The sequence below is a fragment of the Scleropages formosus genome, chromosome 13 (genome assembly GCF_900964775.1).
Source record: "Scleropages formosus chromosome 13, fSclFor1.1, whole genome shotgun sequence".
Classification (NCBI taxonomy): Eukaryota; Metazoa; Chordata; class Actinopteri; order Osteoglossiformes; family Osteoglossidae; genus Scleropages; species Scleropages formosus.
Genome location: NC_041818.1, coordinates 16,170,332 through 16,242,420, shown reverse-complemented (window position 1 = coordinate 16,242,420; position 72,089 = coordinate 16,170,332). Strand labels below are relative to the sequence as shown.

Here is a 72,089-nt window from a genome sequence, read left to right as displayed (position 1 = left end):
TTTAAAAGAATTTTCATTTTATCACTAAAAGCTTTAATATAGGTAGGGATTTCCTTACACCTGACATATCCACGAAAGCCATACCTTGTGTGGGGAAAAGGTTTTACTTCCCTCATCCGGTCCAGTGCCACAATGGCATGTATTTTCAATTAAATTGTCTGTTTCTGTAACGTGTTCTCCCTTGAGAGCTGACAGAACGTTATGCTAATTTTATAGTATAAATTACATTTGCTCGTGATAGAATTCTAGTAAAGGATGCTTTGTTATATGAGGGGAACCTCTAATACTTTGGCTATAACAATTGTATTGTGTCAGGAAGCAGTCCAGGCCTTATCCATATTACTTCAACCAATAGCTACACCTTAGTGAAGGTTCATTAATTAAGATAAAACAAGCACAAGCTGCAGCCACGATCGCAATGCTTTCTAAGAGGAGTGGAATAAATTTTGCATTTTTTGGTAGAGGTGTTCTTCATTATGGGGGTGCGGTGGCACATTGGGTTTGACCTATGCCTGTTCTCTGGTGGGTCTGAGGTTCAAGTCCTGCTTGGAGTGCCTTGTGATGGACTGGCATCCTGTCCTAGGTGTGTCCCCTCCCCCTCCTGCATTATGCCCTGTGTTGCTGGGGTAGGCTCTGGCTTACTGATGGTGTGTGTGTTCTTCATGATTGTGTTGTGTTTATTTCTGCACAGGATGTCATGATGATAGCTGGTTAGGGTATGTATATAAAATAACCAAAGAACATTAGAAAAAGTATTTATGTAAAATGATATGTTTGTTTTTCTAAAGATACCCACACCCATCATTTTTTTCTCTCTCTATCAACTACAGTATATCCTTGTATTACTAAAAAAGCTTCAAGGTTTACCAGAGCACAGCTTAACCTGGTGTCAGCATTCTTGGTCTGTCATTGCGGAGGAAAAAGAGCACTGGACAGCGGGACTGCTGTTGTTGAAGTACCAGAGATATAACATTATGCATATGTGTGGCTTCCACTTTCCAGGAGGAAGCTCAATAAATTTAATGTGCTTTTTAATTTACATTCAGTCTCATGTATTTTATAGTATTTTGTGTGCATTATAAAAGAGAGTGGCTGCTTCACAGGGAACTTAATGGGACTATACAAACACAGTGCTTGTAGCCATTTTCCATTCATTGCAGACTTCCCAAAACTCCTCTTTGAGCAACAACATCACTGTTTCAGTAAATGTAATTTTTTTTCAACTGGAAATAAAAAGGCAGATAAATGAAAAGAGCATGAAACATTTACAGTAATGCAGAATTTCAGAATTTACAGCAAAATTTTCTGCAAAATTTTTCAGATATTTTAGTGTAACCTATTTTTATCTTAGAGAGGGGTGCGGTGGCACGACGGGTTTGTCCTGTGCCTGCTGTTTGGTGGGTCTGGGGTTCGGGTCCTGCTTAGGGTGCCTTGTGATAGACTGGTGTCCTGTCCTGGGTGTGTCCCCTTGCGCTCTGTGCTGCTGGACTAGGCTCTGGTTCACTGCTACCCTGCTTGGGAGAAGCAGCTTCAGTCAGAGTGTGTGTGTGTGTGTGTGTGTGTGTTTCTTATGATAAAAGATGAATACTTGTTAATTTTATTGCTAAGTATAATGTTTGAAGACAGTCTCCCATTTCAGAGGAAGATGTATAAAAGTACATATACAGGCAAGGGCTAAGAATATTGTTATTAAGTTTGTTGTTTGCTAAAAAGTGAAGGTGTGGAGTCTATATATAATATAGTCTGGGTTATTTAAAGCATGAAGTAGCACACTGGAGGTTTTAGTTATGGAAATGAAGACAAACACTGCCTTAATAAGCTATAGACAATGAATAAATTAATAAACAGAGATGTGTTAAAGCTGGAATCACTTGAAGTAAAACTTCAAAGAGGTGTTATTATAAGATCAGAATAAAAAACAATTGAACTTTTTTCAGTAATGCTCGAACAAGAGAATAGGCTTTGTAAGTAACCCTAGGTAAATGTGAGTACACTGGTGTCATTTCCTGGCACAGTTTCTAACAAAGAATGAGTATGGTCAGTGGATCTCTGGAAAATTGGATTTATCATTTAAAATGACTTTTAAAAATGATTCCAGCTGACTTAAACATTGATTTCTAGGCTTTCCCTGACCTACTTTTGTTTCTGCAGCACTCACAGTTTTGATAAAACAAATGTGATGTATTACAAAGAATGGCATTAATCATACATTTTTAATAGCGCTGCCTGTATGTTGCTCTGAAGATTCTAAACAATTGCTGATTCCCTCTGAGCAAAGGATGAAGAAAAGCTTTTTAGCTATTTAATGATCTTTGGTTTGCTGCAGGGGGGGTGCTGTGGTGCAGTGGGATGGACCAGGGTCCTGCTCTCTGGTGGGCCTGGGGTTCAAGTCCTGCTTGGGGTGCCTTGTGATGGACTGGCGTCCTGTCCTGGGGGTGTCCCCTCCCCCTCCGGCCTTGCCCTGTGTTGCCGGGTTAGGCTCCAGTTCCCCGTGACCCCATATGGGACAAGCGGGTGTGTATGTGTGTATGTGTGTATGTGTGTGTGTGTGTGTGTGTGTGTGTGTGTGTGTGTGTATGTGTGTTTTGCTGCATATTTTCTATCTCTTTGGTAGTAGGTTACACTTTTTAGTTATATAAATGATACATTATTTAAAATACACGATATAGATGTATTGATCCTAATCAGCAATACTACATAAAAGCAGGTTTATATGCATCTCAATTTTTTTGTTGGTAAATTAAAAATTTCTAAAGTAACACAATTCTTAGAGTATTTTGTATTCTCAGAATGAGGCATGTATAAGGTTTGCTTACCCACATTAGTACATAGACTGAGGTAATAGCCTTTGCCTTGGTCAAATAGAACAGAGCAATGAGCATACTAGCAGTCTCTGTTTCACAATTAAATATAAAATATTTAACAATTTTAGCTGGTAAAAGATGACTAACCCAACATGGCACCACTTACTGTTTCTGGTTTGTGTGACTGTAAGAAAAATGCTCTGTAAAATTAAATTTTAAACTGACTATTGGATATCTTCTCCTCCGTGAACCGCCACCTTATCGTGGTGGAGGGGTTTGAGTGCCTGAATGAGTCCAGGAACTATGTTGTCTGGGGCTACATGCCCCTGGTAGGGTCTCCCATGGCAGACAGGTCCTGGATGACAGACGAGACAAAGCGCGGTTCAAAAACCCCTTATGAAGGAAAAATCAAGGCGTCCGTTTACCCCGCCCGGTATGGGGTCACCGGGGCCCCACTCTGGAGCCAGGCCTGGGGGGGGGCTCGCATGCGAGCGCCTGGTGGCCAGGTCTATGCCCACGGGTCCTGGCCGGGCTCAGCCCGAAGCCATGACGTGGAGCCGCTCTTCGGTGGGCTCACCACCTGCCGGAGAAACCGTAAGGGGCCGGTGCATTGTGATTTGGGCGGTGGTCGGGGCCGAGTGCCCGGCCGACCCAAACCTCGGGCGCCAACTCTGGTTTTTGGGACTTGGAATGTCACCTCACTGGCGGGGAAGGAGCCTGAGCTGGTGCGGGAAGTTGAGAGATACCGTCTAGATATAGTCGGGCTCACTTCCACCCACAGCTTGGGTTCTGGAACCACTCTACTCGATCGAGGGTGGACTCTCCACTATTCTGGCGTTGCCCAAGGTGAGAGGCGGCGGGCTGGTGTGGGCTTATTAATAGCCCCCCAGTTCAGCCGCCATGTGTTGGAGTCTACCCCGGTGAATGAGAGGGTCATCTCCCTACGCCTTTGGGTCAGGGAACGGTCTCTCACTGTCGTTTGTGCTTATGTGCCTAGCGGCAGTGTAGAGTACCCGGCCTTTTTAGAGTCCCTGGGGGGCGTGCTGGAAAGCGCTCCCACTGGGGACTCTGTCGTTCTACTGGGGGACTTTAACGCCCACGTGGGCAGCAACAGTGATACCTGGAGGGGCGTGATTGGGAGGAACGGCCTCCCTGATCTGAACCCGAGCGGTGAGTTGTTATTGGATTTCTGTGCTAGTCGCGGTTTATCCATAACGAACACCATGTTTATGCATAAGGGTGTCCACCAGTGCACTTGGCACCAGGACACCCTAGGTCGGAGGTCGATGATCGACTTTGTAGTCGTTTCTTCTGACCTTCGGCCATATGTCTTGGACACTCGGGTGAAGAGAGGGGCTGAGCTGTCAACTGATCACCACCTGGTGGTGAGTTGGATTCGATGGCGGGGGAAAAAGCTGGACAGACCTGGCAGGCCCAAACGCATAGTGAGGGTCTGTTGGGAACGTTTGGCGGAGGCCCCTGTCAGAGAGGTCTTCAACTCCCACCTCCGACAGAGCTTCAACCAGGTCCCGAGGGAGGTGGGGACATTGAGTCCGAATGGACTATGTTCCGCTCCTCCATTGTCAGTGCGGCGGTTCGGAGCTGCGGCCATAAGGTCTCCGGTGCCTGTCGCGGCGGCAATCCCCGAACACGGTGGTGAACACCGGAAGTAAGGGATGCCGTCAAGCTGAAGAAGGAGTTCTATTGGGCCTGGCTGGCTCATGGGACTCCTGAAGCAGCTGACAGGTACCGACGGGCCAAACGGAGCGCGGCTCTGGCAGTCGCCGCGGCAAAAACTCGGGCTTGGGAGGAGTTCGGTGAGGCCATGGAGGAAGACTTTCGGTCGGCCTCAAAGAGATTCTGGCAAACCGTCCGGCGACTCAGAGGGGGGAAGCGGTGTTCCACGAACACTGTTTACAGTGGAAGTGGTGCGCTGCTGACCTCAGCTGAGGATGTTCTCGGGCGGTGGAAGGAGTACTTTGAGGATCTCCTCAATCCCTCCGACACGCCTTCCGTAGAGGAAGCTGAGGCTGGGGACTCGGAGGGGGACTCGTCCATTACCCTGGCTGAAGTTGCTGAGGTAGTCAAAAAACTCCTCGGTGGCAAGGCTCCGGGGGTGGATGAGATCCGCCCCGAGTTTCTCAAGTCTCTGGATGTTGTGGGGCTGTCTTGGCTGACACGCCTCTGCAGCATCGCGTGGAGTTCGGGAACGGTGCCTCTGGACTGGCAGACCGGGGTGGTGGTCCCTCTTTTAAGAAGGGGGACCGGAGATTGTGTTCCAACTACAGGGGGATCACACTCCTTAGCCTCCCTGGGAAAGTCTATGCCAGGGTACTGGAAAGGAGAATCCGACCGATAGTCGAACCTCGGATTCAGGAGGAGCAATGCGGTTTTCGCCCTGGCCGTGGAACACTGGACCAGCTCTATACCCTCACTAGGGTGCTGGAGGGTTCGTGGGAGTTTGCCCAACCAGTCCATATGTGTTTTGTGGACCTGGAGAAGGCATTCGACCGTGTCCCTCGTGGCATCCTGTGGGGGGTACTTCGGGATTATGGGGTTCGGGGCTCGTTGCTACGGGCTGTTCGTTCCCTGTATGACCGGAGTAGGAGCTTGGTTCGCATTGCCGGCAGTAAGTCAGACCTGTTCCCGGTGCATGTTGGACTCCGCCAGGGCTGCCCTTTGTCACCGATTCTGTTCATTATCTTTATGGACAGAATTTCTAGGCGCAGTCAGGGAACGGAGGGTGTCTGTTTTGGTGGCCGCGAGATCTCGTCTCTGCTTTTTGCGGACGATGTGGTCCTGTTGGCTTCATCAAGTCAAGACTTGCAGCGTGCACTGGGGAGGTTTGCAGCCGAGTGCGAAGCGGCGGGGATGAGAATCAGCACCTCCAAATCCGAGGCCATGGTTCTCAGTCGGAAAAAGGTGGATTGCTCCCTCCGGGTTAGGGGGGAGTTGCTCCCTCAAGTGGAGGAGTTTAAGTATCTTGGGGTCTTGTTCACGAGTGAGGGAAAAATGGAGCGGCAGGTTGACAGGCGGATCGGTGCGGCGTCCGCAGTAATGCGGTCATTGTACCGGTCTGTTGTGGTGAAGAGGGAGCTGAGTCGTAAGGCGAAGCTCTCAATTTACCGGTCGATCTACGTTCCTACCCTCACCTATGGTCATGAACTTTGGATCATGACCGAAAGAATGAGATCGCGGATACAAGCGGCAGAAATGAGTTTCCTCCGCAGAGTGGCTGGGCGCACCCTTAGGGATAGGGTGAGGAGCTCAGTCACCCGGGAGGAGCTCGGAGTAGAGCCGCTGCTCCTCCGCATCGAGAGGAGCCAGTTGAGGTGGCTCGGGCATCTGTTCCGGATGCCTCCTGGACGCCTCCCTGGGGAGGTGCTCCGGGCTTGTCCCACTGGGAGGAGGCCTCGGGGCAGACCCAGGACACGTTGGAGAGACTATGTCTCCCGGCTGGCCTGGGAACGCCTTGCGGTTCCCCCAGAGGAACTGGAGGAGGTGTGCGGGGAGAGGGAAGTCTGGAGTACTCTGCTCGGACTGCTGCCCCCGCGACCCGGCCCCGGATAAAAGCGGAGGAAGATGGATGGATGGATGGATATTGGATATCTTATTTCATGGAGTAAAATGCTACTTGAATATGAATGTGTCAGTTAAATACACCCTGATATTGGTATTGAATCCTGTTTATTTGTAAAAAACTGAAGAAAATTTATATTGTATACTGGGAAACAACTGATTTTTTAATGGTCTAAAATGTTTAATGGCGAGCAGACAGGTATTAACAGAATTGCAGAAAGTGTTGCCACAATTAGCATGATTTCCATAATAAATTGGTTCTAACAAAATGTTAAGTGGCTGAAATGTAGTTTTTCTTTTAGTTTCTTTACACAATTGAGTAACAATTATAAAGCACATGTAGCCCGATAAATTACAAAGGTTAAAAATATGATTCTTCTTCTATTCAATTAGGACTATAGATGAAACAAAGCATTATTTTACATGATTTCCAAAGCCCTATTTTTCAAAGCCCTGTTATTAACCTGTCTGTGGTGCAGCAAAACCTCCTACACTGTCATCTCTTTCCAAACATAAGAAGGATATGTTATAGTCACACTCAGTCCTAAATACCCTTTTACTTATGTATGGTTCCACAGCTTGGTCTATGGAAGCACAATAGAGACATAATGGATTTTTGTGCTTGGAGAAATCAGATTAAAAATAAAAATTAAGTGAAACGTAATGTGGGCAGCAGTGTGGGAGGATATCCTAAGGCTCCAATGCCAACACTAAAAGTGACAAAAAAACTATATCTTTTAAACTTTTTAATTTAACAAAGAAAGATTGTTCCAGTATTGTTTTGCAAAAGATAAGTTTGATATAACCTTTTACTTAAGGGGAATGTCACAAGTACAGCGGGACTGAATTATGCTGTTATGTCACTACAAAAGAACAAAGAACAATTGCTTGCTTCAACAGTTTTCCGCAATTTTAACAGATGGCGTTGTGACTCAGCGGGTGACGCTGCCACCTCACAGCTCCAGGGACGTGGGATCGAACTTGGCGCCACCGCTGCGTGGAGTTCACATGTTCACCTTGCATTTGTGTGGGGTTCCTCCTACCTTCCCAGGACATTGAGATCCTTGTGTGTAAGCCATTTAAGATGGGTATGTAATGTATGTTTTAATGGAACGGATATGAAATAAATGCCAATACTGCCTTTTCGTAAAGAGATTAAATGCTGAAATTCTCCAGTATTGGATCAACAATTTAACAGAACACTGATCTATTCGACTCTTGAATGTAGAGACCATTAATATTGGACCCCAAACTTGGCTGCCATTTGAAAACCATTTGCATCCAAGAGCAACACATAAAGATACATGATGCAAAGAAATCTAATATCTGTTAGGTCTATTTCCTACCTCTGGGCAGTTTTGCACTTAGAGAAAGCGAAAAGATGCCTTGAAACCATGGTTATATAATAGTAAAGAAATATGAGGACATTTTACAGGACAAGGTGCTCCCTATAGTACAGATGCTGTTCCCTTATGATGTTCCTATATTGCTGGGTAATAATGCTCTCGGGAATACAAAGATGAAGTCAAATGTCTTCATTGGCCCCCCCAGTAACAAGATGTAAACATCACTTACCCTTTAACGAAAGTTCAGGGGATGAGAGTCCAAAATAGATTTCTACTTCCACCCCTCAAAAGACTAAGCTTTTCTTGAAAAATCTTGTAATACAGCACTACACATAGCACAGGTCTTGTACGACAGCATTCCAAGAAAGACTGAAGTTGTTCTGCTGGCAAAGGGTGGAGCTGCTACTCATTAGGTCCTTGATATTAATATATTGTTTTAACGCTCTTCTGTTATTTTGCCCACAACCTCAATGTCCATCATTTGACCTATTTTATAGTAAACATGCCATCTGCAGATTTATTTATTTATTTTTAATTTGGAAATGGGAATCAAAGGGTTGTTCTTGAGAACTATGACCTTGGAGTCTCAGGGACATGGTCACCCAAGAGGATGACATCTAGCTTCTGCTTGAACCTTCAAGAATCTCAGGTGGCATCAAGTAAACACGAAGCCCCCAAAGTTTTGCAGCTTTGCAAGTTTCTCTTTTGATTCCATTTCATTATGATCACCATATTATGTACTACTGTATGTACATCCAACATATTACTTACCACAGGATCAATTTCAGTTAGATACTTAGGTAGGAGCACAAACATTCTATGTGAAGGAATAAGTGACACATGCAGCTTAATACTCGTCAACTCCTGCAGCTGAATTCATTAAAACAAGACACACTGTGCAGAGCTCATGGGATGTTCAAGGACAAGTGTACCAGACTCTGAAATGAAGGTATGGCTTACTTTGTATGGATGGGAAGCCTTTGTTTGTGATGGAAACAAATAGTGTTGGGAATATATGTCTGATTCTTGTGACCCTGATGACTGCGTTCGTGACTCAATTAAGATATCTTTGTAACATTTTTATTTCTGGGCATTTTCTGTGGCCATAAATGGTAAATAAAGGTGTCTAAAAGAAAACAATACACACCATGTATATATACATGGTTATTGATAATAGCAATAAAATTGAATTTTCTAAAAACCCTGATGTTTGTCCTCCAAATCCAACCCTTATTTCCTGCCATTACTTCAATCTTCATGAGAACATTTTTATTAAACATGCAGCGGAGGGGCTGTTATGCATGCACATCTGAGTGGAAAAAGCTCATAATGTTAATTTGACATGGCGGTGAAAAACTGAACATGGCATTTAAGGTATCAATAGAAGACCACTTCTAATGTATAAAATCAGATCAAACTCTTCATGGAACAACAGCTATTTTTGATATTGCAAGGCCAACTATACAACTAGGTAGATGTTGATGAGAAAGTGTCTCAAAAACTAATGAACACTTTTGCAGTTTCTGTTTTTGTGGGCATGAATGGAATGGGACAAAGATTTACTTTTTAAGATTAAGGCAAACAGTAAGTTCATCCATTTAGTAATTGTCTCAGTTTCTGTATGCTCTAAGCAACATTTGTAGACCAATCTACAGTTAAATATGCATTTGAACTACTTGTGCACAAATAAAAAATCCCTACAAGACTGACATCAAATAATTAACAGAGGAGTTTGTTGCAATCAGGCTTTTCTGAGTAATTGCACAAACGAAAACTACTTGGTTTCTACAGCAAAATTAATTTGTAATTATAATTTCGAATTTGCCAATTCAGAACCACAAAATATGTATTGCTAAATAGAATGGCATGACACAGACCATTGCTACAGTGGATGGGTCAAAATCCAAACACCACTGCATCTGCAACACTTCACTTCACTATTATTTAGCCTTTGTTGCAAAATTTAACTGCAACACTTTTAAGGCAGATACTTAAATGTTTTAAATTAATGTTTTGTTTCCTAGGTAAGACCAAGGAAACAATGTGGTACCTTGGAGGTTCAAGGACTTATTTCAGCAAGACTGATGATTGGCTGAGTGAGCATTGCTACATGTTTAATGCCGTCCCTACTGAGCACAGCAAAGGGACTGTTGAATCCCAAATGAAATAATGTGTCGATTTTTAAAATTATTTTACATTTCACATGGTGAATTTCTATATATAATAAATTTCAATTTATCTCTGAGTTACATTTTTAGCATACAGATGTCTGTTGGCATTTACACTGAACCTGAAAGTTTGAGCCTGGACCTATAAAAATTAATTTAATCTGTTTTACATTAAATGTGAGGCAAGAAAACTCAAGGTGCTTTTTAACATCAGTGAGACTCACTTATTTACTTTTATTTCTTAATGTAAACACTTTTCTGAATTTTTGAATACATGGTAAACCTGGAATATCTGGTCAGACTGAATGTTATAAAAGTTGCTCTTAATATAGCAGGACATTATTCAGGATCATGTAATTACGTGTATCCCAATCTTAATTACAGTTTGGTTTGCTGATTGCCTATTTAAGGCTTATCTTGTCAACTCTGAGAAGTGTTAAAAGCACCAGTGTCTCATCAGTTTAGCAGCTTGGCATGGTTTAAAAAGAATTTTTAGAAATAAACCTTCTAATACATTTCTAACACACACACACACACACACACACTTTCAGAACCACTTGTCCCATACAGGGTCGCAGAGCCTACCCAGCAACACAGGGCATAGGGCCAGAGGACACACCCAGGACAGGATGCCAGTCTGTCGCAAGGCACCCCAAGCGGGACTCGAACCCCAGACCCACTGGAGAGCAGGACCCGGTTCAACCCACTGCGCTATCGCACCCCCTACTATTTCTAACACTTTTACAAATATTTCAAGTATGAATCTCTGTAAATGCTTATAAATGATTTTACTCTATTGTCTAAAGAAATTCTCATGTTACTGGGGTCCTTTGAAATATTTACGTTAGCCAAGTAGATTACCTAATTCTTCCTTTGCTTGTTCCGTAATTAATTTAATTTTATTCTGATTTTATTTTAATTGCAGAGGACAATGATAACATTGGAAACAGAGAAAATATGTTTTTCTGAAGCAAGACATTGGAATTAGAGGAATACAACTAACATTTAAAAATGTCAAGGGAAATGACTGGTCCTTTCAAAAACCACATAGGAACCCTAGTAATCTCATATGAGAAACAAACTATGTTTTTTTTTAGCACAAATCTTTCTCGTTCGTGCAACGAACAACAATTTTCCCTTTATTTCTTTTGTTTCCCTTTCATTCTCAGACACTGTACTGCACCTCCAGCTATAATATCACAGTCATTTGTATTCAGAGACTCACTTGACTGCTGTGACAATTTAGATGATTTTCTTGGTGCTTTAAAAATGCTGTGTTAATGAAAGAAAATAAACACGTTCACTGGAATCTCGCAAGTCATTCTAGTAATTGATTTAGTCAGAATTTGTATGATCCTTATTTTTTCTTTTTTTCTTTGTCTGATTTTGATAAAAAATGACCCTACAACCATGCCAATTTACAGTGTAGAATTTTTTACAGAAATTTTATGGTGACCATTGAGTAAGGATCAAAGATGAGGATGTTTTCATGTTACATTCCGGAAATTATAACAGAACTTGCTCACTAATATATTTGCTCCTTTGGTCATTTCTTTGAGAATTCGTTCTACCAGCAAAAGGGTGGCACTGCAGTATAGTGCTGCTGCCTCACAGCACCTTGGTAGTGTGAGAGAATTTGATCTTAGGATGAGTTTGCGTGGAGTTAGCATGTTCGCCCCGTTCCTGCATCGGTTTCTTCCCAGAGGCCGAAGACATACTGTGGAAATGGACTGGTGACGCTAAGTTGCCGTGTGTGTGTGTGTGTGTGTGTGTGTGTGTGTGTGTGTGTGTGTGTGTGTGTGTGTGTGTGTGTGTGTGTGTGTGTGTGTGTGTGTGTGTGTGTGTGGGGGCTAATAGTGCAACCCCCCCATCCTTGCACCCAGTGCTTTCAGGATAGACTCCACACGCCAGTGACCCTGAGCAGGGCAAGCGGTTGTTGTTGTTTGATGCATGGTGTACTAATTAAAAAATGCTAATAATAATAGATGTGGTTTAGCCTAAATAATGTTTTGTTTTAAAAAAGGGTTAGATATAATACATGAAGCATAGTTAATAATGTTCCCGTGCATAAACAAATTATAATTAACTTTTTACAGCCTAGAATCTTACAAACTGTTTTTTAAAACAACATTGTTAACTTGTCCTTTACTTTCCAAATCAAGGTTGCTATAATAAACGGGCTCCTAAATGGGGTGCTCCATTATTATTATGATAAACAGGTGGGCCTGTCAAGTGACTCAGCTGGTAGGCAATAAAACCAACAAGTGAACTCTGAGTAGGTTCATTTATCACTTCTTATGAATTTACTGGTTTCTCCAACTGAACTCCCTCAGAGTTGATTTAGTTCCATCAGCGTCAGCAGTTACAGCCGTGAGCCATCAACAGACAGGACAAATCAGACTCTATTTTGAGAGGGAACTTCTCTGGGGGCTCGTCTGGGAGCATTTTTTTCGGCCTTCTGCCCTGCTGGTGTCAAGTCCACAAGAGACGCCCTCCTTCTGCAGAGGCTGCAGTCCTGCAGGAGACTGTGGGATGGACCTGTATAGCTTGAATAAGAAAGAAAGCAGGTGGTTTTTGAGGAGCTGCTTGAGGCATCCTAGTGGCCAGGACGGGGGATGAAGATCTGTTGCAGAACGCAACAAAAATTGTTAAACTGTGAGTTGAACTTGCAGAAAAGAGCTAGAGATATTCTCAACTAGTTCTTCTAAAAGGCATTATTAAAGAAGGCTAAACAGCAGACAAGAAGTGATGCTGAAAATTTTCATTTTTATGAGTCTACCAAGTCCACAGAAGTGTTCTTTTTTCCATATGTAACACATGCTTGGATTTCATCACATTGTGTTTTTGGGGCACTGATGGCTCCACAACTTCAAAACTGAGATCCTGCCAGCAGACGTTCTCTTTGAGTCTCATCCAGAGATCAGAGCTGTCTTTCAAAATAGACATAAAAACGATGTATTCAATATTAATCAAGTGAAAAAACATTCTTGTCAAATTTTCATGCTCCTCCGAACAAACCAGCACAAAAACTATTCCAACTCAACAACATGTAAAAATGCTCACATATACAGACTTGATGTGAGATGATTAAATTTCTATTGAATTCCACATTATTTATGCATAAATAACTGAATAAGAGGATAAAAAGGAAGAAATAAAAGTTGATCTTTATAGGATTCAAGACTACTTTGATGATCAGTATGCTCTGCTTAAACAGAAATGCTGTTCTAATATTGTTTCTGGCCAAGCATTTAACAAACATTCCAAAATCATACAGTGCTCCACATTTTTTTTTCCTTTATATATGGTCTAGTTTTCAGTAGTTCATGAAAAATCTATTTTAACTGAGAAGTAACATTTGTTTAACTGTGGTGTGGCTATATATGATATCTGAAAAAAAAAAATCATGGCGGTTATTCACAAATGTTAATATATTTGCTTCACAAGCTTTTTAACTTAATTACACACACTTTGTTGCAACTATATTATTGCTTGTTGGTTAGGTTTTCCAGTTCCTGCCTCTGATGTTGATTTTTATTTATAACTGTACTGCTTTCTGGCAAGATTCCTGGATTTGGCAGTCTCACAGAAGATGAGAACTTCAATAAATCCATAATTGCTGAGCTATATATCTATATATGTGCACATTATATGGTAAATGCAGCTCCTGATGAATCCATACCTCCCCTCTAAAAATAATAAACAGAAAAAAATGGGGAAAGACCAGATATAATGATTGAACCACACACAGTGCATACTGTTACTGAAAGTGAACAAACAAAGGTGTGCAAATGATGAGGAAACAGGGTAAACATGAAATGCACCACTGCACACTGAAGCTGTTGACAGGCCACTTCTGCCACTTTCAGCTGTGAGTGAATGGCTGCGTTTCAACCTGTCACTCAAACAGTATGGTGGCAATCAGTGAGATGCATCGGCATTAAGATGGAATCTCTTTCAATGGAAATAATAAGCTGACCCAATTAATGGCTGAAAGAAAGCGCATCCAGAAAGGGGAGGGGCGGGTCTCAATACGTCTTTCCAGTGGTCTTGAATCTTACATAAACTTAACTATGGAGACATGTCACAACGCTGTTAAAACTTTAATTCTCTTTAATAGTAGCAATATTTTTTTCTGTTGATATACAAGGGAGACCTGTAATAATGAAGACTCCCTTTATTAGAATTCTGGGTTACGAGCAAATGCAATTCATACCCAAACAACAGCATTACAATTATCACTAATATTATAATATAATGATGTTACAAAACTGCAAGTTTGGGCTGGAAGGAACATGGAAGTGGCAGTTTAATTGGGTCCACTTAAATATTCTCTGGAGACCTTCATGCGTTGAACAGTATCATTTTAAATTCACTGTCCTGTTTCAAGGTAATCCAGCTACTGCAAAAGTCAAGTTTCAAAGTAGGACAGAAATCATTTGACTGAATTTTCTTTCTGTGGGAAATTGTCTGAATTATTGCCTACCTTGTCATTAACACTCCAGTGGAGATGCACCTGCAGCTTGTTTCAGGCTACATAAAAATGTAGCAGAACAACTCTGTTGGGCTTTTCATTGTGGTAACACATCCAAAGGCCAGTTTTTTGCATAAACATGTCTTACCAGGCCAAAAGTTTGAGTACACGAGCAATACTAATACAGGAGGAACTGCACAGAAGACTGAAAACGAAGCGATCCCAAAGTGTCTTACATGCTCATTGCTTTTCTCTAGAAAAAGTTCACCAGTTAGTGTACTCAAACTTTTGACTGGTATATATTAAAAACCTTTAAAAGGACAAAGAACATCACATATTAAACAGATATAACAGCCACGTATTTATTATTTATGTTCAAATAGGATATGTGAGGAAAACCACTGATTTAAGATATTTTTAATGACGTTTTGTAAATAAGACACAGCACATTACCTAAATGGATCACTTTGATTACGGGGAAAAAAAACCATGGTCCATTCAGGGATACCTCATTTCTTATTTGGATTTCTTTATTTGCCCTGAGGTCAGGGTCTGAGATACCCGATGGAGCCCTTGGTGTTGCTGGATGTTGCCGAACCTCCTTCCTTCATACAACCTGTGCAGCATCCACGCAGTGGGTTGGAGCAGATGGCCAGGGAAGCTGTGTATGGAGCAACACCTGGACAGGTGTATGTAGAGCTGGCTGGGTGAAGAGGCCAAACAGACAGGTGTGGCACCACTGAAGTGGCTACACCCTGCTGCCATTACATCTGATGCTTCCAGAGCAAGAAAATTAAATCTTTATTAACTGAGCAGATACTTTTCTCTGAAGTAGCTTCCAAGGAACACTATGTAGTGTTATTAGTCCACACCTTATTCATCCAAGGTGTGAATGTGCTGAGAGGTGAGTATGAGATATGGAATACAAAGTCCACAAACAAAATTGTATATATCAAAGCATTTCCCCCTAAAAAAAACAGCTAAGAGGTCTGGGAAGTAATTATTTTGACTTTGTTACACTACCAGAACCATTACCAGAATACTTTTTCAAGCGATAACTACCATATGGAATTACATGAATTTTAATTAATTTGTCCTATTTCTTGTATTACAATAAAAATAAATGCTATTCTTCTTCTGCATGCATTCTTTATTGTTTAATCCTGAGCCCAAATTTGGAATCAGATAAAGTTTAGAATGGGACAAATCTGAATTTTCTTTTATTAGCATTGAAAACAAGTATTTATACTAGGAGGGTTGACAATGCACCGTCCATCTTGTTTGCTTGCTTGTAAGCAGAAATCATGGTATTTCTACCATTTGATCATTGTCCCAAAGACCTGGCTCAGATATAAAAATGTGATTGATGTTTATTCCTGAGCAGATGCTACCTTAAATCTCTCTGACAATGCACTTGTTTTGTGCACTGGAGCGGGGTGCTGGGGCTGGAGTGCTCTGTGCACAGAACTGGCACAAACCTCATGGGATATCTTCCAGGATGAATTCTTGTGTTTCTACTACCCTTTTTTTTAACTAAACACAAAATTATGTTTTTCTACCTAGCGGTGAATTTTCAGCCTTTCCCTTATAAAGCACACAGAATTTGAAACACGACTGATATTATATGAATAAATTACCTAAAAACTGCAGTATCTAAATATGCTGAAACAAATTATATTAAAAACATGCATATTTTTATTTGATGTTTTTAGAGCAAAATACATTTTTTTCAAAATGCAATTTCATATTATATATATTTGTGTTGGCACATTTATTCTGGGAATGTGATAAGACACAAGCTTCCTGGAAAGGAGTTCACTTACCCACTCAAAAAAACCTTTAATAAAAAGTTTTACATAGTTCAAATTCTTTTTTGATGCATTTATCTAATATAGGTTAACATACTTACATAGAGGGGAGGGGTGCGGGGGCATGGCGGAGCAGCGGGTTTGGCTCTGGCCTGCTTTGTGGTGGGTCTGGGGCTCAAGTCCTGCTTAAGGTGCCTTGCGGTGGACTGGAGTCCCATCCTGGGTATGTCCCCTCCCCCTCCAGCCTTGTGCCCTGTATTGCCGGGTTAGGCTCCAGTTTCCCGCGACCCCGCTCGGGACAAGCGGTTGTAGGCATTGTGTGTGTGTGTGTGTGTGTGTGTGTGTGTGTGTGTGTGTGTGTGTGCGTGTGTGTGTGTACTTACATACTTGGAATGGAAATGCATGTTAACGCTACCATCTACATGCAAAGTCTCCTCTGTAAATATATGGATGACCAAAGTGAAGAATTTTCTGCTGCTTGAAAAATTTGCATTTGATCTTCAAAGTAATTCCAGAATTTTTGAACACCCCCTGGAACTTATTATACAGTGCTACTTGGTCATACCTGTGAAATATTGCGCCTTTTGGCCTTCTGCCTTTGTTTTATGCATGTGGATGTATTTGCAGTTTCGTGTACAGTTTCTGTCTCTGTGTTGCTGAGACCCAGTGCTGTTCATAAAACTAATAATAAAAAAGATGTTTTGAATAGTCAAAAGAGCATTGCTGAAGTAGTACATTATGTTACAAATTACAAGTCAAAATTTTTGCTTGTAAATGACAAGCCCATTGCAGAAATTAGGGAACAGATCATACATTCGTGTGACTTGTTCATCAAATACTTACAGAAATAATAAAAAAAAACCTTATTGGAGACTTTTTAAGAAGTTCGACCAGCTCTTGATGAAATACAGCTCTATGATATACTGAACAAAACATGCTTTTTATTTGTTTTGCATGAAATTTGTCTTGAAATACAGTAATGAAGAGGGAGAGGAAAATGGCAATATATCCTAAATACTCCCTAACCACTTTAATGCATCTACAGTTTTTCCCTCTGGTTTCATTGTGAAGTAACATGCAGCATTATTGTATGTGGATATCACTTGTTCATTATACTTTGTAGCTATTAATACAAATGAAACATCTGCTGCATATGAACAGAAATGCTTTTTAAGATTTTCAGTAATTTGACTTGGACAAAGTCATTTTCCTCACTTATTTTGTAACAGAAAATTACCTCTGGGGACTAAAGTTATTCTGGGGTATGTAATAACTGTCTACATGCAGCTAAAGTCTTAGGTTCTGCAGAACAAGTGGTGGGGTTCTTGAGAAGTGTTTGAAGAGACTGACTTGAAAGCAAAAAGCAGCTAGTTCAGGCATTGCTAATGCTGAACTCTGAATTACTCTGATTTACACCAGTGGAAATAGCCTGCTGTGTAGATACCGAAAGATGGCTTTCATAAAAGTGTCAACTAATGACAAATTAGCGATACCTAAATAAAGTCAAGTCATCTCCAGCCAGTGTTGGTGACACCCCTTCGAGGTGTTGGTGCCACAGTCCATCCTTCCATCCATCTGTCTTCTTGTTTGTACTGCAGTCTGTTTGCCATTACACTCGGTCCTTGTGTCACGAACACTCAAGTTAGGAAAATGTCAAAGATGCAAAAAATGTGAACTTCATTGTTTGCTATATTTCCTTCACTTGTCTGTTTTCTGTTTGTTGCATAGTGGCCATGGCCAGCTAAAAGTAGGCAGTAAAATGCTTTGCCAAGTGAACAGGAATTACGGGACTTGATTCATTCGTCTCGGTTCCACAGTGTTTGTAAGTTGCATCTTGCATTTGTGAGTTAATAAAAATAAATAATGAAATGTTGGGGAACATTACATGTTTATGAGATGAATTAGTCAAATGTCAGCACTGCATAGAAGTTAGTTCTAATTTTAATGTAGCTCAGAGTTAATAAAAATGTTAAAATAAGAATCTTGTGTTTTATTTATTATAGTGATGTCTGTAACCTCTACCAAACTTATGCAGGGAATGAAAAGAACTGCATCTCTTTTATAAGAGGTAACTAATGTTTTCCTCCAACGAAACTTACAGAGTTAGGCTATCAACAATTATCTAGCAATTTATAAAGCTGAGTAATTTTTACTACACCAATTTAGTGTAAGTACCTTGCTGAAGGCTAATACACCAGGTAGGATGTGAATGTGCAGTTTCTGAGCCCAAGGGCTGCGGCACTGACCACGATCCCACCTGCTACCCTCTTAAGTGTTTATTACTGTATAGATTGTGAAAAAAATTGAATGCTGACAAACATGTTTAGGAATGAACTAGTCACCAGCTGACATAGAATTCACACACACACACACACACACACACACACACACACACACACACACCATCTGAAACCGCTTGTCCCATGTAGGGTTGCGGGGAGCTGGAGCCTAGCCCAGCAGCACGGGGCGTAGGGCCGGAGGGGGAGGGGACACACCCAGGACTAGGTCTGTCGCAGGGCACCCCCAGCAGGACTCAAACCCCAGACCCACCGGAGAGCAGGACCCAGTCAAGCCCACTGTGCCACCACACCCCCCCCATAGAATTCATGACTTTTTTTATTTTCAGTAATTTAAAACTGGACTTTAATGTTGTGTCAAGTTAATAAAAGATAATAAAATAAACATCTTGCAAGGACTAGCATCCCACTTGTAGTGTTCTCTGCCTCGTGCCTGGTGTTTCCAGGATAGGCTCTGGAACACAGCAGTCCTGCACTAGACATGCAGTTTATGGAAATGGAATCATTAAATACAAGTTTTGCAGAGTGTTTCTTATTCATTATTGTTAAATCTGTGGTTTTCACAGAACACAGCCTATGAATAAACTGAGGGATGTCTGTATTTTTAAGCTTTATTCATTGTGACATTGAATCCACAAACAAAGTTATGAACAGACTTCCTGCCCCAATTGTTTTCATCATTTGAGAGTCCATTATATAGCCTAGTCTACATAAATATATATTTTTTCTTCCTTTCCCCAGCTGGCTAAAGTCTTTGCACATCTTGGCTGAACTTTGGTAGATTGAAACCTATGTTCGCACAATGTTTTTATTGCCTGACCCAGTGGAGACCACCTACTGTCCAAACAGGCATCATCCAAAGAACCTCCTAACTAGAACCTGCTTACAGAATCGTTTCATATTCCCTAAATGTGTACTGGCACAACGTCAGGCAGAGGTGAGCTACCAGGTGGCCTTGGGCATCAAGAAATTCTTTTTCTTACTGTTCCAACCCCAGGATTTTTATTTCCCTCCTTTACCTTCTGGGTTTTCTCTACACTCTTCCACACTTTCCTATATTACTCTTGTTGCTATTGCTTGCTGCGTGTCTACGTATGCTTTCCTATTATTCTTTGTTAAGTGACCGGGATGTTATTTCAAAAAATAAATAGAATTGAATCAATGCTTTTAAATTTAGAACAAAAAGAAAAAAAAAAAAAACTGGTTGAAAGAGACACACAAAAAAGACTGATGATACACTTTAACTAAGAGGCAAAACAGAAAAATATTTCAGCCTCTTGTGTGAGGCAGCTGTAATGGGACAGTTAATCGTGAGGAGACAGCGAGAGGAACCCTGAACAATAAATCAATGTGCTCACAATGAGAGGCTGAAATCTGTTGCAGTTTTGATATAACCTGCTTAGGAAACCTGCAGTGAAGAATATTAAGAGCATCGTCATAAATGTTTGGAGAAGGAAAGGTGACCAGTTCACTTGTGCGTGTTGCAATGGCTCTTATTCTTGAACAGGATATGGACACGGCTGAATGGAACAGAGCGTCGGCTGAGATAAATCTATTTAATCATAGAGCAAGCAACACAGAAGTATAATAGCATAATTTTCAGCTTTATATATTTCAAGCAGAGCAAACATGTAAATAAGCTGTTTTATTGACAGACTTTAAGATCGACACAATCTGTTAAATCAGTGACTTCAACATCTAAGACCAGAATAACTTCCCATCTACAGTATCTCATTTGCGATACATGTATGTATTACATATGTGTGTATATATACTGTATACACAGGTATGTATATACTGCACTTGTGCATTCTACATCCATAACACCGTACTGTATTTTGCTCTCTATGTGCAAAGGACTGTTACTCTGGCCCCCTGCTTCTGAGATTTTTTTTCAAAAGAATAATTGGATTTAATAATAAAATCACAATAAAACCAGGCAGTGAGAGATCATTTTGGGGGAAAAAAAAAAAACAGCTGGACAGGACAGATCCTATCCTGCTGTGTACCAAGTCCTGCTGGCTAAGCAGTCAGAGGTGATATTTAACTAATTAAACTTTTTGAATGAAAGGAGCTGCAAAGGGGCGCGTCTTTCTTTTTAAACGCAGTTTATAAATGAACCCCAGCGGTCCCTTCATGCTCGCAGCGCGCTCATCAGCAGGGGGCGCTACGACCTCATTGTCATCATTGACAGAACACAGCGTTTTATTGTTGGCTCCTTCCCACAATCTTCGCGCGTTTTACTCCCAGTACATCAGTATGCAGCGCTGTAAAGCACTCTGTTATTTTCTTTTTTTATGAGGAACACATCACATTAATTACGACCCATTATGATAAATGCTTTACGCGGGCCCGTGATTCCTGGGTGCTTTTGTTTAGTTCGCGAAACAATCTGTAGATACTTACACAGGTATCGCGATTAGACAGAGTAATAAAAGAGAAAACATGTTGTGGCGAATGTGCTAATTAATGTAAAAGCTGCAGGGAATGAGGCTGTTTTAGCAGGACGGAAACTAGACGCCACTCCCCCTCCTCCTCCCGTGTGTGACTTAATGCAGCAAGACGCGTTTGTATCGTTTGTTTGGGATCTTGGGAGGGTTTAGAAGAAGCACTTTTTTGATGTTGAGCCGTTTATTCTGCGCCGTCGGCCTCCCTCGCTCCCCTCACACGCTCTCGCGCGGCTGCTCGCGGGCTGCACTTCCGGCTCCCAAGGCGTCTCGCGCTCGCTTCATCATCTCTGAAATCTCGCTCGTCCTTCAAAGGGAGCGATTCCACCGGCGCCGTAGAGCCGATCCGTGTCGCGGCGAATTAGCGCCTCTGGACGCTTCCCTGTGGCGTGGACAACTTTCATTTTCCTTTGTCTGGGTTCGTGGAGTTGATGTTTTCAGAGCACGAATCTGACAGGCATATAAAGACCTTTTTGCAGCAAAGCAGTTGTGGGCTCATTCATACACATGGAGACTGAGTTATCCTCAAAACTGGACAACCGTCAACTAAGAAGTCAAGCTAAAATGCATGTTAATCACATAAACAAGTGGTAGTTAACATTTACATGTATTCACTTAGCAGAAGTTCTTCGCCAAAGCAACTTTCAGCAAACTCTATGCAGTGTTATGAGCCCAGACACCTTATTCACCGCGGTGACTTACACTGCTAGATACACTACTTACACTGGGTCACTCATCCATACATCAGTGGAACACATTCCCTCTTTCACTCACACACTATGGGGGAACCTGAACAGCATGTCTTCGGACTGTGGGAGGAAACCGGAGCACCCATTTAACATTTATATTTATTCATTTAGCGGTTGCTTTTCTCCAAAGCGACGTACATCTCATAGAAAATACAATGTGTGAGTTACGAGAAAGACATAGGCGCAGACGTGTGATTCTTAAGTACAGTTAGTTACTTTCCACCGTATGAATCAATGTTCAATCCATGAGTGGCTGCATAAAACTAAGACGACAATAACAAATAATGTTGGTGAGAATAACAATTAAAGCTAATTTCTGATTTAATTCTTGAAATATATATGCTGAAGGGTTAAGCATGGGAAAGAAAGAGAAAAAGTGACACAACATGCACAACACTTATAAGAAGGCCTGAGTTATCATCTATCATCTGTTTTGCTATGCAGTCATTTTATTTGCTTTTAAATAGGTCCATCCATCCATCTATCCATCCCAATAACCACCTGTTTGATGCAGAGCTGCAATGGTCTAGGGTGCACCTAACCAGATATATGATCATTGTGTAAAACCACCATTTCAGCTTGAACAAAATACCAGTATTTTCATGGAGTGGGGAGGGCAAAACATTCAGGCGAGTGCTCTGTGATATCAATATCCTGCTAAATTTAGGCATTTGTGTCTGCATATTTGTTCAGAAACTATGACTTCTTCTTCAGTCAGCTTGTGCTCCTCCTGGGCAGTGCAGTTACTGCTCATGTGGACTGTTGGCACTCGTGTCCCACACCTCCATAATGTTGAATGATCTCTCACATAGGCTACATGACTCCCAAGTCCTGCTTTCACCAAAACCTCATCATCTGACTCTATGGAGGAAACATGAAGGCCACACCTCTCTGCTGTCATTGTCTCACTGCCCTCCTGACACATGTTTAGAAATCTTAGATTTGTGCTGTGTAACACTGTAAAAACAGACATTTTTCAGCAGCACGCAGTGTCATTTTAGGCAGCTTGAAAACACATTGCCACCTGTAGAGCACGGTATTCGTACTGTTTTACTTCAGGGTAAGTGTGCCGATCAAAGATGTGACAGCAGTGGCAGGATTTCAACTGAGGTGTATCAGATTCCCATGTTACAGTAATAACCACTGAGCTGGAGAGTAGCCTGAGGTTTTCCTGGAGCTCCTCGAGCAACATCTATTTAGAAGACTGCAGTCAGAACAACATTTTGGTGAGATGGGCTTTGTTTCCTCTGAAAAATATTAATGATGGAACACAAAGAATATAACCTGAGAACAAAAATATCATGGGTGGTACATTTTATTTTCCATGCTCTCTTCCTGTCTACATATTGAACTCTTGAACTGGAGGAATTGAATCTGATGACAAATTGTTGATCTGTTGAGCTTTTCAGTCTCTGCTAGGCATCCATACATCTAACCGGTGTCCTTATACGTCACTGCTTATCATTTGCTTTGACTTCTCATTCATTTTTAACTTCACCTTCATATCACTGAGTCTCACACTGACACAATTTAAGCTCAGTACATTTTTTAAAGTTGAAATGGCAGGAGCTGGGAATCTTCAGCCATTTGTTGAAATCAATGACCACTAGGCTACCTCCTCCTGGACAGCACTGCTCAGTCAGCTCATAATGCTATAAGTACAGCGCCTAGTGACATCCATCCATCCAGCCATCCATCCATCCATCCATCCATCCTTCCAGTTTCACTAACCATTTGTTCAGTTCGCATTTGTGATGGCCCAGAAAGCACAAGGCATAACGTAGGGAGGGGTACACCCTGGATGAGCTGCCATCAGTCACAGGGCACTTATACAACCTAAGGGCATTTTAGATTCACTAACTCACCTGCCTTTAGACAGTGTTAAACCCATACAAATGGGAAGAACATGTAAACCTTAAAAAGACAGACAGAGATTCGTATTCGTTTCCAAAATCAGATCCTTGAAGCTATGAGGCACAGTTGCTACCCACTGAGGAACTGCACTCAGTATTAATACAGCTGATGAAGGACTTTTGTCTGAAACATCCTATGATGCTTTCATCATGAAAATCCCTGTGCGAACAGAAAAATCACTATGAAGATCTCTGTTTTTCCAAAAGCCTGTATACTGGTTTGTATATATCTTGCAGCAAAATATGATGAAATTCTGTGTAAACTTTTGCTTTGGTATGAATCTGGGTGCAGGACATTTCGAAAACAAAAACATGTTGTGCCATGCAGTTTAAACGTTTCATATTTCTGCATATGCTTGATGGTAGTTCTGATGATCTGTTTTGTTTCTTTTTTTATATGCAGTGGATGCAAAAGAGAAAATAAAGGGGATCTGACAGGGTCAAAGAAAGTCATCATGTTAAAAGAACATATTGCTTGGGGCTAGACAGATGTGCCTTCTGAACCCTTCATCTAAGAGCTGCATCTTGATAGACATTGAGACATTTATGAAGGTGCATTGTTTGGATAGTAAAACACTGAATAATTTACCTTCCTGTAGCGTATGGGCACATGGGAACATGATTGGTCCATTATATTCTTATCAGGAGTAAATATTCAGTACTTCTTATAGGTTCATGTTAAATCCAAGGTGCTATATTGACTGGCAGTTTCACTGGTGGCAGGAGGAGCCCAGACAAATGGACTACTAGTGGTGGCAGCTGTCATGTCAAAGTATTTACAGCAAGATAAAGAGCACTGACTTGTCCCCATCAATCTGAAGTTGCTATAATCTTTTTCATGAATGTATGGGGTGGCAAGAAGAAATATGAAATGCCAATGAAGAGATCAAAATCTAGGGGCGCAGATGGGCTTAAAAAAAATCAAGCTTTAAATGGCTGCCACAACAAACATCTTTGTATGTTTTCGACATGTATCCAACTTCGATTTCACTGAAGTGAGAAGTGAGGGGGACACGGTGGTGCAGTGGGTTTGACTGGGTCCTGCTCTGTGGTAGGTCTGGGGTTTGAGTCCTGCTGGGGGGTGCCTTGCTATGGACTGGCATCCTGTCCTGGGTGTGTCCCTTCCCCCTCCAGCCTTACGCCCTGTGCTACCGGGTTAGGCTCCGGCTCTCCGCGACTCTGCATGGGACAAGCAGTTTCAGATGATGTGTGTGTGTGTGTGAAGTGAGAGGCACATTTTCTTCTTAAAACTTTCGTCTACTTTAATATAGCGAAACTGTTCACAATAAGCCACTTGAGTCATGTTATTAGTTCATGTAAGTAAGAAACCAAACCATTTAACAGCATCTGACATTTTCTTTAAAAAGCAGAATATACAGCACATTTGTGTACAGGATTAGCTATGTTACAGGTCGGATCAGCTGTACTGATTCAGTCATATAAACAAAGGAAGGTCTTATTTATGTAATTTATTATGACTGCACTCTTAAAGCCAGCATGTCTGTTTCAATCAGAATACAGCGTGACCTTCATGTTTGTTGTCTTTTTAACTTTATTTCTTTATTTTTTTAACTGGAGTTTGCTGCACATCAAATAAAAGTTATACTATACAGATAAAAAGAGAATGAACAGTAATGACCCCATGACTCCTAATGCAATTCAGATGAACAAGTAGATACATACATCTTTGTCTGAGCCCAGGTGATCTGCTGCTCTCATGAGTTCTGCTTTCGGCTGCCATGGACACAGTAGTTATATAAAATTTCCCTAAAAATAAAAATGCTTAAACAGAAATGCCCATCACTGCTTGGAATGCACAAGTATGCTTAAACGTCTAAATCCATGGTAAGCATGCTGATCGTTTGCCCTTTTTGCTCATTAGTGTCGGCACTTTGTTTTCCCCCATCCCTCAGCTGGTGACTCATTAATCACTGCGCAGACACACACTGGTTGCGGTCACGTCTGTCGTTTGCTTGCAGCTTTGTGAATGGCTGAGCCCCTCATCCACCCACCTTGTTATTCATAGTTGGTGGCTGCGTGACGGGATTTCATGGTCAGAACACGTAACAGATAAGCTATATTATTATTATACATAATGAAAGTTCTGCATTTGCTGTCGTGTATTGCAGGTGTGGGCAGAATGATGCACTTTGAGTGATCAGTCATCGATCACAGCCATTCACGTCTGAGGTTATACTTGTCTTTTCATAAATGTTAAAAGACATACAGAAAAAAAGGTATGCATCACATAACCAAAACATTAAAGGCTTATTTAATATAGAAGTATATTGATGCTTTTATGTATGATAAGTACAAAACCATAAATCACTTTGTTACTATTATCCTGCACTTGGTATTTACAACTATTACCCTGTGCTATATTTAGAATATTTAATGTAATATTTACATTATTCTATTTCATGTGAAATTTAACAGTTTATTTAATTGAAAAAAGTCGCTACAAATTTACATTAGGAAGATTGGTCAGTATAATAAATAGACTGCTTTTTTATGTCTTCTTTCGTTCGGCAGTTAGCTGACAATCTTTGCCAGAGCAGGATCCATAACCATGGAATTTTTTTAACTGTCATGCATTCTGTCTGAAATTCCCCATGTTTCATGAACAAGCTTTCACATTTGAAAATGCATTGTTTTGTTACTCAGGTATAGTGGTCCTTGAAAACTGAGACAGCTTGTTTTTCCCTTCGTCATGTTAAGTCCAGGTCTGACTGGGTTCCCGTGACAGTTCTCTGGACTTTGGTGTTGAGTGACTATGAGTCCAACTGCCTTTATATTGCAATGGATTTTGAGTAGACTGTCATTTACACTTGTTCATTTAGCTGATGCTTTTCTCCAGAGTGACTTACAACGTTAAGGCACCTACGATTATTTACCTATTTATACAGCTCAGTTATTTTACTGGAGCAAAGTAGGGTAAGTACCTTGCTTAAGGGGACTACAGTTAGAGGTAGAATTCAAATCTGCAAACTTTTTGTCCAAGGGCAGCAGCTCTAACCACTACTCTACCAGCTGCCTCATTGCTACAATATTTAATTGGTGTCATAACAACTTGTCAGGTATTATGGGAGGCAGAAAAATAATAGCAGTAGTACCCAATAGAGTTATTCATTTATATTGGGATGCAGATTAGGCTTGCTTGAAAGCTGAAGGGTACACATGAATTTCCCCCCTTATTACACTTATGTGTTTCATATTGCCCTGGGCTGAATACTGCATCCCAGCAGCAGGTTATTGGTATTCTTCACAGTGAACTACATGCAGTAAAGGTATAACCCTGCATGAATCCAACAAAAAATTTTTTGTAAAATATTATTAATACACACCTTGTCTGCCACCTCTTGTCCCGAGCAGGGTTGCGGCAAACTGAAGCCTAATCCAGCAACACAGGGCGCAAGGCTGGAGGGGACACACCCAGGACGGGGCGCCAGTTCACCACAAGGCATCCCGAGTGGGACTTGAACCCCAGACCTGCCAGAGAGAGGGACCTGACCAAGCCTGCCATGCCACAGCGCCCCCTTTATTATTAATAATTATTATAAATATTAATAAAAAATTACTATATTTTACATTCTTTGCAACAGCAAAAATTTTTCTTAAACACAAGATGTTCTTTGAATTGTGTCTTGTGGAGAAAACATTCCAGTGCTGTGAAGTTCTTGTTTTATATTTGTATTATATATGTTTTGACACTGAAATAATCTGTAAATTCAACATTAATGGTATTTAGATCAAAGGATTGTAATACGAACATAAGCACATGTCTCCCTGGGCTTTTGCTTTATTCAGAATTTAAACTTTCATTCAAGGAAGGTAAACACTGACAATGATTCAGAAAATACCCATTCAATTTTTATTTCTCTCTAGGTTTGTTTTTTAATTATGTCAGAATTGCTAAAGAAAACTTTATTACACTATAATTCTATGCGACATGGCCAGTTGTGAGTTTACATTCGTTTCCTGCACTATAGTAAATCAGCTTGGGTTTTTTGAAATTTGAACGTGATAAGCAAACTATAGCTGGTCAGTGCCAAGTCTGGATGACTAAACAGCAGTCGAAAAATTTAAAATTATTAACCCCGTAGAGGAATTCTGCAGAAGAGGACATTAATGATCTCACTATGGCTCACAATGTCTTTCTGAACAAATGCTTTTTTCTAACTCTGTGGTTTGAGCAGAGGTGAGATCAGCACAGCTGGGTCTTCTCTGGCCAGGTCTTTGTACAGGTGCTCAGCAGACTGAATACATTTCAGCAGCTCTGAGTGCCAACACAGGTAATACCCCATGCTTACTGATTGAGATGAAAAATGGACTGCTGTCATCCATTTTTTTCTTGGCTGAAAGGATGTTTCTTAGCAAATCAATTGGAATCAAAAGCAAAAACTGACTGATTAAGGCAGGCTCAGTAAAGGGCCAGGGTAACAGTGAAGGGATAAGATTTTGAAAAGTATTTGAAAAGGGTACCTATTGCTTAACAAGTGAAGGCCGTGGAAGGCCTCTGGACTGATGCTCAAGCGAGTGGTTCCTTATTTTCATCAAACAGGGATGAAATGAAATAACATCTCTTTTTCAATTGAATCCAATAGTGTACCAAATTCCAGCAGGACTGTTTCAGATGTCATGCTGTATCCATGCTGTCATGATATACTGTTTTTATGCTGCTGTCATTTTTTGTTCACCGAAAATGTAGGCTGTACATGACAGTTCCATATTTCTTGTTTCCGCTTAAAAGGCAGATCATTATCATAAGTTTTGAATGCATGTTTCTAATAAAAGGATGCAGTTTTATCCACCCAGTGGTGTCCAATGAACAAACACTGTTAACTGAATTGTGGTCATGGGTTCATTACCACATCATACCCAACACTACAATAATTTATCTATGTCTGGGGGAAAATGGGTATGGCATTTTGGTTGGTACATCTTTTCAGTAACTAATGTGTACAAGCTGGACTTTGTACAGGAACATTTTATCTACACTTATATTTACATTTATGTAGATTCATGTTGTTGGCAATTTTCTCAGAAGGAGTGTACAACCCAGAGTAAACAAAAGCATTTCATCATAAGATGGGGATCAGATGCAGACATGAGATTCACCAAGTACAGTCAATTGATCCAACTTAACCAGCATGCATTACCTTGAAAACAGCTGTATAGAGAATTTACATGGAGATTTTTAAAACATAATTTTTATTTTTATGGATGGAACTAATGATGGACAATGTCTTTTCAGCTTTCTGTGCATGTACCCCCAGAAAGTAGAGGGAAAAGCATTTTAAAATCTAACATGAGAAATGTATCCATTTCAGATGTGCATATCCTCTCAATTTTGATGTTTTATGCTGGTGACACAAACAATGATAGAATCTGAAGACTGTAACAATAAATAAGTCCATTGTAAATTAAAGAGGCTCGTGCACTGGACAGGGATGGGAGAGCTGAGACATTTACATTAAGGGACACACAATGTGTGCGATGTGAGTTTTTGACTGCTGCTGCTCCCAGATTCCCGTCTCGCCCTGGCAGCGTCTGAACATCCCGTGGTTCTTGATGCTTATCAAAACCTCTTTTTTCCCTAAAGTGCCAGAACTGTCTACAAAGGTAAGTAACACATGGGACAGAACGTTGTCTCTCTAAGCTGGAAGAGCAAGAAAAAATGTGCTGTCATCTGGTTTTCCTGATTGACATGTGAAGGGGCATCTGACTGACATTAAGAGAGTTGGTTGTAGGAAGCTCTCGCCTGTGATTGTATCATCAGGTTGACCTGAAGTGCCCAGCCTCACACCCATTTCATAGCGAGCATGGCTCAGATGGGTCCAACAGAAATCGGGAACTCTGTCTTACAGTGTCTGTGTCAGTGTTTATTACAGTGCTTTACTGGAAGAGGTATGAGAACAGGTGTTTATACATTTCTCAAATATTTTAACAAAGCACATTTTGTAAACAAGGACACCTGCTGTGCTCTGTATGCGCGTTCTCAGGTGTGTGGTATTTATACTGAAATGTGTTAGACATCTGCACATATTTTAATGACAGTAAAATCTGGGCTATATACATTTAACTTATACTGAATAAACATTTTTATGAACAAATTATTTCTCTGTAATTAATTCTGCAGAACAAAGTAATGACTTCAGTTATCACAATGAAGCGTAAGCAATTGCTCTGGAAATAAGTTTCACCAAATTTGACAACTCATTAAAAAAAGGAATTAAAGCATAGACAGACTCTGTCTTATTTGTCATACTTCATTTATCCCTTAACCCAGACTGGAAACTCAACTGTTGCGTGCATATTATCAAATTAGTCATAATTACGACTTTGTGACTGAAAGCAATTAACATGTCACAAAGTGAGAATTGCTGTTGCAACCAATGCAAATGTGTAGAAGCTGAGATGAGTGGGAAAAATCAAATCAAGATGACTGACTGCATGTGGAATTATTTGTGAATGCAATAAATACAAGGGAATAAAACCTCTTAAAATTGAATATTGTCATATGTTTTGGAAAAAAAAAACATTTTGGAATAAAATAAATGGACAAAAATGATGGCCTACATAGACACATTAGAGACATAATGATAGAAATATTATCATGCCAACAGTTTACATACTCTTGTATTCTGTATTCTGTCACCTGAAGTCCTTCATCCTGAGAGACTCTGTCCTCTTCTCTTTGCACCCACTAGTTTGGAATGAGGACTCCAGCTGTGGCTTCTGCTTAAGAAAAGAACACAGAGAGGAAATGCCCATTTTGACCCTACACCTTGATCCATTCAGACTCTCACAATGAACTCTTACACTGTCCATGATCTGTTTGAAAGGCAAACTGTAAGGCTCTTTGCACAGGTAAACAATTTTCCATCAGAAAAGAGAGAGCTTGAGTGTGCATCTAGATTCAAGAGTTTATGGTCATGTGTAGAGTAAACAGTTTGTTACACCATACAATGAAATTCTTACTCTGTGAATCCTCTCAGCAGCCTATGACATAAATTGTAAGGACATAAGGAAAGAAAAAAAAACACAAGGCGTAAATCACAAATTACAAAAATTACTCTTAGTGCAAAAATCACAAATTTACAAAAATTACTATGTATCTATGTATAAGCACCATTTTTAAAACTTCACATTTCAGTATGTTGCTTTTTGGGGCTGAAATTATGTGATGTGTGATGAGATGTGTACAAAAATGTGGGACTGATGACTATAGGTGGATCCAACTATACAGTTGCCCAACCTGAAACAGATGATCATTGGTCATTACAATGCCTCTGTAGTTATGCCATGTCAAGAACATGTAATAATGCATCGCATGTCATGGCAACCTATTGTATTTTCACTTCTTTGTATGAAAAATTTTCAGTGATATGATACAAATTCTTGGGTCACCTTGTTTTATGATGGCATGCTTTGTATGTGCTTATGACTATCAGCCATCATGAATAATGGCTGTTGTCATTACCTAACATGACCTGTCATAATGTGCATTACCATGACATCATTATGGAAACATTACGAAGATGCTATTAAAAAAACTGTTTTAAGTCCCAATGATATTAGATAAATTATACCCTTCAGAGCATATGCAATATCTCTTCTGGTGAAATCTCTTCAGTTCTGCAGCATGCTGTAGCCTCAAAAAAAAAAAAAAGCTAGTGAAAGAGGTTCCCCGATGGTCTGAATACACTCTAATTTCATTTCTGGTTGAAGACCTGCTTAACCCAGTGACACAAACAATGAGGAGTGGATACGCTCATCCAGTCCTGGGACACTGTGGAGTGGCCTCTTTATCGGCCACAAAACATGTCAGCGTGTAGTCCTATGAGAATTGTGGAAATGTACGAATAGCTGAGGATTTGTTGCAGAACTATTATGCTGGGGGATTGCATGTTATTGTGGGTTATGTTTGGAGAAAAGAGATATGTAATTCCTCGGGGATGGGTGCCAGCATTTCATTTTTTCCCCAGATACCCTGGAAAGGCTTTTTCACAGTAAATGCAGTCTATCAGCTGCGATCATTCTTGAATAGAATCCAGATCAGTCCTGGTGTGTGAAGGGCTTTCATTGTATTTCACCATGCTATAGCAACACATTCTTATAGCGAGATGATTACTGAAGTACTGCAGGACAAGTGTCATCCTCCAGAGTACAACAGCAGGTCCCAGTGTGGAATCTTACCCTTGAAAACTTTCCAGTTGGCTTAATGCACCCTGCATTAACTGCTCTCTGCTTACCAGTTATCTTCGCATATTTTTTTTCACTAGTAACTTCTGTGTCAAAACTTGTGACTGTGACTCTGCTTTTGCTTCGGTTGTGACTTTGCTTTTCAATTCACTTGCCAGTTTGCGCTCACGTTCAACCATTGCAATCATTTACGCTGAGTGACTATCGACTGTGAAACATGAGTTCTTTTAAATGGTGCCAAATGTCAATGACAATAAATATTTAAAAATTAATTCAAAGCAACTACCTTAGGGCACTCAATCCTTCCTATTACATTTTATCCAGATGACCAACTTTTGTGAGGACATGACAAGTTTACCAACACAATTCAGTTTTGGACGTCAAGTGCATACGTCACAGTTCTGCTGAAGGCTGCTGGCAGATCAATACCTTTTTTGTTAACCCGCTGATTCAAAAAGAGAAAGAGCAGCATTTTTTGAAACTTTGGATGACTGCTATAAATAAGGCAGTGTAACTTGGGAGGGAAAACTGATAAAATGGGGCCAGCAGGTGGAACATCCTCCGAAAGCCCCGATTTTATTCTCCACATGGACACAACCAAATGTCACCTCTGCAATCAGTTAAAAAGAACAATTTGCCAAATTACCTTAAATTGGCTTATGTTTGAACTGCGGAAGATTTTCTAGTTCTGGTCACTGGCTAAATAAGTCTGTCTGTCTGTCTGAAACACTTTAGAACTTAACGCAACGAGCCTGGACATTTCCACATATACAGCCATCACTTTGTCAAGAGAAAATTTTAGTAGAAACTCTACTAGTGGAACGCTCAAGTATCCATATAATTACCAGCAATTTCTGCCACGATAACATATAAATACACAATTTTCTTAAATGGAAACACAGTGGTGTAGCCTCAGTCTTGCAAGTTTGAATCCTGCTTCGGCTCAGTCTGTGTGGACCTTGTGTGGACCTTCTCACATATGATCCAAAGACTGGTGACTCAAAACTACTCTTGGTGTGAATGCCCCGCAACAGATTACTTTACCCTGCTTTCGCCACTCTGCGTCTCTCTATTGGATCCAGATTTCCAGGACCCAGTTCACATCAATGGCTTCTATCAATGAATGATTATTACTGTTATCTGCTCAGAATGGACCTTGGGTAAAAAGGGATGGGTAAAATGGCTCTCCAGAGCTGTAAACCTGACTTTAAATATAATAGAGGAATTCCCTGATAACTGTGTTTCAGTTAAAGAAAGGTGGAAGGAAACTAGTGTGACACTGTTAACACACAAATATTTTTTTCAATATTCATTAGCGTCTTCCCTCATTGATGGGACTCTAAAGACTGTTGCTGTGTATGAAAGACAAATTCCTGCAATTCATCTCTAGCTCTAATCAAGGCAGCATGTTGAAATACTTGGGCCTGAGGTAAGGACCGCCACTTCATTCATTAAGGAGATCTTGGGTGTCTAGTGGTTTATGTGAAAGAGATCTTAACCACTGACACCTCTTAAGAAAAATCTACTCCTCTGTGTTAGTTCCATAGCACAGGAATCAATTTCCTGTGGAACTGAAAAAGCCATATAATTAAAATCCAACTAAGTGTCTCAGTGGAGCATGTCAATCAATTTCAGTCAAAGGCACATGTTGAAAGAAATAATCAGAATCCATTATTTGGCCGAGGTATGTATTCAGGAATTGGTTTCCCTTTATTCGTTAACTGCTGATCTTCATACAATGCAAGGTATGCCACAGTGGCAACTTCAGTTTGACATGAATTACTTTGTCTGCGGATAAGCTTTCATTTTAGATTTTTCTAGCCTCTTGTATGTGTCACATGTGAAGTGGCTCCAAGCTACAGTTCTTGACTCACATTCATTTCCCTCTCAATGGTATTTGGCACTCTTCAATCCAAGATTCCCATCATCACTGTTTCCAGCAACACCTACTCTAGAGAAGTTGGCAAATAGAAACACTGAATTTTTCTTGGATATAATTTCAAAGCACTGAAATGTAATTATAAGAAATTATTTGGAAACTAGTGGCAGCAACTGAATAAATTGTCATTAAGGTACACTTAATAGGTGCACTTTGGAATTCTCAGTTGGTGTAAATGCTGTAATGTGGTAACAAGATACAAAAGCAGTGTATTGTTACTTATCAAAGATGCATTCCATATATTACTTTTCTTGCATTTTACCTGCTCTTATTCAAATCTAAGTGTAAATGTAATAGTGGAAAAAGCAGGACAGGCAGAAGAAGCCTCCCTCTGCTCTGGATGGTGACAGAATGGACGCAAACAAGTCTCATTGTGCTGTATATTTTCTTCTTCCTGGGAAGCCCAGGAAGGGCTCGATTTTATAAATCAGTGTGGGACTTCAAGCATCACACCCCACCGATCCTACAAAATACCATTGCCATCACTCCTGCTCAAAGCCAAGGTCCCCTTGGCAAAAAAACAAAATCCACCAATGCAAGATAACATACCGAGCCTTAGATTTAAAGCAGCACCTCCTAATTTAAGACTAGTGGATTACCAACCTGAACTGATTAACCTCAATGTGCCTTAAATATTTCAGAAAACTTATATTAATGGGAAACCAGTATCTATCTGAGAAATATCATCAAACATATAGACTTTTTCCCCAAAAAGATATTACTTGCCTGATTTTCTCACAAAGACTGAAGAACTTTAAGGTCCTCAATTCAACCAACTACAATTCAGATTGTTTTATTTAGTGCTTGTTTAGTGCTTTGTTTTATGTATTGTTTGTTTTAATCACTTGTGTATTTTAGAATAGAGTGTGCAATGGCACAGAAATTTTGTTCAAATGATACTGGCCTGGTTGTTTGTCCATTTGATGGTCATCCTCTGAAAATAGTAACATCAGCAGGACGTACTAATGAAGAGAAAATTAAAAAAAAAAAAAATCCAACATGAAATTCAAAGCAGGCAATGATTAATTGGACACAAAGTATATAAATTTCTCTGGTACTGAACTGAGAAATGCATTTTAGTTTACAAAAAATATGACTAATTCAAAGAATAAATGAATGCTGTGCCTTTATGCTGTGCAGTTAGTATTACTGTTCTTATAAAGCCATGTCTCACAGCAAGAGAGGAGATGTACTGCACACCAGAATTATACTGGTATGGTGCCGCTATTGTTATCGATTAGTTCTTTATCCTTGAATTCAAGTGGAATTTAAACTCTGCTATGTACCATGTAACAAACTGCTGAAGGAATGAAGTAATTATTTGTTGATTGAAATCAAGGGCACCGAGGGTTATTCTGAGCGCTGCAGGAGGTACGGGAACATAATGAGAGTTTTTCTTCATTATAGGACATGAGATGACATGGTGAGAGCAGTGTACAGTGTAAAGGCTTATGGTCACCCTTAGGCAATGCTTGCAATAACAATTACACTGTAATGTGCAAGCGTCTGTCTTTTTACCCTATGATTTCTTAGAACTTAAGGCTAACACGATGGCACTTCCGAGGAATCTAGTGAAAAACATACAAAATATAGATAATTTCTAATTAAAGTTAGAAATAATTGGCTGATGTTTTTACCAGCAGTGTTGCAGTTGTACAACACTCCAGCAAACAAGGGGTTCTAGCCTTAAGTGTTGACAGTTTTTATTCTAAAAAAGTCTTTTACATTGTATTTCTGTGTATGTTGTCTCATTGCTGAACTCAATAGACTTGGTCCTGGAAGACAAGGATTTTTATTAACATTAATTAAGTGGAAAGTGTGAAGATGAAGACTTGGCATTTCGAGCTGCTCCTTTTCTGATAAGAACTAATAAGTAATAAGCTTAGTCAAGTTCATGTGCCATACATCTTTAAGTCCTGTTAAATAATGCATATACCTATCTTTGGAAATCATAAATGAAAAATGAGATTGCACCAGGCCTTCATAATCAGACTCTTGGGTCATTTCTGAGGTTATTCAAATGCGGAGGGAAAAAAAGTTTTATTACTGACAGACAGGTGTATGACTGCACCTTGTCCTGCCTGTCTGTTTGAAGATATCGCTCTGCCATGCTAGCATCCTTCCTCCTCAGTGCCTCTTAATTTAAAAAACCACTTGAGTTCAGTATTATTTAGTCACAAGACATGGGTACTTTCAGAGCTCGACTGCTTTGGTGCACCTGTCACTGCATGCTTGAACTATCAGATAATGAGCAATGTCATTTGTAGCTCTTCCAGTCATTTGTTTTCATCACATACACAAAACTGTAGCGGAGAACAGCTTCAGTAACACAGAAAAGCTGAAATGAACACTCGATTAAAGAGGAGCAATATCCATTCATGCTAAATATGTATAAAGCGCTTTCTAATATACTTTTGTGCATGTTCTAGCCAGGTGGCCAGGGGGTTGTGGGAGTTCACACAATTATCCCTGTTCTTCATCAGTTACACATTTTTAATTCAAATGGCTGTGACAGATGTACATAACAGAATATGATAATTTGCTTAAAGTTTATTTTCAATAAATGTAGGGAGACACATCTAAAAAAGTGTGTATTAGTCTTAAGATTGGAAAAAAAAAAGTTTCATTGCAAGTTGTGTTTATGACACTGACACAATGCTCTGTGACAATAGTATTAAAAACCATGCCAGTAAGAAAAGTTAAATTTATAAAGGAGTATTTTTACACATGATCAAGTGTTTGGCTCATGACAGATTTCCGTGAAAATTTTCATAAAATCCTTTCCCCCCGGAAAAACAGCTTAACATTTTATTATTTTCACTGTCTTCAGAAACAAGCCAGATCAGATAGCAAACTCACAGGTTGAAGTACGATCAGTGAACATGACAGAGTTACCATTCAACAAAGATGTATTCCATTCTGACCCTTCAGCGCCTTCACTGTTTTTACATTCCTTAATATTCTCAACAAAGTAAGAAACAATAACTGACTTCCAGTCTCCTCCACCAAAGTCCTCTAACAGTAACTTCAGTAACAGCAAGTAATCGTGTTTCAACAAGAAATGAAACAAAGACATCTCTAGCAAATACAAGTAGAGTGTGTAGTGGAGATCACACAAGATCATCAGTAAATGGGGCAGAGCTGTGGTTACCGTGTTTTGGAGTAACTCACATCTTCCAACTTCTCCAGGAGACAAGCTGGGATCAGATTATGTTGAGCATAACTTTTCAACTTGATTAAAAGACATAATGACCAACAATTAAAAAATGATATAAATTAAGATGTATCAATACTAGACAGTTTGCATACACTGAATTTCTTTATAAAGGTTTAATATTTCGCGTTAAAAAAAAATGAATGCTGAAAATGATGTTTAGATGACAACATGTTGGCTGTTCTTGCATTCATAAGATTAAAGTTAAACTGAGAAGCATTAATAACTTCAATAATTATGAACCACCATCCAAATGATGCTCTGCAGTAGTCCTGCACCCCTGCTAGTGTGTAACCTGCTTCACACACTATGCTTCCAGGATAGGCTCCAGACCATAACAACCATATAAGAACAGGTGATTATCAACAGTGTGTTAGTAAGCTAAAAACCAAATTAAATTAATTTATTTCTTTAAACCAGTATGGAGGATGTATACAGTAGTGCAAAAATTTTAATGGCAAGTAATCATGGGTTGAATACTCATGTACCTGTACAAAGGCAGTGGAAAGTTTCTTTCATCTCAGATTTGTCTATTTTGCACAGTAGTTTCTTCACTGAAAATAACCCTTAGGAATTGTTTAATAATCAGATTCTTCACATGCTGTCCAAACTTGAAAGTCCAGTTAAAGAAGAATTTCCAATATCCCTTTGTACAACTCAAGTGTAAGAGAGACCAGAAAATCAAGCCTAATATACAAAACCTCGATGGTGTCGCTTACCAATACAGTTCAGGAAAACATGTTGTATGTACAGGATATTACTAATGGGAGACTGAGTAAGTATGATTACTTTCTTATTTTTAAATATTTCATTTAAAAAGAAGAAAATTGTTTCAAAAACAGTTGCATTGTTTGCTTCCATGTATTCATTTTCAGTCCAAAAAGTGCATGCGATAAATGTAAATGACAATATAACAAAGTATTTACAGTGGATTTAAATATAGCTGCAGACCACATATGCCAGCCTTCGACACATATTTAAAATTCTAGGTTTCCTCCTCCATGAACAGCCTATTGTATAAAGTATTTTAAAATGATGCTTGTTAAAGTGCCATTTCATCTATATAAAAATTCCCTCATATGTTTTACTTATACAATACTGATAAAATATTAAACATGAATCAACCTAAATCCAAATAAACTGTAGTTACACATCTAGGGCTTCATGTATAAAACATTTTTGCGCATGGATCTGATTACAAAATCCACAGATTTGACCATGAACACAAATATAATCAAAAATTTTGATTTAAACATGGAAATGTGTTTACCCATACACAGACTTCAGACCTTTTGTACAAACTGTTATTTCGCTGTACTGCATGCTCAACACTCACAAGTCTTCCAACGTAAGAAAAAATAGTATAGGTTTACATTCCCATTTTGTATGAAGTCTAAGCAAAGATTACAAACAAGGCTCCTGCAGTTTAAAAAAGCTATTAGCATAATAAATAGCAATTTGAAGAATACCTTTGTGTGTATTTATTTCGTTTTTTGCTGTTTCACTGCATAAATCCTGTTTATGAGTACTTTGAACCTCTTAATGTCCAGACCAGCTAATAAATGTTTTCAAGATAGTCAGTCTGCTTAGCAGCAGGACATGGAAACTCCACTGATACTTGTAGTGCGTGCAGTGTGATTCTTGTTATTGTCTTATGGTAGCAGACCTAGGACCAGGAGTACCACCCACTGTGCCAATGGAATCACAAACTTATTTTTCTTTTTAAAACAAATATTAGAAATATTGAGAGCCATGGAATAGTGACTAACCCCATGCTTGAGTATGCTACAATTTTACTTAATGGAATCTTGTTTCAAAGAAAAGCAAAGAAAAAAAAAATGGAAGTGGTTTTATTTATTTCCAGCACGCAAAAAAAAAAAAAAAAAAAAACTGATTGGTTTGTTGCAGGTGTACAGTAAGGCCAGGCTACATGTCAGGTCTACAGGTAAAGATAGGAGACCCAGTATACCAGGTTGAAGAGGCCGAAGGCAGTAGGGAAGAAGATACGGGCGTAGGAGTCTATCTTGGAGATGCGGATGTGCAAGCGTCCGTGCCGCCAAGCCCCCGAGCGGCAGTCCTCGAAGCAACAGAAGAAACTGGTGCAGTCTTTGCCATCCAAGCACTCGTAACCATACTCTTCGTCCCGCTCTTGCATGTGTGTCGCGTTGTTCATCTGGATGGCTGTGGCTGAGCGGGGCCGGATGTCCACCGTGGGGGCCTGCTTCGCATCCAACAAAAAAAAGAGTTGAGAGTCAGTGCCCAAGCACAGGCGACCATTTGACAGCATCCCTTCGTCAAAATGCAATTTTCACCTTATCTTGCCAACAAAAGAAAAATAAGCAGCAAAGAAAACAAGCTCACACAAAGCCGCAATTTCATCTGAGCAGCAGCCACTCACAGTAAATGCTCTCCTCCCATGGATTGATGCAAATTATATCTTTTGGTGAAACCTGCTAAATCTAGCTTTTAACTGATTTAAACGATAGAGCTGGATTTTGGGTCGCAGCAATTTATCAGACGTTCTTTCTTTAACAGGTACATGATTGTGACAGCACTGGGCAAACAATTTCTTCGTTGTCACAGTAAATACCAGGAAAACAAAGGCTGTACCTTAACAAAAGTGTCCCTCAATAGTGCGTGCAACACCAAATCAGTTCTTATATAATGAGTGACTCAAACTTTAACAGTTTTTCTGCTATTTGCCTCTTTTTTTTATGGAACTTTAGAATCCCTCCATTGTACACATCAGGAAGACATTTAAATGGGTTATTTGTTTTCAAAGGACAACTTATTCCATGTTATAGCTATCAAGTGGTTAATGATTCAGCTAGCATCAGTGCAGCCTGGCCTTTTTTTAACGCAAGTACACAGTATATCGGTGTAAACCAGTTTTTCTGTAGGTGTTCTAATGCAGTTCTCAATTCGAATGATTTTTCTGGCACCCACTGATTGTAGAGTATATTTTCCAATATCAAAGTATCTCAGCTCAAGCAAAGAATAAGCAGAAATGCCTTTGAAAACAAAACCAGCTGGATTATGTGGCTGGTGGTTTCCATCAGGACTGCAACCCACTTTATCAGCAGCAGGTTTATGTTAAAATGGCGCGAGGGACGCTGAGTCACCTGGTCACGTGACTCAGTTCTTAGCGGGTTGCGTTAAAAGCGGGTGCGAATATAAGCAACGACTTAAAAAATATAACTGCTGGCAGTCAGCTTCAACTGGATGAAATAGACAACCTCCAAAAAACCAAAGTTGTACAGAAAATGAATTTATATTCCACAGTAAAAAAATTAAGAAATATAAAAACGGCATTTGGTGTTTTAAATGAATTCCTTTCTGTCAGGTAAACATAGTTACGTGTGTGCCACTCCAGTGCAGTGCCCTCTGACTTGTGTTCCCTCTTTAGATCCATATCCTCAGCAAACTGTGCTGCTAAGTGCTAAATGGATATCTTATGAAGTTTGGCATTTCACTGGGTTGTCTATTTCAGTCTGTCAAAGCTCTGCTAAGTGGGAAAGGGCTGTCAGGTCTGAACTCCTTGAGAAACATACACACACACAGTTAGGCATCAAGATGAGTGACAAAGGAAGGAGCACAAATATGTACACTCTCTAATGTAGCACAGCTTGAGACCAGCAAGGCCATAAATTGGTACATTTGGGTAAAATGGCATTTTTTTCCTCTATACACCAGCTTCTACTATCAGTAGAGAGCTACAGTGTGCAAGCAAACTCCGTGCACAGATTGTCATATGCTGTATCCGTAGGAGGTCATCTGTGCCACCACCATTTAAGAATCACTAACACACTACAATATAAACAACAGAAAGCAGTGAGGTGTGCTGGAATATTGGCCAAATACACTAGACACATGCAATTAGTCTTTTCTGCTCAGATGCAAGCCGTGTACCTTAGATGAAAACAGCCGAAGAAGCTTTTATCCAAACGTGAAAATGTGGAGTTAAAAGAGAAGGACATAAAATGTCTTACACAACATGCAAATGAATGAGAATAATAATTCCAGCTTTTTTCAGCATTTAGGCAAAGTCAGGGCAAAAATAAGAGCGAAATCCATCAGAATCAACACCAGCCTAATTTAATTTGCATCTAATTTCCATTTATCGAGAGCAACTTATTAAATGGCCACTGAGAATGCAAATTCACTCCTTCAGCTTATTTTGATAAGACTTATGTAAGCCTTTATTCTATACTGGCTACTGAGTGATTCTTTTTTTAAAATTTCTTTAAAGTACTGAATTTCACAGAATTTACTTTCATCTTAAAACTGCCAATTGAAACAGACTGCTTTCTCAAGCTCGTTTAAAACACCAACAACAAAAACTTAACGGTGTTTAAGTGAAACAAACTTCAGAAGAAATCTGAACCAAGTTAACATAGCTATAAAACGCCTGTTACGAAACTATTGCTTTCACTTGAAATTCTGCAAATTCTACATATTTTACTCATTTTAATTATAATAAATACATAGCTGTAATTAGTGAAAATATTTACCTTTTGAATTCTGAGACAAAGTACAACAAACTACCTGTAATGACTTCATTACTCAAGGACAGGAAATTCATAGAAGAATGAAAGAAGCCATGCCATCACACACAAGCTTTATTACTTTTTGTTGAGCTTTTCAATGATGGTCTGTTTCAGGTCTCACATGGCTTAAAATACTGGCCATTTGAGTAGTTCTGTAGAAAATTAGCTACAAGACCTAACTAAAAGGGATACAACTTGTCCAGATAACGAATAGGAGTGGTAGTTCATGAAGTGATACGTGGCGATTTCCTTATGGACTGCGTCACTGACAGCACAGAAGGAATCACGATACACCTAACCATTATTCTTCAGTTAAAACATTATGTTTTTAATTAAGTATCTGCAATGCAATTGGAAATGTGTAATGCAATTTGCTATGTCAGATTAGTGTGGCCGAAGTACAGTCCTGTTTATTGTGAGGAATACAGTAAGTGGTGGGCTACTCACGGGGTTCCTCTTCTTCTTGTCCTTGTTTTTGCTGGGTTTCCTGTTGCTGACGAAGTAGTGCAGCGTCCCGTACTCGATCAGAGCCGCAAAGACGAAGATGAAGCAAACGGACACAAAGAGGTCCATGGCTGTCACGTAGGACACCTTGGGGAGGGACTTCCTGGCTATGGTGCTGAGGGTGGTCATGGTCAGTACGGTGGTGATGCCTGCCGGTGGGTGAACATGGTCACAGATTGCAGTTGGCTTGGGGGGGCTTTAGCAAATTAATGGGAAGATCACTGGCTGACAATTTGATGGAAATAAAGAAACAATTCTCACAACCCTTTCACAAAACAGTGACAAACCTAAGCGGGCTCACCAAGGAACTTTAGAGACACAAGATGCAGAAAACAGGCACAAGACCAGATGAATAGATTATCTGAATAAATGTACTTCAAGAAGCCATTGACCACAGGGAGAAGAGATTTCCCATTGTGTGGTACACTTATTTACAATCCAGATCTATACCTAACTTAACTAAAAATCTCTGATAATTCTTTAATATTTTCATAACAAATGTTGAACTAAAATTGGGACAAAAGAATTTTTGCTGGTTTACTGAGTATATTGACGACTATAGGAAATACCACAGGTAAGCACCACAGCTCTACTTATGATAATTAGGGTGTGAACTGAAGGAAATGACCTTACATTTGGAAAGAGAAAATCCAGCAGATGAATATTCAGCTTTATTCAATTCAGTTTATTTTTATATTGCTCCTTTCCCATCACTTCACCTAGGAACACTTAACATTCATAGGAAAAGATTCAACTAAGCTTCTCGGCACATACTTCCTTTACCATGCAAATTGAATTTGGCCTCTCATGGCCTCTTATCGTGGTACAGAAACAAACAAGAATATAAATTAACAGGGTATTCAGATGGTCTGCACAGGCAGTTCACAAAATAGTGGATGATATGCTGTACTATAAATCCCTGAGATTTGTTTGGATGCCACAGCACATGTGCCCAGCATCATGAACACTTGTGTATAAGCTATTTATAGCCGAAGAGTGGATTAAATACAAAGAATGGATTTCCATTGACATTTTCCAGCAAAACACACGGAAAGACCCTCAATTTTCCAGATAAGGATATAGTTGAACTCCTGCCACCCCACTGATCCAAGCCCCTGCTGCATTGAGGTTAGCCTAAGAGGCATTACTGTAGGCCATCTGGTGTGTACTCCATAGTAAACATGAGGGATGCACTGCATCAGTTAACTGAAGTTTTATACACTGCCATATCCTCATGAATGCTATCTCTGCTGTTGGTTTGCTGATGAACATGGTACTGAAGATATATAATAGATAATGTGTTTTTGAGCCACAGAAAGCACACCTGTAAGACTGCAACCAGATTGTGCAGCAACTGTGCTATGCCAGCTATGACGTGTGACACGTGGCCTGTCAACACCAAGAGAGCCGAACAAAGGGTAAAAAGAAGGAAGAGAAGCCACGTTACGCAATTTATGGCAGACAACTTAACGTTAATGTGTTTGTGACATTCAAGTCTCTTTGATGTTTTCATTCCAGTCCATACTGCCTAGGACTGCTGTACATGCTTACACGTCAAACATGCAAAATTTATTCCTTATCTTGTAAACACAGAGAAGATCTGTTCACATTTACATACATTTATTCATTTAGCAGACGCTTTTCTCCAAAGCTACGTACATCTCAAATCAACGCCATGTTTGAAAATCAAGTCCAGAATATCGACGCTGCTCTGGACACTTTGAAAGTAAGGCTCAAGGTCCCTCAAGCCATACCTGCATTCTCCTTGTGTGGTGCTGGACATCACCAAAGAATTATTTTGAAATGAAATATCTGTTCTCCTAAGTTGTTTCTCGTGAGTGCTGACAGCGAATTTCTGGGCGCAATTTACATTTGCTCACAACTTGGAATTCTTGTAAAAGGAGCATTTATTACATGGAGAAACCTGTATCTGCAAATTGGTACTGCTCTGTGTTGACTATATTTATCAAGCTACAAGTACTGCCTTCACTTCAGCATTCCTGAAACGAAATAAAGGTAAATCCTCTTTGCAGTGTTATTGGAATATCTAGGCTATGTTCCACTATAGGAAACTCTGGCAATGGGTATTTCTGATTTATCTGGAAAAATTTTGTGCACCATGAAATTGCAGATAGCATTCAGGTTTTGATATATAGAATTAAAGTTAAAGCAGAACCATACTCAAACATAAATTCATTGATTTTTTAAAACTTATTCATGTTCTGGAACAAATCAGGATGGACAATGAGTTGATAGTCAGTCTGATAATCACACACACACACACACATTTTCAGAACCGCTTGTCCCTTACGGGGTCACGGGGAACCGGAGCCTACCCGGCAACACAGGGCGTAAGGCCGGAGGGGGAAGGGGACACACCCAGGACGGGACGCCAGTCCGCCACAAGGCACCCCAAGCGGGACTCGAACCCCAGACCCACCGGAGAGCAGGACTGCGGTCCAACCCACTGCGCCACCGCACCCCCCTGATAATCATTAAACTAATTTTTTATGTATAGTAGAAATCAGAATCAATGTTATTAATCCTAACAGCATCTTGCAACTTGATGTTAAAGAGAAATTTTACTTACAAACAGTTTACTATTCCTTGGATTGGTACCCAAATAATAATGTAACTATATAAAGCAGATAAAAATGATTCTCAAAAACAAGTCTTTGGGCAGTATTAATATTATTGTCGTAGTGAAAATTCTTTTGCGAATTGGGGTTGTTTAGATCATAACAAAAGCTGTGCATCCCTGAAAGTGGTGCTTGCCAGAAGGATCATTACACAGAAAATACAAATCTTTCTTTGCCTGCTTCGTGCTTGGTTTGATTGATACGGACTGAAAGTCAAGCAATGTGTTCCCCATAATAATGCTGCTTTGTAGACGACATACATTTACCAGAGAGAATTTATTCATGCACTATAGTAATGCAAGTCACCAGGCCCTTTGTTCTCTCCAAAGATCAGTACACACCAGTACACAAGAAATGATGATGCCCCCCCCTAATAAATTCCACTCAATTCAGTGCAGTGCTGGTTTGTGCTCTGTTAATTAATTATGAAAATAAACCTACTGGCAAAACCTCGCTGTTAACATAAGAACACAATGCATTTTTAATTACCTAAGGATGTTCTGGCTGGTACTGCATCCTTGTTGATCCAGAAAGATACCCAGGATAGGACGACAATGAGGGTGCAGGGAATGTATGTCTGAATGGTGAAGTAGCCCATTCTTCTGCTCAGGTCAAAGAAGACAGTCAACACCACATAGTCCCCTTTAAAAAGCAGAAAAAAAAAGACACAGCTTAGAACGGAACCCCACATCACACCAGTCAAAAATTCATCAGCACATATGCATGGAAATGTTTGCTTATGTGGAGTCATTTTCAAAGAACTTCATCCTACTACTGTGGCTAACAAGTTCAAGCCTCAGACTCCAGCAAATTGCATCGATCACCGTATTTCCGAAATCAAGTCCACTGGGGACAGAGGAACAAAATGAAAATGCAAATAGCATGCAATGGTGCTTTAGAGTGATGCAATCTCACATCCAGTGGCTCATTTTGCTGATCAACGCTCAAACGGTCTGTGGCACATTCATTCATGCACACATTTATTTTGGGTGGCAAAGTACCTCTAGGTAAGAAATATTAAAGAAACTGCACATCCCTAGCATCTATAATTAAACTAAAGTGCTGTGTTTAACCTTAATATAGTTAACCAAGATGAAATCAAAAGCAACTTTCAGACTGTTGTGGTAAACAAGATATTTTGGTCAAACCCTCACATGCTCTAGATAGCAGGGGTTAAGTGTTGTTTTCGTGCTGCTTTCCTAAGTCAAAGGCTATTTACTGCTATACTGCTGTTAGCAGACTTCAGAGCCAGTAATTGTGCACTGACTCATCTGAAAGCCTGAATGTATTAGTCCTTTGAATGAGGGTGTCTTTCTTACAGAAAAGTAATCTGCGAAGATCAAATGCAAAAATAAGCCATTTTACCAAATGTATTTACAGTATTAGCATAACAAGAGATTGTTAAAAAGAAAAAAATAGCTCAAATAAATATAAAGCTTGTACTGAAATATGAAGCCCCAATATTAGGTTTTTCCATCCATCATCAATAACCACTTGTCCCAAGCAGGGTTGCAGCAAAGCAGAGCTTAACCCCACAACACAGGGCACAAGGCCAAAGGGACACACCCTGGATGGGACGCCAGGCCATCGCAAGGCACCCCAAGCAGGACTCAAACCGCAGGCCCGCAACACAGTGGGGACTAGCTGAATCTGCTGCGCCACCACACAATGTTACGTGTTTCCCTACCTAAAACATCATTCTTATACTGAGGGTAAAAGAAAAGGTATCCCTAAGAATTTTGGGTTTACAAAATCTTGATATTTGGTATAACTTTTTACCAAAGAAATATTTTGGAATTGTATATGAAATTGTAATATAGTTGTGGAATTTTCCTTGAAAATGTTCATCCAATAGAGTGTAGGACAACACGTTTATGATAAGGAAAGAAGTTCACTGGGGTAAGTGTATCATGTTTGCTTTTAATGAACAGTGCATCAACAGAAGCTCATTCTCAGCAGAAAGGACTTCCTAAGAGGCTACAGGTTCATGTTCTCATTTCTTCATTTAGCTTACACAGCAGTCCTGTAAGCACATCATATCACCGAGAAGATTCAAAGTCCTCTGTCCAAGGGTCTCATTCTGAACACAACCGTTTGGCGTGAAAGAATTCTAATATGTACACACACATCCAGTCACAAAGAAGATCCTATGGTGCTGAGTTACTCTACTAGTGCTATATACTGACTGGTGGATTTCTTTCCTCCCCAGGCATTAAATCTGGCCTCCCCCTCGCACTATAGTAATGAAACATCTCACTCATTTTTTTCTCCATTGTAAAGGGAACAGAGGACAGGCGCCTGACACCTTTACCATTTTTTTCACAGTACAAATCTGGATTCTATATATGTACTTGACAGATGAGATTTCCCAGCAGAGAAAGCTTTGAGGCATTTGTAGAGCTTTCATTAAGGGAAATGTGACACATCCTAACCGGGTAGGATAAGCAACAATTAGTCCACACAAATACCACTGAACCTGAGGAAATGACACACATGTATATTTAATCAGTCATCAAGTGGGGATTAAATGCAAAGTATCTTAGTTTGTTCATAATGAAAAAACCAGACCGTTCACCACAACTGCTGTTGCCTCCTATACTTAGCCATACTATATTAAACACATCCTCCCCTATCAGTGAATTACCTTACATTAATCACCAGTCGATCCTGATACGGGAAGAAGATTGCTGCACTAAAATCATTGTGTGTCTATACCATGAACTGATGGTGTAAGAAAGTTAACTCGACAATTATTTAGATCAGTCACACACACACATTTTCAGAACCGCTAGTCCCTTACGGGGTCATGGGGAACCGGAGCCTACCTGGCAACACAGGGCGTAAGGGGACACACCCAGGACGGGACGCCAGTCCGCCACAAGGCACCCCAAGTGGGACTTGAACCTCAGACCCACCGGACAGCAGGACTGCAGTCCAACCCACTGCGCCACCGCACCCCCTAAATGACAACGCGGGGCGATTGCCACGCAGGGCCAGCTCGAGTTACGGGACGAGCTGCGCCCGGGAATCGAACCCGGATCTCCCGCTTGGAAGGCGAGAATTCTACCACTGAACCACCGATGCTTGCGGTTAGATCAGTCATTCTAGTGCAATTCGATACAATAGTAGAGCGTAAAAAAAAAAAAAAATCTGGCTGTCTCTCTTTAGTATGTGTTACCACAATATAAGTGCCTCAGAGTATATGAATGACAAGAGAACAAACTGACTTGAGGAAGACAAGACAGGCAGAGACACGGGAAAGATGGCTGCAATAACACACTGCGGCCAGCCTGCAGGACAACGGCGGGTTTACACATGACCGCTACTAGTTTGCATCTCACGCAGCCAATAAGAGGACAGAATGTCACTCCGTCTGCTGAGAGTTGGCACTGAATCTCTGTGGTGATGTCTTCCCCTGGCACCGTGGTAATGGCCACTGTCACTCACAAAAACAAGACCCAACATGCGGCAGCAGCTCCTTCTGATGGGGTTTTAATGAGAGGACATCGGCAGCCCAGACCTCTTATGCAAAAAATAATACATTTTAGAATGTTATATTTATTTTAAATGTACTGCAGATTTCATGCACTAATACAGATATACACACAAATCAGAAATGTCATTAAAGAAATAACACGGTAATCTGAATGTCAAAATAATTACATTTAGCTTATTATCTTGGGCATAAAGTTGAATAAATTGTGAACATTTATGATGTCAATATACTGGAGACTATTTATAGTTATTTGAAATCCTTTAAAATATTCAAATAAATATAAAACAGTATGTCAAAATACAAAATATATTGAAACACACATTATCGGAACTGCTTGTCCTATACGGGGTCGCAGGGAAACGGAGCCTACCCGGCAACACAGGGCGTAAGGCCAGAGGGGGAGGGGACACACCCAGGATGGGACGCCAGTCCGTCACAAGGCACCCCAAGCAGGACTCGAACCCTAGACCCACTGGAGAGCAGGACCTGGTCCAACCCACTGCGCCACCACGCCCCCACTATATTGAAACATTTTTGTTTAATAAGAATTGCTTCAGTCAGGCCAACTGAATTGCTGCTGAAACATCCAAAGAGCATTGAAATACCAACATCACAATAAAGTACACACACACAGTGTCTGAACCGCTTGTCCTATTCGGGGTCACAGGGAGCCAGAGCCTAACCTGGCACCAAAGGGCATAAGACTGGAGGGGACACACCCAAGACAGGATGCCAGTCTGTTGCAAGGCACCCCAAGCAGGAAGCAAACCCCAGACCCACCAGAGACCCGGTCCAACCCACTGCGCCACTGGGCCCCCTCACAATAAAGTATCAATATTGAATTGGCAATTAATCACTAGGCTTAAGAATAACTAGGCTTATTCACTCAGCTAAAAAAAAAAAAAAAAAAATCTTTACCATAAACAGATGCTTTGATAATGGCAGAATTTTTGTGTGCCCTGAATTACTTTACTAATTACTAACTCTGAAAACTGTCCAGAATAGTTGATCTTCATTAATGCAACATGTGCAGGTGTCTGTATTATCTTCAAATAGCTAACAACTAAAAAACTAAGAAGAACCCTAAAATAGGCCAGTAAGGGAAATTATTAGTTTAATAAAGGGCTTAAATGCTTAAACCTGCGCATAAGACCCCCAAACCTTGATATCCCTAATCAAGAGTTTAGAGCTCTATATTTGGTACAGTATTCATCACTGTTCTTTAGTAGCCAGGCTGCAGTTATCTCCTTTGATGTGTAATTGCATTTGTTTAATATGCCTACTGAGATATATTTATGCAGAAACACTGTGTTAGAACCATCTCCAATGCCACACTTGTGATGCCAGTGCAAACCCCCCTTTGGCAGTAGACCATGAACGTTCCACAGGATAGGCAATGCATAGCAAGCATCCTGGCCCCGTGCCCAGCGGTGCACTCTTCTGTTGGCTGCCAGCCGCTGTTTCGAGCAGGCTCCGCCAGCACAATAAATGTGTCAGAGATTCACATGCTTGTATCTCAAGTGAGCAATGATATGAATCAAAACTGAATGTTTAGGATTTGTTGAACATGATGAAAAGCTATATTTTACAAAAAGGGTTTGCCCACTCGCAGGTGACATCTTAAAGCATGATGGAAAGGGAAGTATCCGCTTGAATTTTTACTATAATAGCATAATAACATAATTTAGAAATTATTCCATATTACTAAATTGGTATTAATAACACATACATTTGTGGCATAGTAGAAGTACTTCTGAAAAATAAAATGATTTAGGTGCTGTAGGTTATTTAAAAACAAATCTAGCCATAACCAGATGGCCAAGCAGTTAATTTACAATATATTGCCATGGCAACACTAAGACTTGTGCGCACATTCTATCTATCTATCTATCTATCTATCTATCTATCTATCTATCTATCTATCTATCTATCTATCTAAATACATACATGTTACACAGAATTTGTGCAAAGACTGAACATGCTTTTTTTGCAACCACAAAACCACAGGCAGATCCATGTGCAAATCCTTCAGCTATTACACACTCAAAAGGCAAGTTTCACTAACATTCTTCTCGCTTTAGCCTGTTACACAATACGTAGGTAGCATATTTTTTGCAACAGCGCAGTGGGACACTGACTCGGTTCATGTGCAACCAGCCCCTGAGGACCAAGCAGTGAAAAGAAAAGACCGGAAACATTGGAAAAGCTGTTTCGCTGCACCACGCCGACGAAGGTGAAAATGTTCTCTTCTGTGCAGCTCTTGATAAACACTGACAAAAGCACGATAGGCGATGTGCAGTGACGTGTCAACGTGTGTGCATGGTCTGCACTGCTGCACTGCTTCCATTCATTCACAGAACCCCAAGACCTCCCATATCAATCTGTCATGTACCTGCCGGAAGCCTCCATCGACTAAAAGGGAATGCTGATGTGCCCCAAGGGTCTCCAGGCTTTAAAATAACTAAATCACACAGAACAACGCACACAGTCAACAGAAACACTACAAACGAAGGAAACTAGGTCACCCTATAAATAACTCTTCACAAAATCAATTTCTCCATATGCGTCATCAAGTAACGGCGTTTTGCGTTAGAGATAAAAAAAAGTTAGATTTGCATGTGAAAAGCTTAAAACATAATTACAACAAATACTTCACTGATTATTTTCTGTGAAGAACGTGTGGTCTGTGAAATGGTCCCTTGTTCAGCTAATTTGTCTGTTAATGTATACAGAAGAGCAGCAAAAAAATGAAAGAAGGTCTTTGCAACAATGCTGATTAATTTAAATGGTTACAGATTACTTTAAGCTTAGGAAAAAAAGAAAGAAATTGGTGGAAAACTACAGGTTTTGTTAACTCTGCTACATGATCAGCCTGGATCTGCTGGTCGCCAGATGTGAAGTTCAGGACAACATGTTTAACACATAACCAGCAAGGGGTTAAACATCTTACTGACATTCTCAAGAAGCAGAGCCTGGAGGTTTCTCTTCTCCAAGACACTGACTGTCATTGACTGCCTCTGACTTTATAGACTATTTTAAAACTAGATAGATTAAGATTCAAAGGTAGATATTAAATTTAAAAGATTTGTCATATGATATTAAATCAAGTCCCAGCAGCTTATCTTTGTCTTTGACATGGAAAAATGCTGTTAAAATGTAAGTTATTACTGTGCCATGCTTTTGATCTTTATTCTACAGTGTTGGAATATTTTTTCAAAATATTAACATAAGATTTCATAAGGTGGGTAAAATGCAAAATATGGAGCATCCTTATTTGGACAAAAGTATATCTTGCTTGGTGTAGACAAGTGTATAAAAAACCCACTGGAAAGAAACACCCAATGCAAACCTTATCACACCTTTTTGTTTCCACCCTTTATGTATTTTACTGTTTTAAATGCCACACAAAGTGAAACTAAATTTTATGAGCATTAGTCCTACTTTCTGTTGACAAGCTTTTTGAAATTTGTTGCAAGAACATCCAAGATTTCCTCTTGAACACATCATGGGCTCAGCTGTACAGCACCTTCCCTCTATACATGTTGCGAATGTTGCATTTCTAGGCCAGGGCTCTTAGTGCCACTGATATTCAGCAGGGTTCCAGCAATAATCACATAGCATTCTGACACTTCAAAGTTAATGTAATGATAAGAGTAAGAATCTACATTGCGTAACTTTTCAAGTTTTTAGGCCACTGATGAATAATGAACGTTTAATCTTCATATTTTTTTGACTGCTGATCGTAGAATTCCATATGCCCACCAAAATACTTGAGCACCTTTTAATATATCTTTAATCTGAGCCTCTAATTCCAGAGCGAGCTTTAATAAGCACCATGGAAATTCTGGAAGGAGCTAATGAGGATTCATTCTTGAATGTCGAATGTTTTTTGTTAATCTTTAGCAAGGAAATAAGATTTTGCTACAAGCTCCTTGGTCTATGGCCAAGAACACCCTTTTCTTCAATCAATAATCATTTAAGGGGACAAAGTAAATGAACTCCAAATCCTTCTTAACTATCTGCACTTTCTGTATAAGTTTGAGAGGATGCTCATCTTATTTGTTATGGTGACCTGTAATATTTCTTCTGTAGATCGTCTAAACCTATTAGTGAAATAAATGTTTGAGGAATCTGTATTTTATGGGTCTTTCTCCCTTTCAACAATAATTTACATCAGGACTTGTTCATAAATTAAATTGTCTGGTGCAAAGGCATGAAGGCCACATCCAGCAGGCTGAATTCAGGGCAGGGGTACACACACACATTTTCAGAACCGCTTGTCCCATACAGGGTCGCGGGGAACTGGAGCCTACCCGGTAACGCAGGGCGTAAGGCCGGAGGGGGAGGGGACACACCCAGGACGGGACGCCAGTCTGTTGCAAGGCACCCCAAGCGAGACTCGAACCCCAGACCCACCGGAGAGCAGGACTGTGGCCCAACCCACTGCGCCACCGCACCCCCCCCAGGGGTACACATTGACTCACAAACAATACGCATCATACACCACACTAACACTCGCAGATGCACACTCCCTACAATGTTGTTGATAGGAATTTTACAGTGACCCCCAGTTTAATGCAATAAATCACTTGTGTCAGAGTGAGACTCAAAAATAAAATATAAAAAAAAAATGCACTTGTTTATATGCTGACTTTAACATTAACAAGGCATTTTTTGGGGATGTTCAGGCAATGCAAATTTCAAAATTTCACTATCCCTGTGGGAATTTGCAAATGTCTCCTACAGATATACTGAAACAAAACACACTCACAAATATCTGAGAAAACACCCTTTTAATGACACTGAAATTCCTCCTGACCTGACAAATGCAATATTTGGCCTTCAGTGTTATTGTTTGTTATTATTTATTCATAGGTCATGCTATTAACCAAAACAACATTGTTACAGTGTTAGATTTGTATACTAATCCACTTACAGTGATTTACCCATTTGCACAGCTCGGTAATTTTCACTGTATTAATTCAGGGTTAGTATCTTGATCAAAGATACTATGACAGTAGGTAGAAATCAAACCTGTATCAGTCAGCTGCAAGGTAACAACTCAAGCTACTATGCCAGTAGATTTAATTCAACCGAAACAATTTGCACTGTTTTAATTACTCTGAATGTTCATCACGAAAAGTCTAAATAATCTCCCAGTACTTGTGAAATAAAAATTTTTGAATGATCACAGTAAATCAGTGACACAATGTACCTGAAACAGTCTTCACAACCTCAGTGGTGTTCCTAAGGCCCACAAAGGAGAACTGGTAGAGCCTCCACGAGCGTGTATCTCCCACCTCGACAGAGCTCCTCTTCCACTTGTACACAATCTCCTCCTTGGGATACCCATCTGAGTGGGACGGGGAGAGGGGGAGCATGGTAAGAAGAGGCCAGAGTACAGGTCAAACGTTTGACAGCTGTTCTCACTGTCCACAGGTATTTTAACGGAATTGAATCTTTATCCAACTAGTTCAGACTGAGTACCTTTTCCAAATGTACTGTAACAGCACAGTACAGCGATTCATTTCAACTATATTGTCTTATCTGTTATGTAGCTTGCTTATTGTACATGACTTCACCAGGCGGCTTTACTTATCTCAGCCTAATTTCTGAATGTGTTTTTCATAATTGTATCAACAAGGTGTATTGAACACAAACCATTACAGATTACAACTATGTGCTCTGAAATTCAGACAAATATGCTTTAATTCTGCATAACTTGACACATTTAGATAATCTCATCAAAAATAATTACCATACTTTTGTGTGTCTAAACAGCTTGCAAATCCATAACATGTAATGAGTACAGAGATTACCCATCCAAGGTGTCATTACAATCTACCTTTACAAAAAGAATATATTTCTTAGTTCCTGGCTTGTTGTTCAGAATGTATTCTTGCTGATACAGCAAGTAAGTAACATAATATATATTTTCTGCACTATGACAGTAAAGCACTTAATGTATTATGCTGACATATACTATAAATGAAAGGGATATACAGCTCACTGATGGCTTACCATGCAGTGAAACTGGGCATGAGATGTGAAAGTGAGCATATGGCCAGACTTACAGCTTGAAAACTCCAGGGGACAGGAATGTTCATCCATTGGAAAGTTGTTCAGTTTAAGCTGGCACTCCGCATCGATGGTCAATCTACAAAGGACAGAGCCCGAGAGAGAGACCGCATCAGTCTGTACTCTGCCTCCCTGGGCAGCGGCTTCCACTCCCAGGCTAATGTATCATCAACACAGATCCCTATATCTGGAGTGACGCAAGCAACGCTAAGGGAAAGTCAGGCAAATTAGTCACACTCACTGTGGCTGAAATAGGAAAATACTTGACGGAGTAATGATGGCCATTAGTCTTGTAATTATTAACCCTGACATTAATCACTGGCACAATAAGCCCAATTTCCAATGAGTATTTACCACACTATTTACCGTCACTGCTGGTACAACTGAAACTTAAGAGTCCAGACAGAGTACAGCATTCAGGACAGCTGGTAGCATAGTAGATGGAGCTGCTGCCTTTGGACTCTACCTCCACCTGTAGCCCCCCTGAGCAAGGTTCTTACCCTAAAATTGCTCCAGTAAATACCCAGATGGATAAATAGTTGTAAGTACTTTAACATTATCAGTTGCTTTGGAGAAAAGCACCAGTTAAATGAATAAATGTTTTCATCTCCATTCAGTGCCATAACACAGTGTACTTCAGGATCGGTGAAACACTTTGTTGATCAATAGCGAAGAAACCAAATGAAATATGACATGACTTCATACAAAATTAACCATATTTCCAGTACGGCACTTTGGACGGAACTAACCGAAATACACAGACAAATATCCAAAATTTACCGAAGCGTGTAGAGTATCCTTCCATCATTCCAGATTCTTAGCATGCGATTGGGCGTGGTGATCCAGTGGGCATCGGCCTTCTTAGAATTACGGAAAAAAGTGTCTGGGATCCAGATCTTTCCCACCATGTTGCTGTTGAGTCGTAGCACTTTCATGGTACTGTTGAATTTCAATCGCCGGTCGTACCACGTCTGAGCAAAGAATATGTCAATTGTGTACTCCTATTTGGAACATAAAGAAGAGTGTGTTATTATACTGGACCCAAGCAGAATTTTTTTTGGTTCAGTGATAAAAGCTTTAAAGTAAAGTTTAAAAAAAAAAAAAGTCTCATTTCTTCAAGCTGAGCCCTATGACAAACCGAAATGCCATGCATTAACTAAAAATATGGTCTGGCTTATTAGATGGCAGATTGTGGCATTCATTGCCACTGAAGCTTTTTTCACTTTGGCCAAAGTAGAGCTGAGATTAAATTCCCAAACCAACTGTTTTCTGTGCACAAGCGGAGGAACGAAAGCTCCACATATTTGCCACACTCATCGGTAATGTTTAAAAAGTCATTCTGAAGGGAAAAACTTCAATAGCTAAATAGATATTTTCTAATACTGAATATCTCTGGCTCATCAGGTCTTTTGGTGGGGATGAACAGATAGATCCAAACAAGCACTAATTGCTGATCCAAGAACCCAAGGCTCATCTATCTCAAGAAACCCAGTTTTAATTGGTTATGTCCAGCGTCTCAGCACGCGGGTTGACTCGAAGACCAGCGCAGGACAGGTGTGGACGCCTCACCTTGTTACCATGGTTTGAACGGCACATGGGCTCAGCACTTTGCACACCAAGACAAGTTGCACCATCAACGGCTGCCTTCAAAATCTCTGCGGCAGATAAGCCATGACAAGCAGCGCCACAAGAGCACGCTTTGAAATCCATGCGACCAGCTGTACAAAGTGACAGCCGCTATTGGTGATTAGCAGTGATAGGACTGACACGGCTGTTCCATACCCCCGGAGATAATGCCAGTAAAGTCTGACTTCCCCGTGCCTTAACCTTTGCACCCAGTGAAATGAATCATATCGTCTGCACCTTTTGAGGGCAGCTGGTGAAGGAGGTTGATCGTGACAGATCTTCTTGAGGCTGCTCTCGGCTTATTTTGCTATTTCTAGTGCTGTTTGCACAGGCTAACAGAGCTGCCGTCTTGTGTCCCGAAATAGAGAGCCGCTCGTCCCCAGATCAAGAAGATTATCATTCAGGCAACGCCTCCGGTGCAATACATTGTACATGTGCATTCATTTGAAGGGCTACAATAGCAGGAAAAGAAATGGAACCAGCTGTTTCGACAATGGGGGTGCGGTGGCGCAGTGGGTTGGGCTGCAGTCCTGCTGTCCGGTGGGTCTGGGGTTCGAGTCCCGCTTGGGGTACCTTGCGACGGACTGGCGTCCCGTCCTGGGTGTGTCCCCTCCCCCTCCGGCCTTACGCCCTGTGTTGCCGGGTAGGCTCCGGTTCCCCGTGACCCCGTATGGGACAAGCGGTTCTGAAAATGTGTGTGTGTGTGTGTGTTTCGACAATAATTACTTTTTTGGCTTTCACAGATGTCCCATATATAGTCCTAACACTTCTTTAGCCTTGTACGTCTTTCATACCTCCTTTCTGCTACTAGCTTCTACCCTTGTTTTGCTGCATTAGATTAAATTTGAACAACTGAAATGCAATGTAAGAGTGATGAAACCATTCCCAACTCTGAATGGTGCGGATAAAAATAATGGCAGTCTAATTACATAGTCAAGTATCATTTATTGTCATTTTCAGAAGGGGTATACTTACCATATTAATAGCATTTACTGGGCCAATGCTGTTTACAAACATGTCAGTGTGGATTACAGTTGGTTTTACTGAAAAAAGAAACAGGGACAGAAGCAGATCAGATGTTTGGTGGTTGTGCCTTATCTTGCTTTGGTCTACGGAAATTTAGCAACTAGCTTTGCCCACCGTGTTGTTATGGGAAATGTGGTTACAATTAGTTTAATGGTGTAATGCTGTGAGTGCTCATCTTTAGGACCTCAGTAAAAGGATGACATAGTAAGAACAGCATGGTAACCAGCAGCCCCCTTTCACACAGAGTGATGCTTTGTTATGTCTGCCGCATCACTCCCACTCAGTTTTTCATTAAGTGTCTGACGTGATGAATGCTCCTGAAAAGGAGGACCCTCTGCACCGTCACCTTTGTCAGCATGTTCAGGAACACCTTCTGATCTCCCTATATACCTACCACACAGAGGCCAGGGTGGCGGGTTAACATCCAAAATAAGCTGCCTTTTAAAGGCTGCTGCAGTCATGCCTTCACTTTCTGAGCTTCATGGCAGAGAAAGAAGGAGGAGAGCAAACGGCCGATTTCCATTCAATTTCATTGCATAATGTTCTGAATAATTAAACAATGTTAACTTCAAAGAATAGTGAGTCTGTGTTTAATGAGCATGCTTTGTGTTAAGAATGAAACACACTTGGATGTGCTGGCTTTCAATAGACTGCCCTGAATGCAAATTAACCTTACTCTTAAGTTATTTTTATATAGCTGCTATTGTAACTTCAGAGTTTAAATAAGCCCTTCATTTATGCTGGAAATACTCCCATGTTATTTCAGATCCTTTTTTTTCTTCCCAGTACATATCTGGCTCATGATATTTCCTTTTTTGCTGCCTAAAAAGCAGAAAAATTTAATGATTGACAGCTTCTGTTATCATTTTTGTCACATGATTTACATTAAAAAAGATAAGGAAAATGAAATGGTCTTTCAACTAAGGCATGGCTGAAATAGCTTTGGGAAAACTAACCTCTTAGCCTTAACAAATAAAGAAATAGAAATTTCTTTTGAACTTGTTTGACATTCTGACACCCATTCTGACACAAAACAGCAGAAAAAAATATTTGCTTAGTTTTTACAGTAAGAATGTATAGGAAACAGAATGAAAACAAAATGCTTCCCCATCAGTCTCTATTTTTCAACACAAGTTTTAGTGTTATTCATTCGAAATTTAGTGTTATTCATACAGAAACTGGCTGGTAATGCACATCCTACAGAAACTGAATATTCACTGTTAAACAGATGGCACAAAGGAATCAATAACAAGTAAAATAACACAGAAAAAACAAATGAGATATATGGCAAAAATAATAAAATATAATAATTAAATCTTTTTTTTTTTTTTGTTGTTTTTGCCATTTTTGTACAGATGTTATTAGAGGGTGAAGAGTGCAGTAGACATAGCCTTACCTCCTATGTCTGGCCGGAGTTTATTGTCATATCCCTGCAGCAGGCCATTTAGAATGTGAGTCACATCACTTTCGTACACTTTGGGGGTCAGTACCCATGTTTTGTTGGAAACTAAATCTTCTTCATCATCATTTTCAGTTTGCAGTGAGCTGATGAGAAAAAGGCATATGAACAAATGTTTCAGGAACTGACCAAATGAAATGGTTAAATTAATAAAGATCACATCCAACTTAAGGCATTCTTCTCTGCGATGACAGAGCCACACTGACTTATAGTAATATTCTTGTTTTTTAATGTTAGGCAACAATTTTCTGTTTCATCTCCTCTGGTGTGCATTGCTGTTTCATTTCTTAATATAGTTTGCCCTTGTTGCTGAATACCTGGGACTTGGATTTCAGTTTAATTTATCCTCATTAATAACTGCAATATGATTCATATAGTTTTTCATAAATTCATATTTATAAAATGTAGAAAATGTATATATTAATACTTGTCTTGCATGTACTAAGTTGCTAATTGTAATATTACAAGCCAGTCAAGGCATTTTTATCATTTGAAGTGTGGTTCTTCTAAAATTTGTGACATAAATGAACATGGGATACAGGGTAATAAAATAAATTAGTGGTACAGTAAAGACATAAAATACTTTATTGTGCTGTTTAATCGTAGTTTTACTGAATCTGAACAGTTATGATTAATTGATAACGTCCATGAAATCTGAATGATATCTCGACTATTATTAGTAAGAATTGGCAGGAATTGCTGGGAAATTATTTTAACATTTAAGCATACCCACAATGCCACACAGCATGTATGGAAAATGCCTCATGCCATAATGAAAAGAACACACACACACACACACACACACACACATTTTCAGAACCGCTTGTCCCACACGGGGTCGCGGGGAACCGGAGCCTACCCGGTAACACAGGGCGTAAGGCCAGAGGGGGAGGGGACACACCCAGGACGGGACGCCAGTCCGTTGCAAGGCACCCCAAGCGGGACTCGAGCCCCAGACCCACTGGAGAGCAGGACTGTGGCCCAACCCACTGCTCCACCGCACCCCCTCCATGAAAAGAACAATAAAGAATAAATATAACTTTGGCATTTGCTGTGCAAATATTAGGAAGATGAGATTCTTCTGGGAATTGCTGGTGTAAATTCTGAGCCAGGCCTCCCAGGAAATAATGTATTTTATGATTAAGGGAATGAGTTGCATTGATTTTGGACAATGGTTTTAAACTTTCATTTTTATATGTACACTATGTATATAGTTTTGGGAAACATATGTGTTATTCATTACACCTCTGTCGTTCAAATGTACATCAGATGTTGACTTTCTAGATAGTCCTGCACAGGCACTAGCAATGTTGAGCAGGCCTAATAGGTACCCCAGGGCATGCCTGATACAACACACAAGCAGACCTGAAGTCATTTTCACAGACTAATTTGGTAACAGAAGGCACATTAAATTCTGTAGTGCACAGATATTACATTTTTTATTGAAACATGTGGCCCTGGATGGGGGTTATACCCACAAGAGGGTGGATCACTTTACATTTTAATATCCCGGCTCTTTATTACGTGAGCATGTGGCAAAATTTCTCAGACCAATTTACTCCTACGTGTTGCCGACTGAGCCTGACTTTAATTTAAAATAATGATTCGATAATGATATTTGCAATATACATTTCAACTTACGAAGCCACAGACACATAAAATTGGAAAACCAACCAGATATTTAACCTCGTCAGGACTTCCACATCTATTCAAGCCTGTTTACAATAATTAAACACTTGTAAAGCATAAGCAAAACTGCAGGGCTGTTCAGAGACAAACTAGATGCATAAAGTAGGTTGTCCAATGTAAACAAATTGTACCTCACAGGTAGTCATCGCAGTGAAGAGTGGAAGAAAAAAATGAAATATATTTCTTCTGCTCAGTTTTATTTCAGGTTTCAATGTGTTGGCATCAGTTTAATTGTGTCAACAATGAAGTCAGTGTAAATCATATTAAAATCATTTACATAGTTTCAGGGCATCCAATGAATATGATAATAGAATAGAGGAACAGTACATATGAAAGCAGTTGCACTATCAGTCTCATCAAGGTTTTTCTCTGTGCAGAAATGCTTTAATCTTTCGTTCACCATTCAAATATAGTATAGCAATTGTCAGTGATATTTCACTTGAGTATTATGATTTTTTTTCCTTTTTTTGAAAGCATAGCCCTTTGAATTTTAAGCATTTTAATTCTTGATGTCACCCATTACCTTCCGCAGAAGCTGATTTATTGCTTATCAATGGGCTGTGTGTGGAAAACACAACTTTATGTGTGGAAGTAGTTACCTTAACCCCCCACTGAGTTCACATGAGTCTCCATATTCTTAGCAAGTATACTGAATCTGCCAAATAAATCCAGACATAAACCAAAAACTGGATTAATCCAGTGGGTAAATAGCGTGGCAAGACATGAACTATAAACTATGAACTATAGCCCTCCCAAACCTTTAATCCCACCTAATTAAAGCATTTCCAGTTAAATTAGGCTATTCAAAAAATAAAACCATGGATTACGGTAGTTAAAGTCAGGACTCAGAACTGCAAAAGTCAAAACAGCAGATTAAGGGTCCTATTTAATCTGCCCAGTGTTTGTTAACTCTGTTTTACTAATTTAAGTACGGGCTGCTTTGCTTTTGGTGCAACCAGACTCCTGGTATACAGTGCAATGAAACAGGTCTGCAACAGGAGCAGGAGTAACGACAAAATAACTCTTCTAAATAAATCTACCCACATTAGGGCTTAGCACACTATTTAAGCACTGAGGACAAAGAGTGTAAATAACCTAAACTCTGTGTCCTCAGTCTCAGGTTATCAATAAAGGGATATGGAATGGTAAAAAAGATACCAGTATCTTACTTTTCAAATAATATTCTTAAGTTTTAGTTAAGACTGTCAAAATAATATATTTCAAAGAAAGAAGGTGTGATAAATTGCCCTTGAGATCAAGACAGGTGCGCTGTTTAACATTTCATAGGATATTATAAAGTAAGCTCAGCTAAATAGCTGAATGGAAATGAGAAATTAAAAAAAAACTTTAAATTCCTTGTCTTTACATAGAATTTCAATCACTGAAATGCTATGCAGTTTCTTAGTGTCCACAACCCAGACTGTTTCACACTGCACTCACAGTAAATGCTTTTCTTTGCCAGGGTTGTGGCAGTCTGGAGCCTATCCCAGAATTATTGGGCAGTAGGAAGGGGGACACAACCTGGGCAGGATGCCAGGCCATTGCAAGGCAGCCAAAAATGCACACTTTCACACACTACAGGCAATTTAGAGTCACCATTCCAGCAGAAACATAGATCTTTAGCCTGTTGAAGGAAATCCATGCAGATGCTGGTGCACATGCAAACTCCACACTGACCAAGCTGGATTCAAACCTGTACCCAAAGAGCCCAGGTGAGGCGAGACAGCACTGCTACCTGCTGCATCACCATGCCACCTAGTTCAGGTGTCACAGTTTGCAAAGTGGAAAATTACTGCCCTGTTACTTCACAATTTATGTATTTATTTGTCATGCTTGAAATTCCCACTCATTAATGTTTTCCAAACAGGATCACTCTATATTTAATTTTCAAGTAAAAAATTAATATAACTAGCAAAACTAACATAATGCTGCTCACTCCAAAGTGCAAACAACAAACCAGAGTCCTGTGTAGAGAAAACCTTTCAGACCTTTTTAATTAGTAATCATTTCAAAAATGAAAACAAATGTTAATGATATTGACCCAGAAAAATCTTTCAGTATCTCCTATGTAAAAAAAAAAACTTTTAATCATTTTAGAGTGTTGACGTAATCAAATGTTATTGCAGCAAGGATTTTCAGAAGAGGTACTTGTATATTTTATACGTTTTATTTCAAAATTATACTGAGGAGATGAGTAATATTAGGGGGTCATTCACAAGTAGAACATTCTTCTGTCCCTTTGTGGAAATGTTGTGTTGGGTCAGTTATAGAGATTTTGATCTTTCTTTGTTAAATTTAAACTTTTGAATTGTACTGAGAATAACAAGGACTGACAGGTCGATCTGTAGAGTTCTTGTGAAGCAGAAACGTTGTTCTTTACAGACTTGAATGGGCCATTCATTTTTTTCTGTCATTTGCTGTGGACCACCCATATAATCCTGGAGAAGAGGACAGCCTTTAATCTGTCCAGTACACATAAATGCAAAGATCATGTCTCATAATGGCTGTAAAAGAGAGCCCCGTTGTCACCTCTGTTCGAAATGCACAACAGCCTCTATGAAAATGCCTACATATGCCCCTGTGCACTGGGTTTGGAGAAATGATACGTTCTTAAACAATATGCATTCTATTCTAGAAATAATTAATTTAAAATAATAATTACTATAAATTACCAAGAAGACAACGTGTATTCTGATTAGTTTTCCTCTATCAAAGATTCTGCTTGTGCAGATTTCTCTGAGGCCTCTTTAGTTAATATTACATTTCCAATATTTATTTTTAAAATTCAAATTAGCCTGTAGAAATAACAATTATGAAACAAAGATGCTTTTCAGTTACACCACCTTCATGTACAGCATAAAACAGTTTTGAAGGATTTAGTACTTATGTGACAAGCTCAGTCAAAAGCATTGCTCCTATATATGAGATGTACGTCGCTTTGGAGAAGAGTGTCTGCTAAATGGCAGGGGGTGCGGTGGCGCAGTGGGTTGGACCGCAGTCCTGCTCTTCGGTGGGTCTGGGGTTTGAGTCCCGCTTGGGGTGCTTTGCGGCGGACTGGTGTCCCATCCTGGGTGTGTCCCCTCCCCCTCGAGCCTTACGCCCTGTGTTGCCGGGTAGGCTCCGGTTCCCTGTGACCCCATAAGGGACAAGCGGTTCTGAAAATGTGTGTGTGTGTCTGCTAAATGAATAAATGTAAATGTATATAAAAGGAATGGGTGGTTTTGTGTGGTGGGGGGCGTGGTGGCACAGTGGGTTGGACCGGGCCCTGCTCTCCGGTGGGTCTGGGGTTCAAGTCCCACTTGGAGCGCCTTGCGACAGACTGGTGTCCCATCCTGGGTGTGTCCCCTCCCCCTCGAGCCTTACGCCTTTGTTGCTGGGTGAGGCTCTGGCTCCCCGCAACCCCATATAGGACAAGCGTTTCAGACAGTGTGTGTATGGCTATGTTGTGTCTACTGTGCATGTCTGAATTACCTTCCATTTCTTTTCAAAACAGTGTGATGTTTGATTGACATATTTTGGAAGTGGGGGATACTCAATATCCAGTCTAAAAAAGCCTTGATTAAAAGTAACCAACTAGTGGATGATATAAGTCAGATTTCATGCTAGATTTATTTTCAGCTAAGAATCACTGGATTCAACCCATTATCATAATGTTTTTAGTCCAAAATCATTTCCCTCTGCTGTTTTTACAGGACCATTCAAAGATGGTTTATACAAATAACTAAAGAATTGTCATTGTTTTTATGATCCAGAGCTTTGGTTAAAAGCATCATGCAAGTAAGAACTCGCATAACCCATCATGCAGCTTCACTCCTATAATCCACTGAACTGGACAGTGCGGCAGCCTTAGTGCATTTTGTTTCATTCTGATCCAGAATGGGTTACTTTTATCCTGGAGTGTGGGCAACAGGGATGGAGCCCTACTTTTAATTTCATAGAAATAAAATGGCACATACTGTTGCAGGTTCCTTTAACACAGACCAAAACACATGTTAATGTCTCCTGAATCGTACTGACAAAAACCAGAAGCCTCCAGATTCAAGATTAGAATTTCAAATGTGTTTGTCGAGAGATATTCCAGGCAGAATTGACCAAATCACTGAAAAAAAAGAAACAACCAGCCACATTCACTGAATATATAAATATACATAACATGCAAAATAGAAATCTGGTGGAGAAAATCAAGCATTGCTAAATGTTTTGGTTTGTCCTCTACAAGAGGATTCTTTTGTACACACTGAGTTAAGAGCCATGGATTTATATAAGTGGCTACAGTGTTTGCATGCAGAACCCAGTTCTGACAGCCTGCTTCACTTGCACGGAACACAAAGTTTAAAGTGTATTTTTCTTTCTGAAGCAATGCCTCCAATTCGGTGAACAGCAGTGCCTTCCCACACACTCCACAGACTGGAAAGTATCCGCATTTCAGGCACCCACTGTGTTGATGTTACAGGGACAAGAGCAAGTCTGCGAAGGAGACCAATTAAAAGGCAACCAAACAAGGCCAGTGTTTCCTCTCACTCACTCACTCACTCACTCACTCACTCACTCACTCACTCCTCATGGTTAACTGCTTCTCCAAGTCAAGGGCTACAGTGGTCCAGACCCTGTTCTGGAGATAGAGGGCACAGGTACACCCTGGATGAGAAAGCAGGGTAGCGACACACACAGTCACACGCTGCAAGCATCCACTTGAAACGCAAGTCCAGTCCATTCAGTGGTCTCAAAATGGTTTTTACCACGCAATGCCTATGTGTATTTCCAACATGGTGGAAGAATAAATGTGGGATATTGCGAACAGTGCAAAAACTATGGAAAAATGAAATGATCATGAAATGAATAAACATGACGTACTATTGAAAATTGTCATTTTGCAACTCAAGTGTTAGCAGAATAAAACTGAAAAATACAATGTATAAAAAATGACCCATATTTAAAAATGGGCATTCCATCCAAATGTCATCCTAACAACAAGAAGTAATAGTCCTACTACTACTACTACTACTACTACTAATAATAATAATAATAATAATAATAGTCTGCAATACAAAAGCAGCATACACTTTTAGTCAAACTCCACTGCCAAAGAAGTGGCAAGTATTTTTCACAAGGACATCATTTAATGGAAATATGACTTCATTTCATGTTGCTGTCTGCCTGGTTGTCATCTAGGCCACAACTATTGTTCTCCGAGTTTTCTACACACTGAAAACAGAAAAGGAAACACACTGCTGGAGAAGCAAAGGATGGGGACTGGGAATGTGCGCCCTGGAGGTACACACAAAGGCAGACACACACCTGGAGGAGACACAGCACCGGCTCCGCTCACAGGCCAACAGCACACACACACATACACACACACACACACACACACGGACACGCACACCATCTTCTCTGTGGCTCCGCATCATGATCTTCTGGACAAGTCCACGCACGGCACTCTTCTCACTCGTGGAGCGCAGGGGCGAGTCCAGCGCGAGGCACATTTTTCATAGCCGCTCGTGCAGGTGCGGCGCGCCCGGCTCCTCCGCGGCTCGCGCGAGGACACAAGTGAAGTGAACACAAAGAAGCGCCTAGTGTCGGCGCGCGCGCGCTTCCTTCCGTGCCCACGGAGCCTTTCGCTAACGCTGCGCTCCAGCGCCGAAGCACCGCGGTTCCGCGCAAACTTGGACCGATTGTCCCCCACCCTCCCTCACCAGCTTCTTCTTCGAGCGGAACGCGTGTATTATTTGAATAGTATTGAAATTATGCTTTTGCACAGCGATGCATGAGCTCCTTCTCACACGTGAGCATAAAAAGCACCAGAACATAACACACGACGCGGCCCTGCTGTCCGTTAAGCAAAGGGAAACGGTGCGAGAAAAGGAAACACACAACGAATCACACATCGCAGGGCTTGCCGCTACTGCCGAGCGAAGATCAGTTATTATTTCATGCGAGCGGAGGACTTAGTTCGTCGTGTCCCGAAGCCCTGGATCAGAGGATCTTTCTCGGAGTCTGACCAGCTGTATCTGAGGTCCAAACCCGGCGGAGAACGAACCAGGACGACGCTCATCCAGTCAAGTAAGAGAGCCTCGAACGTAGCATCATGTTTCCGCGTACGAGGGAGGCTGCCGGTGTCGGGGATTCGGAAAGCCCGAGCACCATGATTAACAGGAACCGTGAAGGAATTTCCTTCACGGTGTATACACACACACACACACACACACACACACACACACTCAGTCTGAGACACACACGTCCTCCTTACCTCGGAAAACTGGCGATCAGGAAAGCCAGCATGATGATCTTCACGGAGGAAGCAGACCTCTCCATCGCTGCGCTCCCGCGGAACGCACGGTGTGAAGAAGAAGGCATGGTGGTGGCGTCCGTCTTCGCCTCCCCTGCCCTGCCTCGCGCTCACTCCCCGCCTGCGCCGTCGCACATAATTCCGCGCGCGGCACGTTGTTCTCTCACAGTTGTGTCACGGATGAGGCTCACCGAGGTGTTCGCCTGTGGATCCTCCACATCAACGGAGCCTTCCCCGATCTTGAGAAGGAAAATACGGGAGCGGTGCGAATAATACACGCACACACACGCACTTACGCACGCACGCACGCACGCGCACGCACCGTGTGAACGGAGCAGCCCTGGCCTGTCAGTGCATCTGAGATGTTGCACAGATGAAGATTAACTGTGGGGTGTCAAAGAGGAGCCGATGCACGTTGCCTCATCACGGATGAACACATGCGCGGCGCGAGAAGGGAGCGAGCGCCTCGTCTCCGTGTTCCGCCGTCTGGACGCTTCACTGCTTCAAAATGTGTCTCTTACGAAACACGTTCCACCGATGACAGAGCAACACGGCCTTTCACAGCAGGCCTCTTCAGCAGAAAAAACGGCACAGTCCTCGGACGTATATTCCACACGATCTCCATATGCCAACAATTGAAGGAGATGCCCGGAGTGGAGCTGGAGACTTAACAGTTAACGGTTGAGCCTCGTGGCTGTTCTGTCATGTATGACGGCTGATGCCAACACCTGTGCGATGGACAACTCCGGCAGAGGAAAATACACGTGGAGCTCCGCTCACCGACTCTCACACCCCAGGGGGGCGGTTTCCCCAAGCCCCACAAAGCGACGCAGCGATCTCAGCTTTCTAGAGACTTTCTGCCGAGCCGCGAGCCGCGAACCGTGTAAAACCGCGGTGCTCTGCGTTCAGCACCATGGATAGAGCCGGTCGAGAGGCTGCTGTCCATCATAACCCCTGGAAGCGAAGGAGGGCGTCGCCTCGCCCTGTTGTTCCTGTGGGCAACCTGAACACTCTTCGCCCTCTTCTTACCTGGCTTAAAAAGCTCCTGAGCAACTAAGCCATCAACAGTTGGATTCTTCAAAAAAGTAGCCAGCTTACTGAACATAGTTTTCTGGCAGTATGGAATAGGGTTTCTTCTTTTCATTATTATCGTTTTTTTCACCCAGTTTAGGACTTTCATAGTCAAATACACTTGTTTGCTCATTTATACATCATTTACTGTATCCATTCAGGGTAAACACCTTGCCTGAGGGTGCTACAGCATGAACAATGATTCAAACCAGGGCTGTTTGATTGTCCACAAGCTGTAACCACTACACTACCTCCTGGTTATTACCAGCATTTCCTTCCTGGGTTAGCACCACATGTAATTATGCAATTCAATAATCTATATTATTCAGTTTGTGATATAGAGTATTATTGCTGTGACTGATGACTATGGACTTTTACCCAAGGTGTAGCCTGCTTCAGACCCCGTGTTTCCAGGATGGACTCTGTCATGAATGAGACCCTGCATTTGAAGAAATGTTCATCACTAATGACTGAATAACCAAACAGCCAGAGACTTTGATCTGATTTATAAAATAGCTTTATAAATTCCTGACATTTTTGTCAGGAATTTCAGTTTTCAGGGTGCGGGGTGTGGTAGTGTGGCAGGTTTGGCCTGTGCCTGCTCTCTGGTGGGTCTGGGGTTCAAGTCCTGCTTGGGGTGCCTTGCGACGGATTGGCGTCCGTCCCGTCCTGGGTGTGTCCCCTTGTGTCATGTGTTGTCGGGTTAGGATCCGCAACCCCGCTTGGGAACAGCGGTTTCAGACAGTGTGTGTGTGAGTTTTCAGTGTTAGATAACTGTGCAATGTTTTACCCAACTGAACAGCAGGGCATTCTTACTGTATTAATTCATAGAAAGAACCTAGATCAAGTACTGCAGAAACAGTAAAAGTCAACATGCAGACATTCAAATTAAAAGCCCAGAGTTGTAATCACTATGGTACCTGCTGCCTAGGCAATGCTTATTCAGTGTTTGTCTGCGTGTCAGCAACAAGCCATGGAAAATAACAAAAAATGATGAATAATCATTCCTAACCCTAGCTATGCACATCAGAGGGCTTTAGCTACTTGTAAAGTGGGTGAAAAGGTGCCATGGCAGAACTGAATATTGTACTGTAAATCAAGGATCTCCAGTTCAAGGCCCAGAGGGCATTTATCACACTTATCTCAATACCCTCTAACCCTGCCTATGACAGATCCAATTATTACAACCCTTTTAGAATCTTAATTCTGATCAAAACAATTTCTAGCAAAATGTAATTTTTGAGAATTGTCGCCTATGATTAACAGACAATCCTTATCCGCCTTGGGTGATTTCTCCACCAACATTAGTAACAATCACGCAGCAATAAAGCCTTGATTTGAAGAAGCAAATTATGATAGTTGTGATGGTAATGACACTAAATTAAACCAAATAAATGAACCAGATTGAACAAAGTTCAGTATACTCATATAATTCTCATTCACCATAAACTTTTGCAGAGTTTGCTGATTCATTGAATGTTACTTTCTGGTAATTGTAATTTTTTTCTTTATTTTGAAGTAATTTTCTCCAGCTCTACAGTTGGCTATGCTCTTTGTCCTTATAATAATACCAGCAAGATTCACACTAGCCTAGAAAGGATATTCCTACTGTTATAGACTTTTAAGAGTGAAAATAATTTGTTGGACTTGGATTGCAGTGGCGTGTATATTAATATGAAAGATCTCAAGTCCAGTATATTTTGTGCAAATTGAAGCTAAACTGATTGCAAAAATGTCCCAAGTGTCTGAAAGCGGCTGGCGGGCCAGCTGCAGTTTCGTGAATAGCTTCACACCAATATGGAACTAGCAGGAGGTGGTTTAAGATCACTGGGTTTTTTTACCTGGATGTTACATAATAACCTGCTGCAAACCCACCAGTTTCTTGCAGGACAACCTGCTTTGACCGCTGAGAGAAATGTTGAGTTGTACATACATCAAGTTATCCAAGACACAGAAGCACCTGAAGTGGGTGCAAACATTTAATCAGGGATATAAACACATGGATTTTGTCCCCATTATTTTCATATTGTTTAATCCATCAATACATTTTCCATTATGGAGTTACATTTGATCTGTGCTGTATAAGTAAACTAGTCTGTCCTGACGCCAACAATGCTTTTGGTTAAGTATGACTGCAGAACTGAGTAATCATTTTGCCAGTTGATGTCTTTGAATTTTGTGCACTCTGTTTCCTTTAATGGACTTAGCTGTTCTATATACATTTGACAGAAAATAATAAGATATAACAAATCAGATTAAGGACGCTTTTAGGGCTCAATGTATTCCCGGGTCACTTAGGCTATTTCCCTTACTCACTGAGCTTATATCACAGCTGCTGATTGTTCTTACTGTCATACTTTAGCTTCTCAGATCACTGTGGATATCGATTGTCTCTGCACACATTAAGTGCTCTGACCTGTCTTTCAATCTAAGGAACTCAATGCTGTGTGAAAACTAAATGCAGTGACTTCTCCTTGAAAGAGATACATGCTTCATCAAAACAAGGTACCATGTGGTACCATGCCAGAAGAGCTTACTCATCTGAGGCAACTAACCATACAAATTCATTTCAAAAGAAATATGTATTTTACTCGGGATTCTTGCCCACGTACAACAGAACATTTAGTCCACTCACTCACCCACACAACTGGCATGAGCACATAGTGCAGGTTACTGTAATAACAGGTATTAGCAAAATGTGTTATTATTTACTTCATTCTTGTGAAAGGTTCCACTCAGATGCACTTTAGAAACCCATCTGGTATTTTCTTTCCTTCATTGTATTACAGGTGCAGATTCATGATGTTGTACAATAATCTGTACTTAGTACTAAATCAGTCTGAGTAATTGCCACAAAACAGATTCTTTTCATAGATTTTGGATACCAATGTTACCTTTTTTTGGATTATCATATAGATGGTTTAAGTTAGGGGGGGCGCGGTGGCGCAGTGGGTTGGACCGGGTCCTGTTCTCTAGTGGGTCTGGGGTTCGAGTCCTGCTTGGGGTGCCTTGGGACAGACTGGCATCCCCTCCTGGGTGTGTCCCCTCCCCCTCTGGCCTTACTCCCTGTGTTACCGGGTAGGCTCCGGTTCCCCGCAACCTTGTATGGGACAAGCGGTTCTGAAAATGTGTGTGTGGTTTAAGTTATTCATCATAAGAAGAATCTGAGAGCAATTTATTAAATATTTACTGACATTATAAGATGTGTTGCGCAGTAGTTGTGTGAATAGTCTGTAAAATTAAATATTCTTCAGGTTAACCACGCAGTTCACATTGAGTTTCAACATCTGTCAAGACAAGATAAGACAAGGTGAGTAGCTCAAAGAGTAGTTGTGGTTAAGGAAGGATGTTCGTCAGTTTTTTGTTCTAATGAGATGACCCTTTCTTGCTTCGTTGTTCAATGGGTTCAATCTGGTGCAACAGCCGTCATTGTTGCCCAGATGCCTGATCCTATTGTTTTCAGAGACGGGTGGATCTTCTCCTTGTAGCACTATGATGCTCTGCAGTTGACTGTGGTAACATAATATAACTCTGTAATTAGTATGGTTCTTTTTATCCATATTGTTATTAGCATGAACACTATTTTCACCCACATTCACCTTTCCATTGATTAACTTTTTTTCTCATTCTTTGTGGTGACTCGTTTTATTGTTCATCGAATAATCACATTATGATGGTTTATTGTGTCCGTCATTCAATTCTGCACGTTAATCTCTGTGCAGTAGCAAAGCAGTTTTTCTGAAGAGGACCTCTATAGACTTTCTACTGTTCTTTCTGTCTCAACATATCAAGGACAAATACATACTCAGCAATTTTCTCAAAAAAAATTCTTTTCAAATTGCTGCACAGAGAATTCTGAGAAGCAATAGAATTCTCAGAAGTAGAACATAGTCTCAGTGCCTTTCGGAGTTTGTTTCAATGAGTCAACTTCCAGTGAGAAAAAAGACAGACTTTCATGAGAAGTCATTTCTAAGAAGGCTTGGTCTCAATATACCATGACTTGTTAAATTTCACACACATTGAAAGACTGGAACAACTGCTAAGAATCCCACAAAGAAATACAACATATTACACTGCAGTTATTTGCATTTTAACAGCCAATTCATACACATTATTCTTGTAAATTACTCTATAGATGGATTGAAATATGTTTTCCTTTGCAGTTTTATTTTTGAAATTTTATCAAACATCATTTTTTATATCCACTTTGCTTTTTGAGCTCTCATTCATTATGATGAATTATTTTATTATTTAATGTTTTAACAAGTGGGGGTGCGGTGGCGCAGTGGGTTGGACCACAGTCCTGCTCTCCGGTGGGTCTGGGGTTCGAGTCCCGCTTGGGGTGCCTTGCGACGGACTGGCGTCCCGTCCTGGGTGTGTCCCCTCCCCCTCCGGCCTTATGCCCTCAGTTGCTGGGTTAGGCTCCGGTTCCCTGTGACCCTATATGAGACAAGCGGTTCAGAAAGTGTGTGTGTGTGTGTGTGTGTGTGTGTGTGTGTGTGTGTGTGTTTTAATGAAAGGGGGTGCGGTGGTGCAGCGGGCTTGGCTGTGTCCTGCTCTATGGCCAGTCTGGGGTTTGAGTCCTGCTTGGGGTGGCTTGCAACGGACCGGTGTCCTGTCCTGGGTGTGTCCCCTCCCCCTGTGCCCTGTGTTGCCAGGTTAGGTGCCAGCTCGCCGTAACCCCACTCGGGGCAAGTGGCTTCAACCTGTGTGTGTGTGTGT

At 40.6% G+C, this 72,089-nt stretch overlaps 1 protein-coding gene across 4 annotated transcripts; it reads right to left on the bottom strand.

Annotated features, from left to right (window-relative positions):
• Positions 1 to 38,852: 38,852 nt before the first annotated feature.
• On the bottom strand, positions 38,853 to 67,121 carry LOC108929739 (gamma-aminobutyric acid receptor subunit gamma-2). Of its 4 annotated transcripts, none has more exons than XM_018744474.2 (10): positions 66,258 to 67,121; positions 58,256 to 58,404; positions 56,809 to 56,876; positions 54,988 to 55,208; positions 54,204 to 54,286; positions 53,345 to 53,482; positions 45,123 to 45,275; positions 41,938 to 42,143; positions 40,853 to 40,876; positions 38,853 to 39,164 (listed from the first exon to the last, which is right to left on the bottom strand). In XM_018744474.2, exons 1-10 carry the CDS (start codon positions 66,362 to 66,364, stop codon positions 38,883 to 38,885), a joined length of 1,431 nt encoding a protein of 476 aa, XP_018599990.1. In that variant the 5' UTR covers positions 66,365 to 67,121; the 3' UTR covers positions 38,853 to 38,882. The 4 variants fall into 4 exon arrangements, with proteins under 4 accessions (XP_018599990.1, XP_018599991.1, XP_018599992.1 ...); XM_018744475.2 differs by having other exon boundaries at positions 38,853 to 39,161; XM_018744476.2 differs by lacking the exon at positions 40,853 to 40,876.
• Between the last annotated feature and the right edge of the window lie 4,968 nt (positions 67,122 to 72,089).

Coding starts and splice junctions, on each gene's coding strand:
- LOC108929739 (XM_018744474.2), bottom strand. CDS start 66,364: ATGCCTTCTTCTTCACACCGTGCGTTCCGCGGGAGCGCAGCGATGGAG. Junction 54,287..54,987: donor AGGATACTCTACACGCTTCG/GTAAATTTTGGA, acceptor TGTCCTTTGTAG/ATTGACCATCGATGCGGAGT. Junction 45,276..53,344: donor GGTTGTGAAGACTGTTTCAG/GTACATTGTGTC, acceptor TGCTTTTTAAAG/GGGACTATGTGGTGTTGACT.